The following is a 72,089-nucleotide window of genomic DNA, read 5'->3' on the forward strand; positions in this document are numbered from 1 at the left end:
TGTGTTGATCTGTTAGAGGGACAGAGGGCTTTGCAGAGGGACTTGGAATGGTTGGATGGATGGGCAGAATCTAATGGGATGAAGTTCAATAAGTCCAAGTGGCGAGTCCTGCACTTTGGCCACAATAACCCCCTGCAACGATATAAGCTGGGAACGGCGTGGCTGGACAGTGCTCAGGTGGAAAGGGACCTGGGGGTGCTGGTTGGCAGTCGGCTGAACACGAGCCAGCAGTGTGCCCAGGTGGCCAAGAGGGCCAATGGCATCCTGGCCAGCATCAGGAATGGTGTGGCCAGCAGGAGCAGGGAGGTCATTCTTCCCCTGTACTCGGCACTGGTCAGGCCTCACCTGGAGTATTGCGTCCAGTTCTGGGCCCCTCACTTTAGGAGGGACGTTGAGATGCTTGAGCGTGTCCAAAGGAGAGCAACGAGGCTGGTGAGAGGCTTGGAACACAAGCCATATGAAGAACGACTGAGGTTGTTCAGCCTGGAGAAGAGGAGACTCAGGGGTGACCTTATCACTCTCTACAACTTCCTGAAGGGTGGCTGTGGTGAGCTGGGGGTCGGTCTCTTTCTCCGGGCAACAACAGACAGAACAAGAGGACACAGTCTCAAGCTGCGTCAAGGGAGATACAGGCTAGAATTAAGGAGGAAGTATTTTACAGAAAGAGTGGTCAGATACTGGAATCATCTACCCAGTGAGGTGGTGGAGTCATCATCCCTCGAAGAGTTTAAAAAAAGACTGGATGTGGCACTTGGTGCCATGATCTAGTTGAGGTGTTAGAACACGGGTTGGACTCGATGATCTTCCAGCCTAGAATTTCTGTGATTCTGTGTGATTCTGTGATTCTGTGTTGGAGATTGTTTACCCACAGGTGATTGTTCCATTGGATTCTGCTGTGAGTTGTTTTCACTCTTTGGCCAATTGGGGCCTGGCTGTGTCAGGGCTCTGGAGAGAGTCAGGGGTTTTCACTGTTATCTTTTTAGCACTCTGTCTGTATCCTTTCTCTATTCTTTAGCATAGTTTCGTTTAGTATTCTTTAATATAATATAGAATTATATTATTATTTACAATTTATTATATAAAGTAATAAATTAACCTTCTGAGAACATGGAGTCCGATTCATCATTCCTGCCTTCACTGGGGCATTCCCCACAAGTACAATGTAGGTGCACACAAAGCATGGTTCTGTGGTGCTTGTGGGGCGCCAGGTCTCACAATTTTTGCTGAAACAGCCCTCTGAGCATAGAGAGATCTTTTCTGCAGGGCCTGAGCTGGAAGTGGCTGCACTCAGCAGGAAGGGGCTGCCCCACAGCAGCTGCACTGAGCAATGTCCTGGACATGCCCTGGGTGAAGCTTGACAAGTCCAGATGTGACCCCAAAATCTCAATTGTATTTCTCTTGAAGTCGGACCAGAGTTTGTCTTGAAAGGATCTGTGACGGCGCTCACAGGGGTCCCAGGATGAGGGGAGAGACGAGGATCTGACTCCATGTTTCAGATGGCTGATGTATTATTTTATGATATATATTACATTAAAATTATGCTAAAAGAATAGAAGAAAAGGTTTCATTTCAGAACACTAGTTAAACTAAGAATAGAAAGGAATGATAACAAAGGCTCTGTCCCGGACTCTCTGTCTGAGCCAGCTGACTGTGATTGGCCATTAATTAGAAACAACCACGAGACCAATCACAGATGCACCTGTTGCATTCCACAGCAGCAGATAACCATTATTTACACTTTGTTCCTGAGGCCTCTCAGCTTCTCAGGAGGAAAAAGTCCTAAGGAAAGGATTTTCCATAAAAGATGTCTGTGGCAAGGATCCTTTATCCGGTCCTTTATCCCTGCCATGGCAGGGACACCTTTCACCATCCCAGGGTGTTCCAAGCCCTGTTCCACCAGACCTTGAACACTGCCAGGGATCCAGGGGCAGCCACAGAGCCTTGAATCAACACCTTGGGAAAGTTTTAACTTCTGAAAAAGGGAGAAAACGGCTGAAAATGGGTAAAATTAATCTTCTTGAAACCTTTAAGGAGGATGACTGGCTGTGGTTGAACAGAAGGCTGCTGGTACAATTCCTGAGTGAATGAGAGAATGGCTAAACCCCATGGCAGTGTTCTTGATTTCCTGAGAGTTTGGGTGAAAGTCTTCACATTTCTGGTATTGAGGCAGTTCCATCAAGTCCTGAAGAAGGCATTTTGGGCAATTTTGGGCAACTTTGGGCATTTTGGGCAGGTCCAAAGCCTGGGCAGAGAGCCCTGGCATTACCTGCATGTGCATGCAGGATTGTGTTCAGACACCTCCATCCTCAGACCCTCAACATGGATTGACTGCCCCTGGCTCTTTGCTCCCAATTTCCTTGGGATCTTTAGGAAAAAAGACAGAAAATTATGTTCCCCCTTAGCACCAGATCAGATGATGGAGCTGTGGGCTGGGCTGAGTGCCTTGATGGCTCTTCCTCACACACAAGATTTTTATAATTTAATCTTCAGTAGCCATCAGAGATTGACAAAACTATAAAATGGGGAAATACTTCATCCACACTGCTCATTGCAACTCCTCCTGCTTGAGCTGCATTTTAAGCAAAACCATCCTCTATCTGCGTCCAAAGCTAACAGATATGGTTATATATTTTATATATTTTATCTTTTTTTTGTTGTTACTGCCCCACCTGGGGCAGCAGAAATGCTCTAGCTCCTGTGTGACTCTCCGTGACAAGTTTCTCAGCTCTTAATTTTTTTGATCCCTGATTATGTTTTAAAAGTGAGGACAATCCAAATAAAAATTCATAGTAGTAATTATATCGATCCCCTTGTTGCTGAAATTTCTAAATGAAATATCATGTAGATAAAATGAAAAATCTTCTAGTCTGTGAGAAATAAAAAATTCCCCCTTGAAATGCTACTGAATTCCTTGTACAGTTGACCTTGCTTGAATGATTACTGCATTGCTGCTGCAGTTAGACATACCCAAGAAAAGCCTTTTTAAAGAATATGTCACAGGATTGGCTGAAAATTATCAAATTCATCTCTATTGTGCATCAGTGCTGAAACTTTAGCCTTGAAAAATGCATTGGAAAGATGAACATCTCTATAAAAAATGTTAATTGTGATTAAGAATTATTATAAATAAATTCTAGGAGTGTGCTTATTTTGCAGCGAGTTTTCTTTCTGCTTTGTTTTTTATTGTTTGTTTGGGTTGGGTTTTTTAGTTTTAGTGTTTTGGGGGTTTTTTTTAGTTTTTTTATTTACAATTTATTTCCCTTTTTGCAGAGAAGATTGAGACTTACATGCTATCTTTAGAAATTTCTAAGGGTAGGTATCAACTTTTCTGGAAGTGTTCAGCCTTGAAGGTCATGTTTTAAAATGGGAAAGTCAGTTTTTCCTGGCGCCATCCTTGACACAGCCCTTTTTTGATAACTGCCCCCGTGACAACTTGAGAAGTGTTTGCAGAAGCTGTGAGAATTGAAGACCTTTTTTCTTAGCTCTGTATTTTGGGGATATTCTTGTGCTTTTGGGCTAATAAAGGTGAAGGCAGTCCTGTGGAGTTGAGATGCAGAGAAATGGAAAAAAAACAAAAAAAAAAAGGGTTAAAAATACCCCAAATGTTAGTTTTGTGCTGAGCACTCTATTTTCCAGAACTAAATATCCCAAGAAACTCCCCTGAGACAAGCTGATGCAGTAAAGCTGAGCTACACTTGATTGCAGTCAGTAACAGCATAAAATCTTATTTTAACTGGCTTTGCACAAAAGCAACGCTGGGTGCATGCTAATCACACTGTGCTGCACTGATCTCCAAACAAAGAAACGTTTTGTTGGTTTCCCATAAAGAACGGACAGAAACCAGATTACCTGGATCTTTTGGGGCTGATTAGGGGGTGGAGGCTTGATGAAAGTGGGATGATTGCAGTTTAGTGCTGCCAGCTTGCGACACAGTCAATGAGCTCAAAAGCAGCTCTAAAACTTTGGGGTTTTTGTGTTTTTGTTTTCATTTTCTTCGCGTCACTGTTTTGGTAGGCTGCAAAAGACCCCACAATTTAAAAAAGTAATTTTTTTGGGTGTTTTTAGGTGCCCAACTCAGTGTCCGAGCACTGCCATCAAACCCCAAACCCAGCACCTCTCCATGGGAGGGCTTGGAAAGGAGGGCAGGCTCTTTGGATTGCCCTCCAGCCTGGAGCAACTGCATCTTCAGCACTGGCCACAGGCAGACACATCTGCTCCTGCACAGTGTTGAGTTTTGGGGCTTTTTTTCCATCAGGTTGCATTTCAGTTCAGGCCCTGAAACAAAAATCCATGCTATGGATGAAAATGTCCCAGGGCTCGAGGATTGGATCAGGCTGCTCTGTTCCCCTTGTAGATGGGATGCATTTATGACCCACCTCATCCTGAGCTTCAAATTAAGTTTCCTCCAAAAAAAAAAAAAACCCCTAAATCATAAGCACAAAAACTGTATTAAGCAAGACAAAAGGGCAAAAAGGTGGAGCTCATTGGGAGCTGCACTTCAAAACCACAGAGCTGCCCTCAATTAATTGTACCGATTTTTTTTTTGAAATGCACATATGTAGCTGGCCTTAACCTGTGTGCACAGCATTTAAATTGTCGGCTAACTAGGGAGATCACTGTTATTTTTTGTTATAATCAAACATTTAGAAGCACTTAGCTAGCAGATGTTTTAGTCCAAGAAAGGCCTAAGCAGGGTCAAGTGATCACTTTAAGTACTTCTTCCACTGGAGAACATTAATGACGTAAATGTGAATTTCAACATGACAGAAATGCTGTTGGCTTCCTCCTGTCGTGCTTTCCTCTGCTTTTTGAGGTTCTCCTAGGTGTGGTTTTTCGAGGCATGATTGTCCTGTTCCTGGTGAAAATCAAAGATTCCAAATCAGGGGTGCTAACAAGGAGCTAAAACCTCATGAAAAACATCCTTGGCAGTGAGGGAAGTGCAGCATCACTGATGGCTCAAGTTTGCTAACACAGAATGTGAATTCATTTCATGCTGTAGTTTTTCCCTAATTAATTGTAAGAGGCAGGCCCAGTTCTGCTGCGAAGAAGGTTTCTCAATCTGTCTCTCTTGTGTTTCAGCTGGAACGCCAGAATTTTTAAATGAGATCTTTTTCTGCATAAAAGGAAACAAGGAACTTAAATTTCTTCCGGCTATTAAAGAAATCAGGATGAAATTAAGTGGCAAGCAAAAACAGCATCATGTATAAAAGTACAGTGAATATCTGTGTAGGAAGTAAGGAGCTGAAATGCCTTACAATGTATCTTTTAAGCAAGGAACAAGCCCCAAACTGTCCTTATTCAGTACCAAGAAATACCATTTTGGGTTTGTTTTGCTGGCATTTCAAAAAAATTAATCCACTAAATACCCACTGGGTGCACTGGAAGATACACCAGTGAATAATTCATTAGCTGAGGCCTCTGTTAGGGCTGCTGTCCTTTGTTAAACAAGTGCTTGCCTCTGGCAAAATATTGAAGAAGTGGATGGGCTTTACAGTTTACACTGGTGTAGCTTTATGGATTGAGACATTCTTAGATCCCTCCCCCGAAAAAATTCCTCCAGATCAAGGCTTGTCAAAGAAAAAGAAGAAATCCCTTCCAAACTTTTGATTTACTATTGATCTGGATGGGTTTTCTAAAAAATTATTACATTAAATATGCAACCCGATAATTATTATTAGACAAAATATAACATACCCTGTGTGAAAGATGGGAAACTAAATCATTGCTTTCTGTTGCCTTTCCTTCTTCTTCAGGAGCCTTCCAGAAGCCTGCATGTTTTAAAGGGAACATCACTGTTCATGGCATAGGAAGAAGAGAAATTATTTTTCAGTTGTTATTATTAAATAATTTTAAGCTAGCAGTGGTGGGTGTGGGTTTTTTGTTTTGTTGTTGTTTTGATTTGTTTTGGTTTTTAAAATTCCTTTTGGTTTTAAACAGGTATTTTTTTCTTTTTTTTCTCTTTTTTAATTTGAAGGCCAGAGAAATCTTGTCTCTTTATATAACAAATTCCCTGGCATTGATATTTTTCTGCTCCATGATCTGTTTGTTAATCTGGTGTAACTAATTCTGAAAAAGAGTGAAAATAGCTAAGAAATGTGTTTAAAATTCATCTTCATGAAACCTTCAAGAAGGACGACAGGCTGTTGCTAAACAGAAAGCTGCTGGTATAATTTCTGATTAAATGAGATAAGGGCTAAGCACCATGGCATTCTTCCCCATCATTTCCTGAGAGTTTGGGTGAAAATCTTCACATTTCTGGTTTTGAAGTAGTTCCATCAAGTCTTAGATCCAGCCACTTCCAAGCACAAAGACAGTGACTCTACTTTGAGCAGCAAAATATCATTGCAGGGAGTCTGCTGCTATTAATTGAAATCCTTACTACCGAGTCACTGTTTATTCAAAAGGCAGTTTTAATAATGTTGTGAAGTGGAAGTGTTGCGAGTTTTAAATTTTTTAAAAACTAAATTGTTGGAAAGTAAAGGGCATTAGTCTCAACCGTGTGTAAATGATAATGCAGATTTCCCTTGTTCTGAGTGACAGATTTTCCAAAGCTCTTTTTTCCTGTTTCTAAACATGACCAAAGTACCAAAACTTTATGGAATATTAGTGTTTCCCTGCAAAATGGTGCAGTGCAGGCAAGTTTCAGGATTAACTTTCTGGCACAGATCAATAATAGAATGCAGAAATGGTGTGATTACAGAAGCTGAAAAGCTGGCCGACTGCTTTGAATAATTAATTCTTGCTTGATGCAGGAAATTTTTCTCATTTCACTTTACAAAGAGAGATTTTTGTTGGGTTTTAATTTCTAAGGCTGGAGGATTATATAAATAATTTAATGAATTTTCTCATACACAAAACGCTGTTCTACATCCAATTTCTAGAGATGGATGTGCAGTGTCACATCAACCATAATTAGGAAAATAATTTTAAAAGCACCTTCTTTATTTATGGTTTATTTTATTTTATTTTGGAAGATGGCAGAAAACACAAAGAAGAAATTGGTACTTGCACTTCTACTTTAAAAAATGCTTCAAAGAAGCATAAACCAAAGGATTTGGAATACAGTTCTCTTTATTTTCTTTGTGGATCATATTCACAGAGTAGTCTTTCCCCTCCCACCCTTTAGTTTCATAATCATATTGTTTAATATGGCAAAATAAATGTTTTTGTATTTTGATTTTCCCTATTAGTGTTTTCTGAGACAGAAGGAGAAGAATGGTCTGTCAATAAGGAGAAATCATGATATTGGAAAGAACAATGTGATTTAATTGCTGTTAATTCATGGGCATTAAAATTCTGATACATTGTGAAATAGAAGATAATGACAGAGAACACGACGCTAACAGTATTCTCTCATGAACAGAAAATAGCACAGGCTTTAATCCAGTTATTAAGCTGTTTTTCAAAGTTTTTATTCAAGCACCTAGCTAGCTTAGTTGAAAATAAGAAAACATCCTGACATTTGACATTATAAAAGGAAATGGAGTCATTAGCTGTAAAAATAAATACAATTCGTGTCTTTTTGTCCATTTGTGCCCACTTCTCAGGTAATCATGCACATTTCAGACGATTTTTACACTTGCTTACATTAGAGCTAATTATTTTTTTTTTACACACTTATTCTTTTTTTTCCATACAAACGCATTTTCACCAGACTGTCCAATTAGCTGCTATAATAGCGTTGCGTATCGACACACAGACCTAAATCTGGCCTGATCCCAAATTAGACTACCGAGCTCCTGGTGGGCAGCACGGCGGGTGTGAGCCCACACCCTGTGACTCCACACGCGGAATTCGCCACCCCGAGCACGCGGCGCCTCCCGCGCGAGCTCACGAGTGACAAAAACCCAGCGGTTTTGGTAAAATTTGGCGATGGCGGTCAGCTCGGCGTCCCTCTGGACGCCCTGACCCCTCGTTGCCCTCCTCGCGCTGCCAGGACATGGGGAGCATTATTCGCCCCTGGGTGGGTGGTGCAGAGCCTGCTCAGCCACCCTCCAGGTGCCGTGCGGGGCTTTGGGGGATGCTGGAAGCGGGGCAGGGTCGGGGATGCTACGCCCGGACCGTGGCCAGCCCGGGGAAGGTGTGGACACAGAAGGCAAAAAACAAGAGCAAGCCTGAGATTGCTGTGATTTAGGACCTGACCAGCCATCTCCAGAGCGTTGCAGAGTTGGTGAAAGGCTGAGCTTGGCCTTTCCAGCAGTGCCTTTGGTCTAGCAGTGAGGGCACTTCAGCCAGCCCCACAAGTGGGTTGGATGTGTACATTATTATTTAAATTTTTTTTAATGCAGGCAAAATATAATCCCCATTCCTGCAAAAAAAAAAAAAAAAAAAAAAATTTAAAAAAAAGATGATGTGTCTGGGTGAAACCCTCTTGGGGGTTTCTTTGGAGAGGTACAAAAAAAAAAAAAAAAATTTCATGAGGGTCTCTTCACCTCTGTGCAATAAGAAAACCATGCAGCCTCCTCCAGATGTAGCAGATCTTTGGGGAGGGTAGAGCCAGCTACGTAAGGCTCCCCTCTTTACAGCAACTCTGGATCTAGCTGCAGTAATCACCTGGATATTCTCTACAGCTTTTCCCACCCCACAACCTCCCTGTCCAAACTTCAGAAGAAAAACTGTGGAATAATTTGCATTTTTTCAAATTTTCTGAAGGTTGGATGGAGGAATGACATGTATTCTACTTGATCATGGCCCACTCTTGCATACCCTTTTCCTTGTTGGGTATTTAACATTTATATTTCCATTTCCATTGTTTTTCTCCAAAGGTTTGAGAGAAGGCTCTGAATGGCCAGAGAAAATGTGTGAAATGGGCATGGATTTAAGAAATGGCTGTTCAAGAAAGGTTGCATGATTTTAGGGACTCGACCTGTAGTAAGTCTCTATTTATAGCTAAGGGATAGCGTTTTGAGAAAATCCAATTCCTTGTGGATTAAAAAAAAAGGAGGGGGGTTGGCACTGAGATTGCTCCATCAGTAAAGTATGAACAGATAAACACAGAGGATGCAAATATCCCCAGAAGGATGGAAAATTGCTTCTGAGTTCAGTGGGAATGAACTCCAATAAAATTCACCTTACGCTACAGCCCCTTTCCATACCTTGTCCCTGGCTTGCTCACAGAGTCTTAAAAATGGACCACAACCACTCTGGGAAAGAGATTTATTTACTCACATCCATGGGAAAATAGCTACACCAAACCATGAAAGCATACAGGTTGTGTCCTAGTTGGATAAATACCACTATACCTTGTTTAAATTATGGAAACAGTGGGCAGCTATAAAACTTGGTGTAAATACAAATGTTGGTCCTCTGAGTTCTTCGTAGTCAGCAAGAGTAGAGTAGGAAAAAGAGTTCTCCATTTTTAAGTGGTAGAACCAATACTGGATAGAGAACATCAAAAAATGCTGAAGAGATTACCCGAGACCAAGATATTTTTAATCAGTGGCCTCTCTGCCTTTTTTTTTTTTTTTATTATTATTATCTTTTTGGATATCCAGCTTGAGACACCATGAGTGGAGTAAATTTTCAGAAAGCCTCGAGCACCTGCTCTCTGAAAAACTGGTTGCATTAAGGTAGCTGAAGATGAGCACCAAGAATTGCTGCATCCAAAGTGAGCTTGCATTAGAAATCCCAAATTCCCTCAGACTGGTACTTAGGGAGGACCTAGTGCTTTAGGCAGCTCTGAAAATCCTAGGCACCATGCACAGTGCGTGTTTTTCTCTGACACTGGCAGATTTAGGTAAACATCTTCCACCTAGACCACTGCAGATTTAGTGAAAAGAAGTATTTCAATAGCTTTATTTTCTCTTAACTCTAAGGAGGACTAACTAAATAATTCAGGGCTAGCAATACTATATTATCTCACTGATAGTTTAAAAAACAGATGTATTTTTTAGATACAAATAAGATGTAAGGAAATGAAGTGTTTTTTCCTTTTTCTCTTCTAAAACTTAATGGCTGGTTTCAGATTTTGTCTAATACTCTAAGACTTCACAATTTTAAATATTTTTTTTCTTATTTTTGTTTCTTGTGATGTGTAAGTAGCTAAGAAATATTAAATACTGTAATGTTCTTTAATTAAGACAATAACATTTCAAAGGCTAATGTAAAATCAAGCTGCTAAAGTTTACAATTTCTCTGTCCAGCAGTTCATTTATACAACTGCCCTGAGTAGATGCTATTATGCTGCTTAGCAAATGGCCTTTAAGAGTTTAAAAATAGCTCAGTAAAGCTACTCAAAGGTAATACAACACTTCTCAGGCATCTTTAATTAGAGAGAAGAAGAAAAGAAGAGTTTTCGCATCAGTTAATTATTCACTCAATGATTTATACACAACGAAAACACAATTGAAATGTTCAGGAGAACTAATTGTGCTTCTTCCTATGCATGGGACCATGAGCTTATTTTTCAGAAAGGCAAGGTTTGAAATCGTAAAACTAGTCCTATTTTCGTGGACTGTTTTAGCTGCTTTTGTTAAACTCTCTGTTGCTCCCATGTGAACCAGTGAAAACAGTTATTTGCTAACATATATTGTTGTGAGATTTCTTTCCGAAACCCCACTGATCCCCTTTAACAAAAAGATTGTTTTATTTTAAAATTCCTATCATAATCAATTTGCAGTGTTTCTCAAACTGGTACAAATATGTAAAATCTGTGCTTTTAAAAGCTTCTGCTTTGAGTAGCCTTACACTCCATAATTGTGCCCTAGCAATTGTCAAGCTCTATTGCATGCCCCATTCACGAAAATTATAATCTTTTTGGGATGACATAGCTTAAAGAATTTGAATCTAAAAAATTCCTTACCTAGAGCTCCCATTAAATTATATTAATTTAAAATATCTATGGAATGATATTCTCACAAAAAAAAAAAAAAATCAAGAAAGCAAAACACTAAAACAAAACAAAACCCAAAACCAAACCAACGGGTTTGGGGGAGGGAGTGTCTACGAAAACTCTTTACAGTAAGTAAAAGAGGTTTATCACAGTTTTGGCAGCTTGCATGAGTTCATACCAAAAAAAAACCAACCCAAAAAACCCCAAAAAACCAAAAGAAAACAACAGCAACAAAAAAGACATCTTTCACACTTAAAAAAAAAAAAAAAAACCAAAAAAACTTTCACGCTCTAGGCGTACCCTCTCAGTTGTAGGCCCTGAAGCAGTAGACCCCGTAGAGCTTGTGCTTCTTGTCGGGGAAGCCGACGAAGCGCACGGCGGCCTCGCTGGGGCTGCAGCGCTTGCGCGGCCGTGAGATGGGGTAGCGCACGCTGCCGTCCGCCAGCCAGCCCGCGTCGCAGCGGTCGTAGCCCAGCAGCTTCCAGGCCGCGAAGATCTGCCCCACCTTGGCAATCTGCGAGCCGTCCTTCAGGCAGGCCTGCACGGCCTCGTCGTACGTCAGCTTGGTGGGGTGGATCAGGTAGTAGAAGCGGCCTGGGGAGAAAGGGGGAGAGGCAGAGTTAGCGGTGTGCAGAGTTTGGGTGTTGGCGGTGCTGGAGGGGTTTTGCAGGCTTAAATCTTGGCAGTCTTAAATCAAAGAATCACACAGAATCACAGAATTCCAGGTTGGAAGAGACCTTCAAGCTCATTGAGTCTAACCACGGAATTCCAGATTGGAAGAGACCTTCAAGATCATTGAGTCCAACCAAAGAATGACCAGGTTGGAAGAGACCTTCAAGATCATTGAGTCCAACCACAGAATTCCAAATTGGAAGGGACCTTCAAGATCATTGAATCCAACCAAAGAATGACCAGGTTGGAAGAGACCTTCAGGATCATGGAGTCCAACCACAGAATTCCAAATTGGAAGAGACCTTCAGATCACCGAGTCCAACCACCAGGTTGGAAGAGACCTTCAAGATCACGGAGTCCAACCCAGCCCCAGCACCTCACCTAAACCCTGGCATCAGTGCCACATCCAGGCTTTGTTAAACACATCCAGGGATGGTGACTCCACCACCTCCCTGGGCAGCCATTCCAGAACTTTATCACCCTTTCTGTAAAAATGGTTCCTATTATCCAACCTATATTTCCATTGGAGAACCTTGAGATTGCCTTCTCTGGTTCTGTCAGTGCTGCCTGGAGAAAGAGAGCAACCCCACCTGACTACAACTTCCTTTCAGGTGATTCTGTGACCTCAATGGTGTTGCCTAAAGAGTTTTACTTTTTATGCAATTTCATACACTTTTCATAAATCCACAGCTCTGTATACCAGTTATACAGCTCCTGGTATTTTTCCTACCCTTTCTCTAAGATGTTAGAGTAACAAGTTGACCTTTCAGCACATTCCTGAAATACTTTTTGGTCTTATTGTCAAGCAGAGAACCTATAAGAAGACATAACAGGAATTGGGGCATAGAAACCCTTGCACCAACCCAAGGGGCAACTGAATCTCCTATTGGATATATCTCTTAGATATCCTAATTAATTAACCTTATGAAAACTGTACAAATTGAATACCTTTGTGCCCATAGCCCATGACTATGGATATACCTGGAAGCTTCCAGTAAGGAACTTCTTTTTTTATCTTACCATTTTAATACTGTGGCAAGGCTTTTTTTCTGCTTTGATTTCAGGCAACAATACAATAACACTGACTTTTGAGGAGAAATGGAGATGTTATGTTGAAGGATCATGTGAAACAGTGGTTAATTTGGGTCTGTGCCAGTTGGATGTTGTGTTGTTGAAAATGCTGTGACTATTTTGTATGGTGAATTGATAAGTGTCAGGAGGAAAAAAGAACTTACCCAAGAAACAGCAGAGGTACAGAAAACAGATTATTTGAACAAAAAAACCCCAACCAACCAACAACAACAACAAAAAAATCTAACCCCCAAAAAACCCCTCAAAACTAAAAGCAATGCTATATTTATTTCTTCTAATATCAAAGTATGGCATCTCCACCTGAAGTCACATTCACTGATAGCATTTTAGGGGAGGGCAGCTGCAGGTAACACATGCTCTTTTGCTCTCTGACAAGGTGGTGACCTTGTTTCTGATTAAATACCAGCAAAAATTTTTTTTCTTTTTTTTTGTGAGAAAGCCAAGGTATCCAACAGCTTCTCAGAAGGAGAGTTTTAGCCTGTGGTGGAGCAAAATCATGTCTGTTGTAAGTCTTCACCAGCAGTTCTGCAGCTCTGTTTCTCTTTAGGCATCAAAGTGAATATCCTCACCACAGCACGAGACTGAACTGATAGTTCTGCTGAGAAAAATGTTCCCTGTCTCAAGGAATGAGACATAATGAAAATATATGCCAGAAAATAAAGCCCAAAAAGCCAAGTCTACCCTACTAATCCATACACAGCAATAATATTGGTATTGATTCTATTTATCAAGGCAATAAACATTCATTGTGAGCATTTCATTCATTATGCTTGGGGTTATTTATCATCACTGCTTTGACAGCCAAGTGGACTGCAGAAGAATCGTGTTTCTTTGAAGGCATTCGGTAATTTCCAAATAGATTCACAACTTTTCAATCTGCCTGCTCCTGGAGAGGAGAGTTAGGTGAAAAAAAGGAATTTTTTTGTTATTCTTCTGGGCACCTTCTAATTCCAGAGCACACTCTTTGCTGATTAATTAAGAATGTACTCCAAGACAGTATCCACTTTATGCCTCACAAAACTCAGGTAGATACACAAAACTATGCCTAGTATGAGATTGCTTTCTTGGTAAAGAAAAAGTGGTGAATTAAGAGTTATGTCAGCTTCATATTCCTGCAAAAATCAAGCAGGATTTTTTTTTCTAAATGAAGGAAAGTCAGGTCAGATTGCAATATAAAAGTAGTTGAATTAACCCTGCCTAAAGGTTGGAAATTGGATATCAAGACAAGAACATTTCATAAAAAGGAATCTACATTGCAGCTGCAGTGGAAAAGAGACTTTTTAAAAAAAATTCATTGATGTCAGAGACAATATCTACAGAATTTCCATAACTCCAAAATTCCAAAATTTCCATAATTTCCAAAACTCTTGAGAACAGGTAATCATGCCTCTGTGGAACACTTTTTAAAACTCTGTTTTGGCAAGTTGAGAGCATTCACAACGTGCTGCTAAAGGGAATGTTTACTAAATGGAATCCTGTCGCTGATACGCTCTTAAGATGTTCCCCCAAAGCAAACAGGATTTCTGATTTAGGGGAACAGGGGTTTGGACTGATAGGGTTTAGTAAACTTCACCTAGTTTGTGAGTTCCTGTTCAGGCCATATGTCAATGGAATGTAATTTCCTAGGGGTTTGCAGCAAGGTCAAGCTTTTGACATCAATATTATTGACATCAATAATAAAATACTCCTATACTCTGCTCCTCCCTCAAATAAGAGAAATTTAATAGTAAACTCCACAGAGGTGCTATGTGTATCCAGAATGTCTGATTACATAAAATCCCATTAATAAACTCTGTGCAGATTTGCAGTTTTCCCCCTGATATTAGTTGGGAGGGGTTCCTGACTGTTCAATCTCAGAACTTGTTAATTGATGTGGAAGGATAGGGAAGAATTTTCTGTCTCTCTCTCATTAATGCCTGATTTGACCCCTCACACCAAACCCACGGGGCAAAGGGTTTGTGCAAACCTGCCCAAACCCCATCTATAACAGCTATTTTGAGATTTTTGTGTGTAACAGAACAGCTGTAAGAGGAAAACTCCAGCCACTGGCCTACACACCCCACACCCTTGTGACTGTGGAAGTTTTAGGGATGAATCACACTCGGAGGTTTCCTCAAGCTTAGTGCTCAATTGAGAGGCTTATTAGTAAGTTTCTGTTATTTAAAAATAAAAAAAAAAAAAGGAGAGTGATATTTAAGACCTGGTAAATATTTTGACACCCAGTGATCCCCTCAAATAACTGATTTTGAATTAAATATGTGAGGAAAAAAATTTTTTTAAAACACGCCAATACCAGTAATGACTCCGGTGAGTCAGAAGCAACCACTGCTAATAAAGGGTGTGTGATTTTATTTCGGGTTCAATTTCTCTTTTTGGAACAGTTGCTACATGCTCCCAGTGATAAAATACTCTGACATAGTCAAATGAACAGTCAGCATTATTCAGACAGGACTTTCCACAGCTTTCTCCCATTTAAATGTGACAATTGCTTGTCACATGCACTGCTGTAATAAACAGGTGGCTCACAGCTGTGCTTTTAACATGCTCTCAAAAATGTATTCCTCGTGTTCTTAATTTTGTTGAAACAAGATTTTTACTTGATTCTCTTAGAGCTGATGAAAGATCAATTATGCACTATGGTTCTGTGGAAAAAGTATATAATAAAATGCATGTTATTGAGGGGAAAGTGTGATGCAAGCTGTACTTGTACTTTTTGTTTTATTTTCTTCAAAAAGGTTTAATTATAGAGGATCTGATAAATACATTTACATTTAGCTCTTTCAGCACTTTTCAGTGCAAGAGATTCTCAGGGATTTTCCTTAAAAAAACAAAAAACAAAAAAACAAAAAACAAACAACTGTTGTCCTTCAGAAGACCTTTGAAAATAGATAAGGAATAACCACTCAGCTCTTCCATTATACATTCCTTGGTTATGGCTATTAGGCTCAGTGGGGAAGATTGTGACAAAAGAATTTATTTGCATTTATTTCGTCAAATTGATCATCTGGAGAGGTTGCATGGGGGTGGGGAATATCCTCATTCCTTGGGACAAGGGAAGGAGAGAAATTGGGGTGATCTGCAGCCCTGGAAAAACTTTGGATCCCCTCAGCTCTTCTAAAGATGACATGGACTGAAGTGCAGGACAAGTGAAGGAGAAACTGGCTGTGAGAGAGCAAAGCTGAGCCCTCAGGCACCAGGAAATTCCAATGTGGAATTTTCAAATTTAAGTTAGATCCTCCCCACTCGTGTACATTCATTTCCAATAGTCTTTATCAGCACAAGGAATGTAAAAACTGGTTGGGAAGCATATTGCCATCCAGTGCAGGCAGAAAATGTTTTGTTATTTCAAAATATTTTGATGGATTTCTCAGACAGCATCAGGCTGTGTTGGTCTTTGCTTTGTTTTATGAAACACATCATTATATATATATATATACATATATATATATTTATACATATATGTACACATCACTATATATATACTGGTAGATTGCTGGTACTATTAGATATAAGGGCTATGGAATTATTTCATGTTCTTGGGTGCAAAACATGAACAAATCTTGTAGGAACCAACAGAAACATTTCAGTATAAATCAGCTACATGGGCAGAAAAAAATGTATGTTGTATTTGCCTTATTCTATGAAAAGTCATCATGGAGGGTAATTTCATAAAGTAACAAGATTATTTGATATTGCAGCTTTGCTCAAACTATTTCCTTGTGCAGATAACAGAAAAGCATGTAAATGTTTTTATTAGCGGTACAATGCCTTCATATTTAACCATTATTTTTTGTGTAACCAGGTCATCGCAGTTGGGATCCAATTATTCCACAGGGAAAACTCTGAACCTGGATTTGAATTCACTGCATTGATGATTACATTTTAATTTTTTTACCCAATTGGCTGAGTACCATGGCTTTTAACATCCTTCTTCAGGTAAAAAACAAGCTTTGCATGTATTTCAGACCAAGATTTTTTGCTTTTAGAGCTGAATTACTTGAAATGGATCCTTTTTTTTTTTTTTTAAATAATCTCTGAGATCATAATATATTTGGGGGATTTTTTTCCCTACGGAGAAACCATTTAGAAAGTATCTAAACCTGACTCTTTTTTTATAGAAACTCCCACAACTGTTTTGTTTTTTTTTTTTTTTTAATTGTCTTTATCCTTCCCTGCTTCTGTGGCCCTTGGAATTTTCCCATCTGCATTACATAACGTTGAAGGCCCCTCTGTTTCCTACTATCAGGAGACTCCAGCGGCCACTGGGAATGCACTGTGTCCCAACCACCTCTCATTTTCCTTGCCTGTTCCTGAGCTGAGAGAGTCAATATTGGGTCTTGCAGTAATAGGGGTTCATTGTTTTTGTTGGGTTTTTTCCCCTTTTCGTGTTTTTTTTTTTTTTTTTTTTTCCTTCCAGGTTTTGGTGTTTTCTTTTTGGTGGTTTATTTTTGTTTTGGTTTTTTTCTTTTTTTTTTTTTTAGTTTTTGGTTTTTTCGTTGATCTTTTTTTTTTTCTTTTTTTTCCCTTTTTGTTCGGTTTGGTTTGGTTTTTGTTGTTTGCTTTGGTTTTGCAGTGAGAGAGCCAACATATGCCATTAAACACACTTCATCCAAAATGCTGTGCTGAAAACAGGGAGCTGGCAGAGTGGCTGGGGTTAATTGTGGTTATGGAGGTGAGCCTGGGACAGGGAGCAGTGGAGAACACAGAAGGGACATGTGAGGAAAATGCAATCTGGTGAGTTAAGGGAGTGGAAGCTGAGAGAAGCAGAAATCTGGATTTTCAGCTGATGAGTCACATTTGACATTGAATTGTGGGAATATATATCTATCTATATCTATATCTATATCTATATCTATATCTATATCTATATATCATCTATATCTATATCTATCATCTATATTTATCTATATTTATATCTATAATCTATATCTTATCTATATAATCTGTATCTATATCTATATATCTATCTATATAACTATATATCTATATATCTCTGTATCTATATATCATCTATATATCTATATCTATCTACACTTTCTCTTTCTCTCTCTCTCTTTTTCCAATATCTTAGTCAGTAGTTATTATTCTTTCTTTTCCCCAGAAATTGTGCATTTTGTTCCTTAAGAGGCGCTGCTCAGCACCTGGTGTGTAAAAGGGTGGTGATCACCGAGCAGTAGTCACAAGGTTTTACTCTGCAAGGGTTAGAAAAAAAGTGCAGCTATCACATTTTAGTTATTTTTGTTTGATTATTCAATACCCTGGTGATATTTCTATAGCACAGGCTTAAATCCGCATAGAAGAGATGAGTTCATTCAGGATTTCAGCTGGGATAAATGAAGCAAGAAAAACTGAGCCAGCTTTTAATGGGATGAAGCAGTACGATAAAGAAATCAGCCAAACTTTTGTTTCAGATCACTTTGAACCAAATGTAATACTGTTGGCTTAGAGGAGTTGTTTGGGTTTTTCTGTTGTATTTTTTTTGGGGGGGGGGAGGGGTTAATCTTGTGTGTATCTTTTTTTTCTTTGTAGTGAGTTTTTTAGGCCTTTTCTTTGTTTCGTTTTTATTTTTAATTTTTTTTTTTGGGGAGGGTACTTTTTTGTTTGTTTTGGTTCTTTTTTTTTTTTTGATGGGTCTTTTTCTGTGGAGGGTGGTGCAGACTTAGCACTGGAGCACATCTTCTAAAACCAAGGCTTATGTTTATTTTTTGCTCTGCTGTAGGATAAAGCTGCTTCACTGTGGCTAAGCAATCTGTGCATAAATATAAAAAGGCCACACTCCATGGTCTGAGTGGGCTGCAAGCCAAACCTGTACAGAGTTGTGTAGGAATTATCCACAAGTTGGATGCTGTAGAGGATTGGATGCATTCACAGCAATGCTTTCTACATCTTTTCCTGACATTAGGTAAACCCTGAAATGATAGCAAGCTGAGATTGGGTCCTTTAATTTCATTTCATACCTAAAATATATATCAGCTAATAGCAAAAAAAAAGCTTGCAGTTGCTAAAGTAAGGTTTACAGAAGTCCAGCCTCAGAGCAAAAATGATCAGTGGCTTCGCAGCATACTAAGATTAGAAATCTAAATTATGAATAAATCTAGAAATAGGTCTGCTGATAAGGAACTATTAGTCATATTAGACCTGGTCCATGAGCAGGAGCTGCTGGACACTGCAGAATAGGTGCAGTGATGATCAAAATTTTGTTCTGCTGACAGATTTTAGCAGTAGGAGCAGAATTATTGACTTCAACAGGAAATCTTAATTAATGAACTGCAGGTTTGAAGGCTGAACTGAATTAAACTGATTACACACCAGCATTAAAAGGATGTGTAGAAATTTTAATGGGGTATGTATAAAGGGTATGTATAAATTTTCAAGGAGTGAAGGTGGAGACATTAGAAAGTCCTGCCAGTACAAGTCCTGAGTTGTAAAAACTACCTATATGACCGCGTGGCAAACACGACTTTGCTCTGCGTGCGTACCCTTGAAAACTCAACAATTATTTTATTACCCTTGGTTATTTCATTCCTAGCGTCTTCCAGGTTTAACACAAGCTTTGACAAAGCTTTCTGCCCCTGGAGCACCTCGCCTAAGCACAGCCGTTTACTGGGGGGAGGGCAAAGGAAACGCTCTCACCGTTGAAGTTGGACGTGAAGCAGAAGACGTCGTAGCGGCTCTTGTCCTTGTCCCAGAACCCGTAATTCCTGACGCCGGGCACGGTGTTCCTGCCCCCGCAGGGCTCCCTGGGCTTGGTGATGGGGTACTGCACGGAGCCGTCGCTGAGCCAGCCCGCGTTGCACCAGTCCAGCCCCGACCTCCAGGCGTCGTAGAGCTGGTCAAAGGAGGCCATGACCGCGTCCTGCTCCGTGCACGCCCGCTGTGCCTCGTGGAAGTTCAGGTTGTACCGCCCCAGCCGCGGGGAGTAGGGGAACACCACACCTGGGGCAGGGGCAGAGAGAGAGTTACCAGGCACTGAGACTGAGGCATAAGCTTTAAATAATTTAGGGATTTTGTAGGAGCTGGGGTTTTAGTTAGAGATAAGCTTTATTGTGTGGAAATTCACAAAATCAGAGGGTTTTGGGAAAACCGCAAGATGCAGGCTTCAGATGCAGCAGAACTGCGATTGGAGCTAAGCAACAGCCATGAGATTGGTCAGCAGAAAAATCATTTAAACTGTAGAAAAAGCAAGGACAAATAGAACAATGGTGCACAAGTATTAACACTTGTCTAGAATAACTCCCTAAGCTGCAGAAAAGTTCATCTAGCAAGATATTAGGAAGGTTGAAGCTTAATAACGGAGCTCTGTGCATTGTGTTTGAAGGCTCACAAGCAGGTATTGCATTTGAAATAAGCAAGCATTGTTTAACCAAAGGTACCTGTGCTTATAGTGGTTGGATAGAACTACTGTCAATACAGAATATACACTGTACAGATATAAATACTGTCAGTGTGCTTTTGCTTTGTGTGATTGGTCACAAAGTTCATAAAGTGAGTTGTGACATTGAGTTCTGCATCTGCTGCCTGGGATGTGAGCTGCTGGCATCTTCCCATTGTCATAACCATGTAATGAGGCTGATGCTGAAAAATAAAACAGCTTGAGGCGCATTCTACAGCAGCCCCATCTTGTTTGCGTCTGTAAATAGCCCCCCTTACTGGCGTCATATTGGAGTTAATCAAAATAAATAGGTAGGCCTTAATGAAGTTAAGAGTTAGTAGTTAACTAATAATTGATTGCTTGTCAACACAATGTTTGGTTAGCTGGGTTTATAATGAAGAATATAGAAACTGGTAAAAGCTTTTGGGAACATAAGACAATTGTGGCCTCCTCTGCTCTGAAACCAATTGAAGATGGGGAATGGGAGTTCTACCAAGAGTTCATTTGTCATATTTGCATTGAAAAGGTAGAAAGGTCAGAATGAGGAATACTTCATTTACTTCCTCATTTGGGACCCCTCCCCATGAAAGGGACCACGGACCCATTTCAAAGAACAAACTGCGCGTACTTAATAGCTTTTGAACTAATTACCATACGAAGTGGGGAATGGGATGTACCAAAGTGATGACTATGCATTTGTATTTTGGGTCTTCAATGCTTGTATAGATAAAAGGACGCTGTAATGACCTGTAAATCACAGTGTGTATTTGGGAGCTATCTCACAATAAACACACACTTTCTAACTTTAAACTGTTAGAGAGTCTTTGTCCATCACAGTTGGATATCGGTGCTAGATCAATATCCATATTTTTAATAATTGAGACGGCAGGGAGAAGGGGAACAGCTTTGGCAGCCACCTGGAGGAGGAGTAAATGGGAAGTAAAGGTTGGATCCGTGATGTGTGGCAGTGTCGATTTTTTTTGGGGGGGGGGAAAAACGCCCCATTGGCAGCACAGCAGCTCTGGTTTTGGGAAGAGGTGTCACTGTCATATTTTCTGACAAATCCCTTTGCCCGAGATTCTTCTCCTGGGAAGCTGAGAAGCCTCAGAAAAAAATGAAAACAATAATTATCTGATTCGCTTCTCCTGTGTTTGGCTGCTTTGGAATGTGGTTGGAGATTGTTTATCCAACAGGTGGTTGTTTGATTGGTTTCATGTGAATTGTTTTGACTTAATGACCAATCACCAACAGCTGTGTCAGGACTCTGGAAGCAGTCATGAGTTTTTATGATCATTCTTCGTCACCTTCTTGTAACCTTTCTCTATTCTTTAGTATAGTTTTAGTATAATATATCATATCATATCATATCTATAATATCATATATAGATAATATAGTAATAAATTAGCCTTCTAAGAACATATTCATAATCCCTCCTTTGTCCTGGGGGGGACCCAGCAAATACCACAAAGATGTTAGGAGCTGCTGTCTTATCTCTTCAGCTGTGCCAAGGAAGGTTTGGGTTAGATGTTAGAAAGAAATTCTTCGCTGAAAGAGGGATTGGTCACTGGAATGGGCTGCCCAGGGAGGTGGTGGAGTCACCATCCCTGGACTGAAAAAGATTGGATGGGGCACTGTGTGCCAGGGTTTAGTTGATGAGGAGATATTGGGTCATGGGTTGGACTAGATGGTCTCAAAGGTCTTTTCCAACCTAATTCATCCTGTGAATTCTGTAATTCTGTGGTTGATTCTGTGATTCTGTGCTGCCTTGCCTAACAGGATCTTCTCCCCTCATCCCCTTCCCAATGGGAATCCTGCCAGGTCTGCATGCTGCTCCCACCTGCACCTTGCTGTCACCAAGGTGGTCTCAGTGCCCTCCTCTCACAGTGCTTGTGGAGGAGCAGAGACAGCTGGAATTATGCAACTACACATTTTTCATGGAAAATTTCCATTTATCCATTGTAAGGTCAATTTCTCATTTTAAAAAGAGTCAATTAAACCCTAGCATAGCTTTACTTTTTGAATTTGTTTGGTTTTTTTGGGGGGGTTGTTTTTCTTTGCTTATTTTAATTTTGTTTATTTGGGTGATTATTTCTTTGTTTTGCTTTGTTTTGGGTTTTTTTTTTTTAGTTTTTTGGGTTTTTTGGTTTTGGTTTTTTTGGGGGGGGGGTTGGTTTTTTTTTTTGTGTATGTTTTTGTTTGTTACTTCATTGTTTTGGTGGGTTTTTTTTAGTGTGGAATGGGAGTAGGGGAGTTCCTGGAAGCTATTTAGAAAGAAGAAATTGTTGAATGAATCACTGAATTTCTATGAATTATTTCTTTTGACTCATAGACATTAAGATGAAATGTTTTGATCAACATAAAAGAGCATTGTGTTCTTTGCATGATCCCTTGCCAAGATTTCCTGAGAAGTTCAGGACAGTTGCTCTTTGTGGTTTTTTTTGGGTGGCTTTTTTTTTTTTTTTTCCCATTTTCTATAATTTCACATTATTCCAGGAATAATGTCTGCCTTAACAACAGCGTTTCAAGGCTAATCTGGTAGGAGGCTCAATTTTAGCATCCCAAGGTTTTAAAGCTATGGGGAAATGAAATCAGCGAAGTTGCGTGGGCGACTTCTCTGCTGTTTTTTGGCCATTTGCCGCCTCTCAGGGGACAGGTTTGCCCTGGCACAGATGGTGGCACAGACCATGTGTGACACCCCCTTCCCTGTGTGCCCCTGCAGCAGTGATGGCTCACCCTGAGACGGGGTCACTGTGCAGGGAGCATGGCCCTGCCACATGCTCTGTGTCCCCCAGGGGACAAGGACACAGCCTTGTCCCCAAACCCTGTCTGCTGCTCATCCCTGCCCAGACAGGGTCAGCAGAGAGACCTCACCACAGAGGACAGCCAAAAGGGGCTGGGAAATGTGGGGACACCTCCAGTGTGACCGTGTTCACAGGAGTCTTATGTTGAGGGAAGAGACGAGGATCTGACTCCATGCTTCAGAAGGCTTGATTTATTATTTTATGATATGTATTACATTAAAGCTATACTAAAAGAATAGAAGAAAAGGTTTCATCAGAAGGCTGGCTAAGCTAAGAACAGAAAGGAATGATAACAAAGGCTTGTGGCTCAGACTCTCTGTCCAAGCCAGCTGACTGTGATTGGCCATTAATTACAAACAACCACATGAGACCAATCACAGATGCACCTGTTGCATTCCACAGCAGCAGATAACCATTGTTCACATTTTGTTCCTGAGGCCTCTCAGCTTCTCAGGAGGAAAAATCCTAAGGAAAGGATTTTTCATCAAATATGTCTGCGACACCTGCAGGATGGTTTCAAAAGTGACATCTAATCACAGTCACTGCCCTAACCTGATACTTTTTTTTTTTTTAATTCTAGTTTTATGGAAAATATCAGACTTTAACATTGTTCTTTGGAGCATGAAAGACATCTCAGAAAGCACTGAAGAACCACCTCCCCATGTGGGTTTGATAAAGCAGAAAAGAGAGACCTGAAACAAAAGTTTGGATCAGACTTCCCTAATCTTCAGCAGGGCTTGGAAACTTAACCCAGACCTAAATTTTACAGTTGGCTTTAGCCCAGTCTCATAATAAGCTGAAATAAAGTGGTATTAGAGAAGATCCAGCTCAGAATGTTTATCCTCAGACATCTCTGTTGAGATAAGTGCTGTAGGACTCGGGGGGACTGAAGACAAGATAACACATGAGCCAAAAACTTTGCACTGGTATAAATATCCACCTTCCTTTTTACTTTTTTTCCTGCTGTCGGATCCTCTTGCCTATAACAATTTCTTTGTCCTCAGGGCAGTGCAGAACAGGATGGACAAATTACCCAGTGGTCAAGCAAGGCAGTCACCTTTTGATGAAGCCACTCTTCTTTCAGAACATTCTAACCCATTTCCACCAGTTTCCTAAAGTCCCCTTGCTTCCTCTTCTCTCCCTCACCCTTCTGTCGTCCAAGTGTTATTTTTGTTTTAACAAAATCTTTGCTATTACTAAACCTCAGTGACTTGGTCCAAGAAAATAAAGCATGCAAATGTAAACTTGGCAGGGTAATAATAAACAGCATTTTACTCTGCTTCATCAATTAGCTAGAGAGTCTGCTTCAGTTCTTGCCTTTTGTAAATCCTTTGTTAAAGGGCTTTTCTGTTTTGTGATGTTCTGAGCTGCAGTGTATGAATGTAATGTAATACAATGTGTGTTAAATTCAACTTCATAAACAAGACACTGAAGAGGTTTCCTATTTTTCAGCATCTCTGTTTTTCCTTCATCATATCTTTGTTAAAATAAAAAAAATCCATTCTTTGTCAATGGATAGAAGTATCACTGGGTATAATAAAAATTTAGCAAATTCAATAGGAATCCAAACCTTTTTACTTTAGAAATTAGAAATTAGAAATCTAATACTTATTATTTTTTTCAGAACTACATTTCCCCAGACAACACACTCCTTTTCCAGTACATGTGTTTGATTTGCATATACATTATAAAAACACCCTACAAGTAGGAAAGATCAAGATATAAACTTACATACTTATAAAAACTGAGCGGCAACTAGTTGATAACTATTCAAACAGATTTGATTCCGTAAGGTTTCCAAAATCACTTTTCAAAAGGGGCTAAACTATGTATGTAAATGTGTTACAAATCTGAGTTTGACAGTTTGGGACATAATGTTTTTATAACATAAATATGCACTGTAATATTAGCTTTGGGCTATATTGGAGCAGACTGCATAGAAGCTGATTTTTTGTTGGAGTTCATCTGCAGTACAAGCCTGCAACTGATTAGCATTAATTTCACCCTGCAGCTGGGGGTGGCCAGGGCTGATTTTGCTGAGGAAAATGTACTGGGTTTGTGCTTTGTGCAGCTTTGAATTACCTTGCAATTTTTGTTAAAGTTTTTTTTTTTTTTTTTTTTCCCTTCACTTCCCTATCAAACCTTGCTGAAATTCACAGTGAGAGCTCAGCATTCATCTCCCCTTCCTTTTGCACTTTAGCAGTGCTGATCCTCAGTTGATGGCAGGGCATCTTCCTCAGTCCTGCTGGACCTTACAAACTCACCAAAGTGTAATCCATCCCATCTGTTCCTGAATGGACAAAAAGCTGTCCTGAGGCTCCTTGCCGTTCCCAAGGCACAGCCTGAGCCTCAATTTCTGACTCCAGCCCCTAGACAAAACACCAGCTCCCAAACCTTAACAAATTCAGCTTAAAGAAAGGGAGGGAGGCAAAAACCTTCCAGCCTCAGAAGGTTAAAGTCTGGTTACTTTGTGGGAAGGCAGAGCTGAGCAGCCTTAGCTTGACCTTGGTCGTTCCAACCCCTACCCATGTGGAGGCTGGGTGGGGATATGAATTTCCATTATAAGGAATCATGGTGTGGCTGCTCTCCCAAATCCTCAGTTTCTCTGGAAAAGGTTCTGCCCCCAGGGAAGGACCTCCTTGCTCCCAAAAGAGACAGGGAGAGCCTGAGACACGTCAGCTCAGCAGAGAATGAGTCTGTCGGTGAGAAATGAGGGGATGCATGCACCTGTGACCAAGCAACTGCAGTTGGGAAAATGAATCCTGTAATGGAAATTGGGATTTCCACCAGAAATGGACGTATTATATATCCTCCTCACAGCCACACCAGTATTTCGATGGATTTCTCATTCAAGTGAGCAAATGTACAACTCTTCTCCACTTGCTGTGCTTTTCTGGGAGTGTATTTGTCTTATTTGTATTTCAGAGTCTTATATGTGCCCTTTACATGAACCCCTAAAATTGAGTGCAAGCGAATTCACTTCACACACACTGTCAGTGCAAAGAGCTGGAGCGCTTACCCAGGACAACAAGGTGAGGAAATAACCTCAGAAAGTTCAACCCCTGCAATGATTTGTGTGTATTAATTAAGCCAGCTACACACACAATTAGCAGTTTCAAGAGTATTGACACGTAGAAACAGAATAACACAAATTTCTGTTGATTCATATGGGGAAAAAAACCAGCCAGTAAAGAAATAGGATTTCTTAAGTTTTAGCCCAAAATGAAAACTAATTTTTCTCACAGCCAGTGCAAACATGGGGCAACAGTAGAGTTTGCCATTTACTGTATTGTAAGGCACCGTTTTATACTGGCAGGTTCATACACTCGAGGGCAAAATTTTCCTTGCTGGATTCCTAAAATTCCATAAAAACTAGTGACCCCCTCATTTTCACAATCTCCACCTCCATCTTCCTGCCTGTCAGAACTTTCAGATGTCTGACCATCCGGCCACTGGCTGTCAATCTCAGGCATCAATGTCCCTAAAAATGAAAGTCAACCCTGAAATATTGTCCCTCCAGCATCCCATAACTGTCAGTGGGGTTGCTTGCTTCTAACCAGTAAAAACAAACAAAACACACTGATCTGACCCAGGGCAGATTATTCCCTTGTATTTCTACAGCCTTTTTATAAAATTTGGGGACCGTTGCCTTTCTCTGCTCTTCCTAGCTTAATCACTCCAAATTTTTTGTGACACTTTACTTTTGACACTTTACTTTTGACACTTTACTTATACAATTTCTGCCAATTTTTTTACCTTTTTGTCTCACCTGAATGATTCAAGGACCATTTCTTGGAGCATGTGCAACCACAGCTCCATCTGCAAAGCCCTGTCACAGAAGGAATTGCATTGCTCTGCCATGAGTTACTCTTGACAACCCCTCTCTGGTTTTTGTTCCAGGCACCCACAAAAAGTGTGTCCTATAAAATCAGCTTTTCAGAGAGTAGGACAGATCGTCACACAGAGGATATTAGAAATATGTGGGTTTTTTTGGTGTGTGTATGGATGGAACAGCAACATACAGAGGAAGCAAATATGACATTATTAGGCTAAATCTGATTTCTCCTGCTCTTGAGAGCATGGAGTTGATTTCCTGTTGGTTTCAACTCTGAATTCCCCATTGCTTACATCCAGCTGAAGACCAAATGAACAGATTAAAAAATTATTGTTTTGACAGTTTGAAAAGGTTTGTTTATATGAAGCTTATGGATCTGCTTGAGCCATTTTGAACTAAAGAGTCTGGTTTTGAAAGAGATGCCTGGTTTTTTGTATTTTTTTTCTTTTTGGATCTAAAGGCCAACATACATCAGAGCAATAACATGAATGCTGGTGGGTTTTGGTTCTTGGGGAGCCACATGAAGAGTTAGCTTCTATCTAGAAGCTGCTTTTCTACAGAGGCTTTTAATGACTTTACCCAGATCTTCAAATTCCCAGTAGCGTTGATGTAGAAGTTAATTATTTCATAGCCTGTTTTGCAAACTTACTGTGTTCAACTCTCATCTCCCTTTGAAGAGAGAAACTACTAAAAATAATTTTATTTTTAAAAAATTATTTAATTATTAAAAAAAATATTTAATTATTAAAAAAATAATTTAATTTGGTAAAATCCCGCCTCTGGCTGTTTGGCATTGTCCCACTTTCTCTGGTTCTCCTGCAGGGAGGGCACACAAAACCTGTGCCTGAGCAGCACCTGAGGGTTGGGAGGCCAAACCCACAGACCTGGAGCAGTGAGATTCATCACAGTGTGAGGTATTCATGAGGAAATAAACCAGCAAAGCGCAAACATAAAGAAAATTTAGTGTGAGACCATAAAAAGCTGCCGTAAATAAAATTTAATGTGAGCTGAGAATTCTTTTTTTTTTTTTTTTGCTCATGACTCGGACAACGACATCTGGCTGCTGTCAGAGACCTTTTAATATATCAGGCTTTTGATTTGAGGGCGCTGAACAAAGAGTGTAAAACTCATGATCCATATTTTAAGGCAGGAGGAGAGTAAGGCCATTTCAGAGAGAGATGGCTTTGGTGGTGAGGTTGGTCTCCATAAAGAATATCCTGCTTTTCTCAGTACTTGGCACTTCTGGCTGAGCCCAGACCAACCCTGACCAGTCCTGCCACTTCAGGCTGAAAATCAGGACACGATTTAGGGCATGAACTAAAGATGGTGGTTGTGGAAAACTGCAGTGGGTTCCAGTCCTGAGCTTTAGCTGGTGCTCAGCACAATCTCTCTGGTCAGGGAAAAAAATGCCGTGGCTCCCAATTAATAAAGATGAAGAAAACTTGTCGCAAAAATATAAGGTATGTAACAAATTCAGTCTGACTCTAAGTTCAGAGGTTTTTTTCCAAAGCTGAAAGTGCCCAGTTATTATGAATGTTTTATTTAATAACACCCCCAGGAGGCCTTTAAGGCTGGAAAAAATAAAAGGTTGCATGGTGGGAGAAGGAAAAAGGTCCATGGAGGTCGAGAATTTTGGTATCGATACAGGGCCATGGGTTTTGCACAGGGAGCCATCAGCTGCTTTGCACTGCTCTTGGGCATTCCTGGGTGTAAATGGCTTTTTCCTGCTGCCAATTAACATCCTCGAAGCCACCACCTCAGGATATCAGGCAGCTGATGCAAATCATTCCCACTGTGAGATTAACCTGGTTATTTACACCAGACTGTAGAATTTTGGAATAGGCTGATGTATTTTAATTTTTGTCCAAATATTGTGGGGTTTTTTTCATTCCCAGGTCTCTTCTGCTTTGCTCAAATGCATTAAATGGAAATTAATGCCAGAACTACATAAAGCTGCAAGGGTGTTGCAAAAATAAGCACAGGGCCATGCAAACAGAGGAATATATTCTATCAGTTATATATCTCCAGTGTAATATTATTATATTTTAATACTTATCTTTTTTTAGGAAAGTTCAGTGTGCTATAGACACAGATTTACTGGGTTTAGTCAACACAAGCAGGGCTGACACTGAAACTCTCACCACTCTTACCTTACTTGAAATGTTACATTTTACCATGAGGTTTTGCAAAGAAAATGTTCCTTCCAGTTTAAGAAACACCACTCCACAATGTCAAAAATGAACATTACACCTGCCCCATGCGGGGCAAAAATCACTGAAAAACCGTTGTTCCTTACGTTAGCCAGACACTGGTTAAAATATGTAAACTTTAATTTGAGAGCAGGTTGGAACACACTTGGCTGAAGAAATATGATTCCTCCTCTACTTATGAATTTCCTTATTTTGGAGGAGGGACCCTGACCTTGTATCCAAGGCTGGTGCTGTATTACAAAACAGTAACAGTAAAAAAGCTAGAAAATCTCCTTTTTTAAAAACAGATCTCCCTTGTGTTATTTCACGCAGCAAAGAAATAATTCCTCACTGCTTCCTCACTGCAGCTTTAATCCAATAACGAATTTCAGGTTTGGGTTTCGGCATGTGCGCAAGCATTTGTGCCAAGCTTCAGGCAAACTTGCTCTGCTTCCACGTCCACCAGCATCTCCCCTTCCCAGGCACAGCAGGAAGCAGCCACAGCACGATCCCCTTGCTTTTCACAGCAGAAAAATAATGAACTTTTGCTGCAGAGGAAGCAAGAGCCTGGGCAGGTGGGGAGAGCTGTCTCACTCAGGTAAATCTGAGCCTTCCAAGAGGAATTTTCTCCCTTCAGGGGCTGAGCAGCCCCTGCAGAGCCTGCCCCAGTGGAGAGGAGGCTGAACACATGAGAGCTTTTAGCAGAGAAAAATAAAGATTTTTATCCTCCAGCTGATTTCTGTCTTCACTCATAACTGCTTTAGAGAACTGAAGCTAAACATGTAAGTGTCCAGTTCTTTATCTCATAAGTTTGAAAAGAACAGGGTCCCTTCTTGTTAAAGATGAATTATGTGGGGTGGAACAACCTAAATGCACTACCCCACTGGCATGGAAACTGGGCAGAGTTTTCCTGCAATCCAAAAGGGGAAGTTTCTGTGGCCTCCAGCCAGGAATGGAAGAATAGATGTAAAGAAGTAAAATAAGCCCATTATGTTTATTTGGTTCCAAGAACCACTGAGACATTCTTATTGTGCAGGGCAGCTGTATCCTTTTTTCCTTTCCCCCTTTTCCTTTTCCTTTTATTTTCCCCTTTTCCTTTCCTCCTTCTCCTTCTCCTTCTCCTTCTCCTTCTCCTTCTCCTTCTCCTTCTTTCTCTTCTCCTTTCCCCCTTTCCCCTTTTCCTCTTTTCTCCACTTTCCCTTTTTCCCATTGTCCTCCTTTTTTCCTTTTTCCCCTCTTTCCTCTCTTTCTCTTTTCCTCTTTTTTCCTTTTTAAATTTCTTTTTCTGCTCCCTCTCTCAGGATCCCTCTGGCATACACTTGCTGGTGAATGTATGCGTATGTGATATGTCCTCATGAAACTTTTGATTTACCTCTGTGTTCCGTGCAGTGCTTTGGGGAGAAAAAGAAAGGGTCGAACACTCTTTTACGTGTATTGAAACTCATAAAATGTAGTGGATTGCATCAGAAGTAAGGAAAACTGAAATTTTGTCCTCTTTAAACCTGCTTAATTACTTTTAAACTCTACTGTTTTAAAAAATAATGCTGAAGAAAATGACTAGACACTACATGTAGACGTTGTCCTGGCAGACAATAACAAGATCTGATTTATCTAATTATAAGGCTGGAAAAATGCAAACCCACTGTCTCTGGGTAACTACTAGAACTTTTTTAATCCTTAAAAGAAGATTTGCATTTGCTTGATAATCTGAAATATCCCAAAGTTTCTTAAAATTACCATCGGGGGGGAGAATTTGATATAATTTCACCTAGGTAAAAAGATGCAACTCCTTCTGCAAAATGACAGGAGAAAATCAAAACCACATGGAACTCTCAACACTGTGTTTGCTCATCCTTTCTTGGCTCCTCTCACACCAGGTCTGGCTGGAATTTGGATACACTGTAGGACAGCGTAAGCTATAGTAGCCAGGCCGACGCTCCAATTTATGATTGTTGTCAGGCCAAGGTTCCCCAGAGCACAATGAATCCTGCTTCCTCGGCTTGCTGTTATCACTGATAACACACAAAATCAGTGATGACACACAATCAGTGATAACACAAAATCAGTGATAACACAACATCGCCGATAACGCAGCGTCAGCGATAACACGACGTCAGCCATAATGCAATATCTGATACGGCAACATCACCCAGGAGGGGAAAAAACCCCAGGAATTCCCTAACACCACATCAATCCCACCCAAGGCGTGTCCCAGGGTGTCACCTACCTTCCAAATTGAGGGTCACCACTGCCGTGTCATCCTCCAGCCCCTCGATCACCTCGCACTTGTACCTGCCGTAGTCCTCCAGCCTGATGTTGGTGATGACGAGCGAGGCGTCGTTCTCGCTGCTCTCCCGCAGGGACACCCTGCCCTGGTAGCCCCCGTAGCTCTTCCTGTGGTGCCCCATGGCCACGAACACGTCCACCTCCTTGAGGTAATCGTAGGTGAGTTTGGTCCACTTGACGCGGATTTTGTGTGTTCCTGAGCCGGCGGCGGCGGAGGAGGAGTGCTCGTGGTAGAATTTGCATGGCAGTGTCACGTTGCCGCCACGGTGGGAGAAGATCTTGGCTTGCTCTGCTACCACCAGAAGACGGGGCCCATTTTCTGTGGGATTTAAGGGGGAAAAGGTAAAAAAAAACCGCAAAAACCAACACCAACACATTAATGCATCAAACATCAACCCGCTGTGGTTTGGTTTCGCGGGGTGTCCCGGGATGAAGGAAGAGATGAGAATCTTGACTCTGTGTCTCAGAAGGTTGGTTTATTATTTTATGATATATATTCTATTCTATTCTATTCTAAGAAAATTATATACTAAAACTATACTAAAAGAAAAGAAACATCAGAAGGCTAGGAAAAGAATAGAATGATAATAAAATCAAGGTGTTCGCAGGGGTCCTGGGATGAGGGAAGAGATGAGAATCTTGACTCTGTGTCTCAGAAGGCTGGTTTATTATTTTATGATATATATTATGTTAAAAGAAAATTATATACTAAGACTACACTAAAAGAGACATCAGAAAGCTAGCAAATGAAAATAATAGAATGATAATAAAATCTTGTGACTGCTCACAGCCTCAACAGAGATGGCTGTCATTGGTCATTAAGTAAAAACAATTCACATGCTGGGTAAACAATTCTCCAAATCACATTCCAGAGCAGCAAAACATGGAGAAGGTGAAGCTTCCCAGCTTCTCAGGAGAAAAGATCCCAATGAAAGGATTTTTCATAAAATATGTCTGTGACAACCCGCTCTCCAAGAATTGGCTTGCAGTCTTCCTTTTACACAATGGGTGCGGTCAATGCTGTTGGTGTCTCAAGTTTTAGCTTTTATATTTTTCAGATTCTGTGCTGCTTCAGTGTGTAGCTCTGAGCTTCATGTTTAGTGTTAGCGAGTTCTCCTCCCAGGATAGGTAGGAAAAGGAAAACAATTCCTTGGACTTGTCTTTTCCTTTTCCTCGGAAAAGGAAAACAATTCCTTTTCCAGCTTGACCAAAGACAACAGTTACAAGATCCAGGCCCAAAAATTACAAACAACAGTAAATTGAAGAGAGAAAAACAATGATAGGATTTCATGGGCTAAAGCTGGAATTGGACAATGAACTGCAAGATGCAAATGGAGCAGAACTGATCACAGTGACAGACCCCAGGAGTGTTCGTGCATTTTGGGTTCATTTTGGGACCATTTTGGGTTCATTTTGGGACCATTTTGGTTCACCTTGGGTGCAGCCCTGGCTGGGCTCTTGTGCTGACCAAGGTGGATCCATGGAGGAGATCCTTTGAATAAATCCCTGCTCTATTCTGTAACTCTGTTCACCCTCTGTTCTAGCTCAGCCTTCACCAGCTGCATCTGCAGGATTACCACTCTGCAATCATTTTGGACCTATTTAGTAATAAGGTAGTTATTTAGTATAAGCCTATTTAGTATAAGCCAGTTATAAATAAGTATTTGTCATTATTATTTAATTATGATAATAAAAGATTAAAATTATAATATATATTAAATATTCTAATTTATTATGTAATTATTTGTGCAAAAGCATCTCAGTGCCCCTTACACAGGCAGAGACCGTCCTATACTCATGAAGAGGGAGTTGTGTAAATAGATTTACAGTGTTGTAATGCTGATGAATGAATGCCGTCACCCATAAAAGGCTTCAAAACACTTCTCATATTTCCCTATTTTCACGGGTTGTATATCAATGCTTTATTTTTTATTTTCATAATTCAGTTTTTCTGGAGGGATTCTGCTTATTCAGGCAGCAGCACACAGAGCTCCTCACAGTCTGGGATGCAGAGAATCCCACTCACAGAGCAGAAAAACCATTAATGCATCAAACAGCATTATTTATACTGACATGAAAAGTGTCAGCAAAATTCTAAAGTAGATATTTTAGGCATTTGTATTTCTATTTTATTCTTAATTTTGAGTGTAAGTTCCTCTTCTGACCAGAGTAAGGAAGTCCAGTTGCTTTTCAAACATAAAATCTATTCCTCTGCTGCCCACTCTCTTCATCATCCCAATGTAGTTTTTCCTCCTTAAAACTTGTCACTGCTTTATCTTTTATATTTTGGTCACACTTTTCATGCAAGCCTGTATCTGACTGTCTGTTTCCTCTCCTCCTCACCCCGGGTTTCCCGCTTTCCTTCCCTCTAGCAGCAGATGTTGCCCTGTGAAATAATTTGGCTTAGGACAGTTGGCTGGGGCAGGTGCTCTCTTCCAGCCCTGAGTCTCTGGGGATTTTACAGGCTGTGCTGCCTTGGGAAAACCCTGGAAAATGCAGATTTCATGTGCTAGTCAGCAGACGTACCCAAAAGTGAGAGTTTTGCCTCCTTTCAGTACCTCTTGCCTTGTTCCTCATGCGAAGTTTGCAAAACTGGCTGAGCAAGCTCAGCATTCCTGTTGGGTTTGCTGTCCTTGAACCCTGGGACAGTGACCAAAACCCCCAAAAAACCACCAGCTCTCTGGGAAAGCACCACCAACCTCCCTCTGCACTCACAGGCTGTGAAAAGAGACTTTGCAACCCCCTGTCCGTGTTCAGCAAGTCGATTTGGCTGCCCGAAATGGCGATTCCCCACTCCGAGGCTGGACCTGGCTCTCTCTGAATCCAGCAAAAGCTGCGGGTGAGCTCCCCAAAAAAAACCACAGAGGCTGCTGAGAGGATGGCCCTGTGAAGGCTGGCAGCAATTTTCTGCGCTGGTTCAGACAGAAGTGATGAAAAAATGTCATCAGCCAGGGAGATGTGGGTGGCTGGAGGAGGGAAGGACGGGGATGGATGCGGAGCTCTCCATGGAGTGTCTGTCCCACCTCTCCAGCTGTCTGTCCACAGCACTGCAGGAATCTGTGGTGCGTCCACAGCATAAGGGGCATGCAGGGAGCCTTTTGGAGCCCTCCAGACAGTCCCAGGCTTCTGAGGCCTGATGGCAGCTCTGCGGTTAAACGAAATATCTGCCCAAACTGCAGCCTCAGCTGGGTTTCCCTCTCCGCCCGCTGCTGCACTGAGCTGCACCCCAGGGAATGCGGGATTTTGTGTTTATGCAAACACAAAATGAGGGTGGTAATTGCAAAGACAAGCTTGCTGAGTGCAAATGTGCATCTGCTTCGGGAGAACAGGTATCCCAAAGGCACAGCTCTTCACTGGGAGGTGCTGCGTCCAGAACTTTGCTGCTCTCTGCACTGGTCAGGGCTCAGCTTCCTCAAGAATGAGCAAATCTGAGTGCTGCAAGGTGTTTTGCCAGGGAGAGGGACCTTCCGGCCTGGTGAGAAAACAAAGCTGCAGAGCAGGTTGCCTAGAGCCCCTTTTAAAGCTGTTCTTTTTCACTGCCCTCCTTTCCAGAGGCTCAGGGATGCTCCAGCAATCCATCCATTCCCGAGGAGAGCATCCAAGGAGAGAGGTGATCTGAGGCAAGGCACCATGGAAAGCTTTACCAACAGTTTCCACAGCAGGAGGAGGAGGAGAGTGAAGACAGCCAGCACAGTTTGTCTGCAAATTTTCCCGTTTCCTTTGGGGACAAAGACGTTCCACAGTGCTCTGTCCACCTTGGGAGGAGAAATGTTTTGCTTTGGGGTGGTTATTACCAAGAAATCTGACTCAGAGCTGAGCTATGTTGGGCTTTTAGTACTGAAATAGTCAAGTTAATAAATATTTAGCAGAAAGGGCTGGGAGGCTATGACTCAGGCTGTTAATGCTCACTCTTTCTAACAACTGTGGCTGTGCCAGCAGGGCCTGGAGGCTTGCCCAGAGCAGTGTCACCTCTGACTCCAGCAGCAGCACCCTAATTTGGGGATGTTCCTCCCTGCTGGCTGCCTCCCACCTCCTCTGGCCCTCTGCAGCAGCCACGAGCTGAGTCTGGGTAGGTGTGAAGAGATAGAGGGGATGGTAGCCTGGGAAGGGAAAGGGAAAAGGAAAGGAAAAAAAAGGAAAGGAGAAAGGAAAAAAAAAAAGGAAAGGGAAAAGGAAAGGTAGAAGGAAAGGAAAAAGGAAAGGGAAAAGAAAAGAGGAAAAAAAGGAAAGGAAAGGGAAGAAAAGAGGAAAGGAAAAAATGAGAAAAGGGAAAGGGAAGGGAAAGGGAAGGGAAGGGAAGGGAAGGGAAGGGAAGGGAAGGGAAGGGAAGGGAAGGGAAGGGAAGGGAAAGGGAAAGGGAAGGGGAAAGGGAAAGGGAAAGGGAAAGGAAAAGGAAAAGGAAAAGGAAAAGGAAAAGGAAAAGGAAAAGGAAAAGGAAAAGGAAAAGGAAAAAGGAAAGCATGGCTTTTCTCATCCTGGAATATCTCCCTCATTTGACCCTGGATGTTCCAAGGAAGATGTGACACCTAAATGTGCCTCCACTCACAAGTCATGCAAAAGCCAGCTCTTATTTTACAAAAAATGGGATGGGGTGCCCTTCTCACTGGAAGGACAGTGAGGCAGAAAATGACATTGCTGCTGCTGCTTCTCCCAGGTCTGGGAGAGGAGGAAGGATCCCTGGCTTTTGAGGAAAAGCAGATGTCAGGCTGGGGGATGAGGCACAGCTTAGGCAGCAGGGACCTGGGATAGAAAATGAGATGACAGGGGTTTGGCAAGAGGCCTCGCGGTCCTCATTATCCAGTAGCCAGTGAGAGCCAGGGCCAAATCTACCTAAACTGAACATTTTTGGGAATGTGGCACAATGAATGGTCTTACTCTTCCTGGAGCTCATAAATTAAAAAAAAACCCCAAACCGCCAAGAAACCAAACAGAGAGGAAAGCAGAATTCCTTCATTTAAAATAGGTGGTTGTCTCTGGTTTTACTGTTGTGAAACTCAGCTAAAATGAGGAATGCATTCTTCTTCCTGGGTTACCTCAGTGAAACAAGGATGGATCTCTAGTGATGGGAGATGGAGGGAACACTGGTTTGAAGGGTGGTAGCTCCCTGCCCTGCTCCCCTCATAGGCATTCTGGCAAGGCTAGTCCTTCTAAAGAAAATTATTTCAGTCTCTGAATGGCAGGAATATCTGGAAGGCGCCTGCAAGAAGGAAAAAGGACGTGACACCCAGGTGCGGCTGCTTGAGGAGGATAACACGTTCTCCCCCGAACTGCTTCTTGCAGAAATGCCATCAGAGAACTTGTGAGATTTGCAGCCAAACAGCTGTGAGCTCTGAAACCCATGGATTCGGGAGGGTTTGACCCTCATTGAGGAGTCTGGATCGTGGGTGGGGACAAGGCAGCTCAGGTGTGCTTCTCCTGAGCCTGAGATGGTGCAAGAGCCACCTCTGTCCCCAGCAGCAGGAGCATCTGACAGTGCCCAGACAGAATCCTGTGTTTGAATGGAATTTATGCATCATGGATGAGGTGTATGAATATGCAACAGGTTATTGTTTTTAAGGGTTAACCCTCTGTTAACATGGGCCCTTTTTCCAGGCTTGTGCTGCCTAGGAAAAGGTACCCAGACGTCCATAACTCTTTGTCTCTATTGTCTCATATTGTCCTAATCCAAATTGTACAAATTGTTATCACTCTAATTGTATTACTAATTTTTTAACCATTTTACTACCGTTAAACTTTTAAAATTTTAAGAACAAATGATTGGCGTTTTTCACGGCTCCAAGGGCAGAACTGGGAGGAGAAAGATTTCCCAGGTGGGGCTTTCCAGCCTTCCAGGCGCATTTTGCATGGTCAGGCAGGCAGCAGCCGAGCTGTTAGCACAGAACCAGGCCCCACTGGTGACTAATTAGCTCTAAATTTTACTGCTGGGCATGTTTTAAGGGGTTTTTTTTGACTTTTTAGTTGAGGGCTGATTGTTGGGTTGTGTTGTGATATTTTGGGCTTTTTTTGGGGTTTTTTGTGGTTTTTTTGGTGCTTGTTTTTTGATTGTTTGGAATTTTTTTGGTGTGTTTTGGGTTTTTTTGAGTTTGTTGGTTTTGTTTTCTTTTTTGTTTGTTTGTTTTGGGGTTTTTTTTTTCCAGTTCTTTTGGGGGTATTTTGTTTGTGGAGTTTTTGGTTTGTGGTTTTTTTTAATGGATTTTTTGGTATTTTTTTTGTTTGTGGAGTTTTTTTTTTTTAATATTTTTTTTTGTTTGTTTGTGGAGGTTTTTTTATGGTTTTTTGGTTTTTTTGGGGTTTTTTTTTGTTTTCTTTTAGGTTTTTGGGTTTTTTTTTAATTTTGGTTTGGTTTTTTTGTTTTTGGTTTTTGGGGTTCTTTTTGGGGTTTTTTTTTGCCTCTTTTTTTGGTGTGTTTTAACTGTACTTTTGCTGCAGGGTTTTCTCCTGGCTTCCTTTCCTTATTTTCCTCCCTTACCTGGGTTCTGCACACCCAGAATGATGGCAAGCCAGGCTTGGAGGGGGCCAAGAACAGAGTGTGGGGCAGAGAGGATGAATCACAGCACAACCCTTGGCAAACAGCTTTATCTCCTTTTTCCACCAGGAGTATCCACAGTCTCGTGTGTTGAGCTGGCCACAAAAATCGGTTATTCCAGCATTTTCATGGAGTGCCTCACAAAGTGACAGTGGAGGAAAAGATGTGCATTTTTACAGACAGGAAAAACAAACTCATCAGCCATTTTGATGGCGTTACAGAAGTGTTTTGTCAGATAAATTCATGTATTCCCTAAATGCTCCACACTGTTAGCAAGCCCCTAGCTTAATATTATCCTGTGCCATTATTTTTTAAATAAACAGAGCTGTTTCTGGCTTTCCTGTAGTGTTTCCAGGGATTTTAGCTCATGCTAAAATATTCTCACTCTTCCCACAGCAGTTGTTACCCTCAATTTTTTTTTAATCTAAAATTTTACTTTAAATTAATAAATTATTTTTGTGAAAACAAGGGTTCCTGTTTTCTATAATATGTAGAGAAGTGTATTATTGATGAACTAATATATGTGTGTATCACTCAAAGAATACTGAGGAAAACATGATGGGGAATCACACACATATTTGGCACACAGTGCACATTTTTTCTATTTGTGTTTTAACTAATTACCTTTTTCCTTCTGCTTTTGGGGGAAAAAAATATCTAAAATCTTTTATATATCATCTGCAGGACTGGTAAAATATAGGGGGTTTTTTTGACTCAAGATCTAATGCAGTTTTGCTGTGCCATGAGAAAGAAAAGGCAAGGATCCACCTCCCGTGTTCCTGCCTCTGTACAGACAGGACAGAACACTTCCAACACACTTTTAAGTTTTGATATAAAACTGGGAAGAGAAATGCTAGATAAATCTTATTTAGAAGCTTCAGTTTCCAAATAACAGCATGGCTAAAAAATAGTAAAGGTGGTTTATATATCACAGAGAATAAATCAGTCTTTGTAACAAAGACATTACAAAGCTGGGATAAAACATTTTTCAGCTGATTCCATCTCCTCAGCTTGGGGAGAGAATTGTTAAAGAGAGCACATTAACTCAGGTTTAGGTTTCTAGGAGACCTAAGAGCACATAAAACCATCAGGGAAATAACAAACTTCATCTCCCCTAAATTATTGCCTTAAATAACTTCTAAGTGTGTTTTGCTTGGGTGCAGATAAATTTCATGGAGATCAGGTGTCGCAGAGCAGAAATCAAGGCAAAGTCTCTGCACCCCTTCCTCACAGAAGTAAATCTTCATGGGTGGCATGAGGACTGTTTGACAGAACCAAACTATTACACAGAAACTGCATAAACAGTCCCTTAATCACCCCCAAATGCTACTTATAAATATGGAATTCCACTGACATAACCAGCAAAGGGAAATTAATGACTTCAATTCACGTTCTACGCGAAACCTTGTGTTTCTGTAATTATATATTTTTTTAATAACTCAGATATCCTGGCACCCATCAGTTAAGGTCTGCTCCAGAAGATGCAGTCCAGGGTACCTTCAAGGAGAGCACATTTTTGTTTTCATTTTTGTTTTGATTTTTTTGTATTTTGGGGTTTTTTGGGGGTTTTTTTTTGTGGATTTTTTTTTAGTGGGGAGGATTTTGTTGATTTCTGTGGAATTTCTGCTCTCAGCTGACTTTTCTATCCCCTGCAGTTGCAACAGGCCATGATCTGAGGAGGGAAGCAGGTTGTGTGGAAATCAAAGAAAAATCTTTGATTCTGTGGAAATCAAAGAAAATTGCAACAAGTGGCAGGAAAATGCATCGTGGCATCATCAACATTGTCCTGAATGGCAAAATAAAAGGGCAAGAAAAAAAAAAACAAAACCCAAACAAAACACAAGACATAAAGCAGAAAACACAAAGGCAAGGAAATTGAAAGAAATGTAGAGATGTCAGTGTCACGGAAAAAAAATGGAAAAATGCAGAAAGGTGGAAAGAAGGAAAGAAGTCAAAGGTAAAGTGGAAAAGGAAGAAGTTCAGATTATCTTGAGCCGATAAGAAGGTCAGATGAGCAGTGCATTTAATCTTTTACCAGGTTTTTAGCTGGCCCAGAAACTCTGCTCAGATTCTTACTCTCTTTTGGTGCTGACTTGATTTGAAGGAAAAGAAGTGGACTGTAAATAAAACTCATAATACTGCAGAATGAGTTGGACAAAGATTTCCCCTGCTTTTGTTATTAGTTAATTGATTTAAATCATTTGCGTGTGCTTGGGGTTTTTTTTTTTGTTTGTTTGCTTGTTTGTTTGTTTGTTTGCTCCAATTGGGCAGCATTAAAAAGTTTTCTGTTTGTTCCATGCTGAAATATTTTTTGGGTATGCATAAATAAATCTGTGCAGGGATCTTGATAGGCAAAGGGGTGCATACTTTCACCTCAAACAAAGCAAAATGAATGAATATGAATATGAATATTAATTCTTACACCCCCCAGATTATTTCATTTATGGTTGTGGGTTTTTCTGAAGAGTGAAACTGGTGCCTCCCTGAGCCACACGGGGTTTTTCTGGGGTGTGGGGTTTCTGGGATTTTTTTATTTTTTTATCCCCAAAAGTGAGACTGGAATGACAAACTACGACAGGAAGGGGAGAGGGTCAAGCAGCCTGGATAAAAGGGCAAAACCATGAAATCCACCACAGGCTTCAGCAAAGAAAGTAAAGCCACAGAAGAATAAAATGCAGCTTTTCATATAAATATAAACTTTATAAATTTATCAATTTTGTGCATAGCGGAATAAAACCAAAGGAGAAAAAATTATACAAAAAAGGCAATTGGGACAGAGGAAATAACCTGAAAACACTGTGAAAAGTAGGGAGGTAAAACTGTCTTGCAGTTGTTTAAGTCCAAATTAACTGCATTAACCAACGAGGAGAGAACCAGGAGCTAGAACTGACACCGTCAGCAGAGCTGCTGATGAGACCAGCAAATCATTTCTAGAGAAAAACTGAAATATTTAAAAGAGAACACAGACACAGAACTATGTCTGTTGCAGTGTTAAAGACTGGGGAAGTGTTTAGTAAAAATAATGAAAATTATCTTCTCCAGAGAGTGGACATTTGAAAGGCAGAGCTCTGTGTCCTTGAAAGCAAAGTATAATTGCAGAGAATTAACAATTTATGAAACACTGTTTGTTGTGGTTGACAGATACTGAGTTTGAGGAGGGTGTCAGGAGATTTTACACTGATGGAGGGGCAGAAAATTGGGGTACCCAGACCTACTGGCACTGCTGTGGTCTGACCTGTCACTTCAGGACAGTACCTAAAGTGTTTCTGGACAGCAGCAAAATAACAAATTCATGTAAAGAAAGTAATTAAACCATTAACCAGTTAATTAGCCTGACCTCAGCAGCAAACACGACTTTAGAACAAATTTTGAAGGAAAGTTTTTGAGCAACAGGAATAGAGTCAGTACTAGAAAGTGGGATAAGGTTAAGCAGATATTTGCCAAAGAAAGTCAGAGTAATCTGATATCAGGTATGTAACAAAAACAAATGTATAAGGCTGAGGAATGTGAGGTATCATTTGCTTGGAGCTTAGGGAGTTGAATGATATGGAAAAAAAATATTAAAAAGGCCAGTGTACTGCCTTAAGTACAATTTCTCTAATATTTCCACTAATTTTATCCTATAAAGTATTTGTGGCTTTTGGATAAATAAAATTTTCACATGGCTTATTAAGCAGCACCGAAAGGAGGAGAGCTCCTTGGCATTTAAACATTTGAAGAAAGGAGGGTGGAAAAATTAGGATGACATTTAATGCTGAATGCAAAACTCAGCTTTTTGAGGTCTAGGATGAAAAATTATTGATGTAGAGCTTGTAGTTGTTAATTTCAAGTGGCAGTGAGGTAGACTGACCACAGACTATTGATCAGCACTGCAGCACAGCTGGGAGCAGCAAATTTGATCCAGGGTCTGAAGAACAAAGCCTGGAAACTGGAAAACAGAAACACTGAGGCCAAACGAGGATTTCATCTGGAATAAAATAAATTTTTATCTGGAATAAAGTCCTGGCTGGATGCACTCAGGGAGTAAGAATTCAGAACTAGTGTAAAGATGAATTCCTGATATTAGCAGGTTGCAATATCCAATTAGGACAGTGATACACTTGGAGAAGGATTTGAAGAATCACACTCATATGGTAGCTCTGGGGATTTGGTGTTATTGATGCTTTAAAGTGTACCTCAAAGAAGAAAAAATGTTATTGGAAGCCAAAGAATAGCAGCATTACAAGCATAAGACCATACAATGAATGTGGAAGATTAGGAGGGTGTTTTCCACGTCAGAAAAGTAGGGTGCAGAACCCTTTTGCAGTAAGAAGACATGAAACCCAGCTTTTCAGCAAAAAAAACTCAGCCTACAGGAGATTACATAATGTAAAGAATGGGGAATATGACACAGTTTCCTTCTCTGCCTCAGGAAATCCCTTTCACACCTGCAGTAATTCCAAGGCATTCCCAGGCAGAGTTTAGCCACACATCTCCTGGATTTAAGCTGTGGAGAGGGATGCTGGGTTTTGTTAATGTGATTAAAAACACCTGAACCTCTTCTACAGTGTTCCCTGATCTCCATCCCATCTCCAGGTGTAGATTTTTTATAATTTTTTAATTTTTTTTTTTTTTTTTTTTTTTTTTGCAGCACTGGGCAGAGAGGGATCCCAGCCCTGGTGGGGTTCTACAATGCAGAGTGGAATGGCAAAGATCAGAAGCAGAAATGCCACATCCTCAGCAGTTTCAGTCCCTTTGATTTGTGGCTCTGTGCATTTCAGAGCCTGAACCAGCTTGAGAGGAGAGGGCTTGGGATACAACTCGAATTTAAATATTTATCCATCTCTCCTTCAAGGAATAAGGTACAGGTGAGTTTTCCCAGGGAAGGAAAAGGGCTCACCTGGAAACTTCTGTCAGCTTTGAACTGCTTGGGTTAGTGACAATTGACATGCACGACTCCCAAATTGCACTAAAGTGCTGGATATCACAATTTCATTTTCCAAAAAAGCCAAGCTCAGAGACAAAAATCTGCATTATACAAGGGAAGGCAAAATGTGTGTTTATCAGGCATCGATGTATGATTTGAAATTTGCCCTGGGAAACAAGTAACATGAGGATCTATCACTCAGGGCAGTGATAGATCCTCATTTCACGTTTGAGAACACATTCCTTTGACCTTCATCCTCAGAGGGAGAGCAGCTGTTTGCTGCTCCCTGCCTGACCTTGACAATCCCTGCTTTAATAGGTACAGGGTGCCTTTAACTTCTCTGCCTCTCCTGTGAACTCCTGAACGTTCAGCCCTTCCTGGCACCCTGCTCTCTGGCTTGGTAATTCATATTTACCCAAACAGCACGATTTTCTGGCTGTTGGGAGAAATAAATCAAACTTTTAAAAGAGAGAGGGGGAGTGAGAGAGAGAGAGACAGGGAGAGAGGAGGGGCAGTGATTCTGCGTTCCTTAATTTTGCAAAATTAATTTTAGCCAGGCTCAGGGAAGGCAGGGGTGCAAGCAGGAGAAACCCTGTTCATTCTGCCTGTCCTTACTGCATAAACCCCCTGAATTTTCTTGTGCAGGATAACCCTCAAGGACTGAAGCTGGGACTGGAAAAAACAGCTGCATTGTGCTGCAGGCTCAAATCCTGTCACAGCTATAATCTCTGGGACTCAAACAGGATTCTGCAGAAGGCCAGGATAATATTTAGTGTGAATTAAAGGCACATTTCTTTCCGGGTAAGTTTTTTATTTTTATTTTTTTTTACCAGTTTACGTTGCCCAGTTATGATCTCTGATGTGCTGAGCCTTTTTAAACGAACCACAGCAATAAAAATCTGTGCTGTGGAGAGCTGTGTATGGCAGACCTCTTAAAATCAAATCTATTCTACAATAAACTGAAGTATTTCAACCCACTCCAGTTGTTTATTACTTTAGGATGCATGCTTTTTCTCTTTGTCTTAAATCATGCTGTATTTTACTCACTAACCTTTGCAAGGTTGTGACTAAGTGCTATTAAACAGTACAACTTTCTTTTTTTTGACTTTTCTTAGGAGAAATAACAATGCAACAGAACCAGAAAAGAAAACATTTGGGCACCAGCCCAAATACAAGTATTTAAATATAAGTATTTAAAAAGTAGTGTGACAGAATAAAAATAATTTTAAAAATAAATTAAGGATCATTAAGCACATTATTCTTTTTCCCTCAGCAATATGAAGATATTGGTATTTTCTCACTTATTTCCTTACCTTGAATGTGAACAATTCTTTCATGCTCCAGACTTGAGTTGCCAGGATGAGGTTCAGCCCCACAGGCAGAGATCAGCACCAGAAAAAGTAGAGTCTTCATCTTTACGGCCAAAAGGATCTTCCTCACTGTAAGGGCATCACACACGAGGAGGATTGTGAATTTTGGGAGACCTTTTACAGTGTTGCACTGCTCACCTTGTTAGAGCAGTGATTTTATCAGCGTTTTTTAAATTTTTTTTTTAATGTATTGAACCCACTCAGCTGGCAGAAGTTACAACAGCTGCTAATTTTTTTGGCATGAATATTGGACCACTTTATTGTGGACTTTAACTTAGTGAAACTACAAATCCATATTTAACTCTGCCTATGCAAGAATGCAACAAGAAAAAAAATAATAAAAAGAAAGTGCACAGACCAATATTCCTAAGCCAAACTCCTTGCAAGACCACACATAAGCAGTACCTGTGCTTCAAAAGAGGTTCTGGTGTACTTTTGATTTTCCAGACCTACCCTATTTCTGGTCTGCAAATACAATTAAAACAATCAAAGCTCTATCACTCTATCTATATCCAGTGCATGATGCAATCTGCTGGTGACAGGTTCTCAAGATTAAAACGATCTTCTTGTAGGTTTTGGCATTTCAATCAAGTCTGCAGCTTCACTTAGCAGTCAGGGTGGCAAATCTGCTCGAGCTAAGCAGCAAAGATGACAAAACATTTATTAGGCTGACTAAGGAAGATCAATTTCACTTCAGATCCACTTATCACTCAAAAAGAAACAAAAACCAAACTGCCTGAACACACAATGAGATGTTTGAAACCATGCACAAAGTAGGTTAGAGTTGAAAATGCTACCACTGCAGCTGCCCTGATTGATTTTTCATTCATTTCCACCCAGAATGCTGACGCACTGGCTGAGTGTGCCAGGTAGGGTCTCTGCAGTCAGCAGAGCCCAGCGCTGCAGGGAAAATCTCTGCCAGCCTCTGAGAACTAATTAGGCAAATGAGGACCTGAAATAGAAAAGGAGGCATAAAACACAAGAGGTTTTTGTGTGGTTTCTTTGGGCTGCTGTTGTGTTTTATGGCTGTAGTTCCTGTGAATCTGACTCCTTGAAATAAAAGGTAGCTGTTTCCCAACTTTGCATTTAAAGAGAGTAGGATTCCCCCCTCCCATATCAAATATATGATTGTTTTCTCAAATGCACAGAGATAATTCTTTCCTCCTTCTCTTTCTCCATCAGAGCTAGAAACACATAAAATTTGCAGAATACTCAGTCAAAACCAGGGTCTAGGTGTGAGTCCTGAGAGCAGTCCCCTACCCCCAGACAGACACAAACCCTGAAGTGCTTCAAGTCCAGATCTAAACGCTGTAACCTGAACCAACCCCTGCTGCAGACTGAAAAAAAAAGAAAAAATGCCATTTTCCCCTATCAGAACATGCACGTTTACTTGCCTGCCCTTCCATTTCTTCACAGCCAGCTTGGGGTGGGGAGCTCAAAACCAGCTCAGCATCCCTGAATCCTTCCTGTGGAGTGCCTAGACGTGGAGGACAAGTGCTGGCTGCTCTCTCTTTCCCAGGTGGTCCAGGCTCAGTAACTCCAGCCTCGGCCACTCCCTCTTTCCTGGAAAGCCTGGATGGAGCACCGTGACCTCCATCTGGGACAGCAAGGACAGATGTGGCTCCCTCTAGAGCACATCAGCCCCAGCCTGGCCTCAGGGAGGGTCACCCCAGGGCACTTGGGTGCTCGTTCTGAGTGCCTTAAGATTTAAGCACTCATATTTTTACAAATTTTGTACTGAATTAGTGCATAACTCTAAACTCCATATATGGTGTTAGTTGCTGTCTTCAAATTTTGGTCAGGCAAAAAATCCCTCCAGGCCTGAAATTCAAGGACAGCTGTCCAAAAGTACAAACAAAAGTGAATTGAGGGGGAGCAAACTGGGGGTAAATGACTTCATTACCTGAAGCTGGAATTGGAGGATTAACCCCTGATATGCAAATGGACCAAACTTATAATTGTGTGAAAAACTCGTGTCCATTGTCCATCTTGGGTGTAGCCTCTGGGAAGCCTCTGACTGACCAAGCTGTACCTGTTGAAGGCCTTTAATAAATACCCACTTTATTTTCTTAATTTTGTCCAGCCTCTGTTCCAGGCAGCCACTCCAAGGCCTCACTCCTGCCGGGTGTGACACCAGCCTGCCCCATTCCTCACAAGCCCCACACTGTGTGTTCCTTCTCAGACTCCAAAATCCTGTAAGTTTGGGGTCTAGGGTTGGTTTTTTTTTAAATTTTCTTTTTGGCTGTTGGCTAACATCTGACAATTCTTTTTTATTAATGATTTTTATTGATTTAGATGCGGCCTGTTTAACAAAAATGCTTTGGTTGGGAAGGCAAGGCCTGTGGGAGTATTCCAGCTTGGAGGCAAAACCTCTGGGCTCTGTGAGTGAGGAGAAGCCAACAGGGGCTCTGCAGATCAGCTCTTTTTGACTTCTAGCCACAAATCTGCCCTTTTCTGTGACAAAAAGGCAATCACAGGGATTTTTTTGTGCACAGCAACCCCATCTATCCCAAGCACTGTGTGCACAGGCCCTGCTGAGGAGTGTGGAATATTTCTCCTTCTGGTAACATGGATGAAGAGCTCCACGTGTGCCTCTCTTTCCTTCCCTGCTGATGGGAGAAACTCTTCCATGCAGCACCATCTGGGGATTATTTCCAGAGTAAATCATTTCAGGATGAAGGGTCCACCTTTTGGGGATATTGGTACCTCCAGGCAGGTATGATCTGATTTTGGAGGGTTTATGTGGCAGCATCACACAGGCAGGGTGACAGGCCACTGCTGACCTGGAATTGTGTTTTTCCTTTTCCTCAGTGTCCAGCTGACCAATCCCACATGTCACAGACATGGCTGGAGATCACCACACAGTTTTTTGGGGGGGGGATTTACCCAATTTGGTGGCATTTTTAGACTTGTTAAAAGGCAGAGATTGTGAGGAATGGCCTGGTACCTCTCTCCTCCTGGGATTCCCCATGATGGGAGTGGGGGCACAGAGCCAAGGCAACATTACCAGGCCAAGAATCTGACCCCTCGTGCTTTGTAGGTTATCCAAAAAGGCAATTAGCCAGAGGAATTCACATCCTCAGCCTCCAGCCAAAGCAATAGAAGTTAGACTCCATTTCTGCAGCAGCCTGGGAGGACCTCAGGGGAGACATGATAGGTGTGGATGTTTTCATATTAAAATTAATAAAGTCTTGGCTGGGACTGGGTGATTTTTTTTTTTTTTTTTTTTTTTTTTTTTTTTTTTTTTTTTTTTTTGGTAAGGAATGGTAAAGATTAGTCATACTCAAGAAATTCACACTGGTTTCAATTACTGCAGGTTATGAATCTGCTATCTCCCTGGACAGGCACAGAAAGGATCTGGGAAGGAGTTTTCAAGGGAGAACTTCAAGGCTCAGGGAAGTGCTCAAGGTCACTCAGCGTTTAAATTTTCCAGAACTGCTCATTCTCAGATACATTTTTCAGTTCTGACATTAAATCACCATTTTTCAGTACTTACATAGCCTTAATTCATCTACTACTGGCATATCTAAAAGGCTGTAAAGCACCAATTTTTGTATTTTAACACCATAGTCTGAGAGTTTACAGAATGCTTTCAAGCAGTTTGGCTGTTTTAGTGACAAGCATCTCTCTGAAGGGCAGAGCACTGAAAAGCAGCATTACCCACCAATGTCTGTTTTGAATAGAATAACATATTTCTTATTTCCTTTTGCAACTGCTGCCTAGCTGCAGAACATGCAAACATCCACTGTGCGAGGACAGGGGCCACCTACCTCAATATTCCCTCTCTGGCAGTAGTTAAAAGCCTTTAAAGTGGAAAGATTTTTCGTTCACAGGAGTTAATTTTTGTCTTATGTGAAGAGGTGATGATGTCTTACATCAAATGTTTGTTTCTCTGAGTTGCAAGACCTGTGGAAGCCTGAGCTGAAAATGGCACAGGAGAAACCCAGACTCCTTGGGCAGAAACAGGAGGCTTCCTAATAAAACTTTCTGCTTTTCTGTGGAGTATTCTAAATTTAGTACAATGAGGCTCAGAAATGAAAGGAATCAGTGGCACCTAAACCAGGGAACAGAAAACATAAATAAAATCTTGATAATTTGGGGTTGAAATAACTCCCAAATCTGTTATTATTCACACAAACCTACTGTATAATATATGCCTTTACAGGCTCCTCTCTGTGGAGCTCAGATCCATCTGGGAGCTGGTGTTAAACAGAGAGAAATATCAATTTAGCAGAACAAAAGATGTGTATTTACAGGGAGATGGTGACAGCAGCAGTGATGAAGTGTGTCTCATCTTTAGGCACTTCTGGTGGGTAATAGAATAAGAAGAGGACCAGTCCAGGCAGCACTCACACAGCTCCTTCAGCAGCTTTTCTTAAAACTGGTGACTTGGAGCAGAACACTTCAATCCAGCTGATTAAACAGATTTTCTGCTCGGTCCCAAGGCTGCTAAAGATCAAATCTTATCTGTGTGCATAAGCCCCTGGGCTTTGGCAGCTGAGCCAAACCACGAAAATGGAATTTAGCTCCAGATTGTGGGCACCTGGGCTATTTTGTCTGGGCACAAAATGTCTACACCCCTCTCAGACCATTGTCACAGTCAGTTTGTACCTGGTCAGTGGGAGGGAGCTGTGTGTCTGACTGGCCTAGGATGCCTTTTGTCCATTCTTTTTTTTTTTTTTTTTTTTTTTAAATAACCTCCATCTCCTCCAGAAACCTTCCATTCTCCAAAGACAAAAGTAAAGCATTAATTCCCAGCTACAGACTTGAGACCTCAGTCCCCCAAATCTGATGAAAATCCTCTTCTTGCCATGGCTACCCTTACAATTCCTGCTCTGGATTCTGCTTCTCACTCATTTTGCTAAAATAATTTTTCTCCTTGTAAAAGTCCCCCAGAGTGAAGGAATCAAGGCAGGACTGACTCAGCGGAACAATCCCCAAATTGTTAAAATTTTTCTCGCAAAATAAAATTTCCTGGTGCCATGGTGAAACAGAAAGAGCAATTTGGTGGCGTAGGAATGACAATATTTACATCCTCTATTAGGATGACTTACAGGTCACATTCCAAGGCCTCCCTCTTCCTTGTTACTTGAGTTTTTAAGGCAATTTGTGAGGGATCTGGGGCCATCTGAGGTGGCAGACAGTGGCTGTCTGGAGAACAGGTTGTGCTCGTGGCTCTCCAGCCCTGGGCAGAGCAGCTCAGTGCAAAAAAGCAGCAGGACACCCCAAGCACGTCTGGAATCCCCTGCAGCCCAGCAATTTCCCAGTGGGAATGCTGATAAATGGCTTGCAGGGAGAAAGAAAATGGCCTTTACGTGCCTTTGAAGTGCCTGCCTTGCACTAGATATGGAATTTATTCCAGAATTTATTCCAGAAACACAGGGTAAAAACAATTCTGTCATTATTGGTAGGGTAGAGTCAAGGTCATGTGGTGTAGAAAATTTGGTACTCTAGGTTTTAAATACTATCAGGGATAAAGCAAATGTGCTTTAGGATCCACCCTGGAAGGAATGCTGTTCACTCAGTGACTGCATTAGTTTTATTTCTCGAGTTTTCTTGGAGTTTTCCTTTTTTTTTTTTTCCTTTTCTTTTTTTTTTTTTTTTTTTTTTGTTTGTTTGTTTGATTTGGGGTTTTCTTTTTGCTTTTGTTTTGGTTTTAGTTTTTTAAATTTTATTTTAATAATGCTCTGAATAAACATTTTTAGTTCAGGAATGTGGATTTTTTTTTGCTTTCAGTATTGCAGCAGGATGTTCTTTGATAACACAGAAAGGCAAATTTGCTTTTTTTGTTATAAACTGGACTTTTTTTTTTGCAGTCCCTTCCTTTACAGAAAGCTCTTGCTTCAATCTCCACTTATCAGTGGCCTTCAAAAAAATTGAGAGCTGTGTTTCCAGACAGATTGTGTTTGTATTCTGACACCTTCTTCAAGCAAAAAGCTCTTCTTGAGCACACAGGCATAGAGGTCAGTGAGAGTCGGTAGAAAACCTGTTCTCTCCTCCTCAATTTCTTTGCCTTTTGGTCATATTTACAAAACTGGCTTTTCCTCAGGGCTCTTCTGCTCCCCAGGTCCTGTACAATTACCCACACTTTTTCCTCAGGGTGGTTTCTTGGTGGCAGGAATATTTTCCCACTGCAAAACTTGTGCAAGGCCTTGGGAATTTCTGCCAGGGGGTTTTGGGTGTTTCTGGTTCCGCCTGTTTTTTCCTGCATGCTTGGGTTTCTACAGAGTCATAAATTTTTTAATTTTCTAGTGCTCTATCCCCCTGCCAAAGGTGAACATAAGCTGGGTGCCTGCCTTCTTTAGACAATTAAAAAACCCCTAATCTATCAAATAACATTAGGCAGTTTCTCACAAACTGTTCTTTTAACTTTACAATATGACTATATTATTAACAATAATGTTATTCTTATGTTATCATTATAATTGCTGTCTTTAGGAGCTTGAACTGCCTTTCTGTACCTAAACCAGTTGTGCCAGATTTCAGCCCTTAAATTGAATAATTAGTCCAGTCCACCCACCTTTTCTAATTGGTCAGACAGAATTTTTGAGGCATTTGTGTGCAGTGAAAAGGGAAATAATTCACTCAAAGCCCATCCAGGCTGATGGACATTTGGAAATTTAATTAATTAGGATGAGACTGGGATATCTGAGTAGGGAGACTCTAGGGTAAGTTCCCACTATCAATTTTCAGGTAACTGGGCACCACAGTACCGCCACTCTCTAGATTCTGCCAGGCACAGCACCCCGGATTACAAGAAATTGATTTTTTTCCTAAATTGTAGTCCCATTTAATAGTGCTTTTGTGATGGGTGGTTGCTCATCCCTCCCATAACTCATGCCATGTCTCCCCTCAGGGTCTCCCCATGCCCTCCCAGCCACTGAAATTATGAAATTATGGGGCTTTGAGCCAGACCTAAAAGATGAATCTGCACAATCTAAATCTTCTCCAGTTTCCACCAAAAATATGTAAATCCTTGGTGGAAAAACTGTTATTGCACGTGGAAAAGACAATGAGCCTCAAACACCAACGAGCCCCACTCCCCCTAAAAGGGCAGAGAAAAGTTTATTTTCTGGAAAGATGGCACAAATTAATTAATTCAAAAGCAGAGAGGTAAACCACCAAGTGATGCTGTTTGTATAAATTCTGAATATATTTATTCTGTTGCATAAATAAATTGTCACTGCAGGCAGCTGGTTTCCAAACCCATCTCAAACCAAGTGATCTGATAATCACTTCAAATTTACTCCTAGACTTTTTGCTTAGGAAATATTGTAAAAATCATGGGAACATTAAGGAATTGTCCATGTGATGATATTAATCTGAGATCTGGAAATGGGTCAGGTACTCTCTGCTCCCTCCAGCAGCATCTCCTTTCTGACCCAAATTTAATGTGGTGGAGGTCCCCATTCCTTTTCCCCCAGCCAAGCTGGCTGTACCAGAAACATAAAAATTGAAATTTAAAGCATCATCAGTGCCTTTACACCCTTCAAGGATGCCACTCTGTGAGAGAACAGATGCACTGCCAGACTTCCTGAGCAGGGGCTGGTGCCAGCCTGCTGCAAGGAATTACAGGCAGTAAAATATTTTTGTCATGGGTCCTGGTGCAGAGCATAAAACAGGACTCCTTGTCCAGCCAGCCATGAGAACTCACTCCTGTCCTCCCTCTTTATATTTTATTTTTTGCCTTGTGGCCTGAGAACTGCACTGTCTGCACTCTCAATGTCATTGAGAATGACTTTAAGAAGCCACTCACTCACTCTCATGAAGAAATAATACCAGTGGTCCGATCACTGACCTGCATATTTTCACATTGAAAATTTGAAAATATTTCCAAGTTGCCAATGCAAGCCCCAGCTGAATTGTTGCTTCTGAGAAGGAAAACACTTTAGCTTCACAACAGAACTGTTTCCATCAAACATCTGCCCCTCACTGCAAATGTACTCGGGTTTTCTTCGGGCATTTGGTGGTGGGGAATTGGCTGGGGGTGCAGCCAGATCAAAGCCATGTGGGGATCACTTGTGAAAGCACAGCTCTTCCAGCGATTTCCATAATTGAATTAATCTGCAATTGATGGCAAAACATACTTTCTACTGAGATCAGTGGCTTTGCAGACGGGGGAGGTCTTGGGGTCAGGCCATGGGTTCAGGTTTTGGGGGGACTTGAGTTCAACCCTTCACGGGGGGAAGGTGGAAGGAGGATTAATTTTCTTTCCTGAACTCCCTTTTGGTGGCACCATGATGATCTTTTTTTGCTGCTTAAAAATCATGGAAATTATTTTTTGAAATTTTTTTTTAGTATTTTTAGGGTTAGAAGGAGCTGCAACATGGCTGCAATGAGACTTTATCAGCACCTAGAACAGATTTGGAGTTTTTCATGAGCCCACCCCTGAAAAAACCCAAATATTTCCATATGCTGAGGCCCTGTGTGATAGCTGACCATGTGTTTACACACAGAAGAGCATTCAGATGTTCACTTGTGCCATTTCCCCCCTTCCCTGCTTTTCTTAAGTATCTTTTCATTGCAATGTATTAGGCCTGAGAACACTGGAAAAACACATGAGTCATATGATTGTTTAGTTAAAGTCTTGTTAGCTAAATTCAGTTGAAAACAAATAATAAACAACTCTAAGACTGTGGATGTCTGTAAGAAAATATTTCCAGATAAACACAAGCCTTTCAAACTTTTAAAGTAAACAGTGTCACCTCAGTATTATGCATACACCTTTTTTTTTTTTTTTGGCTTGATTTACAAAAGAATCAACAATAGCAAGAAAACACTAAATTCAAACTATGGTCTGAATACCACTTTTTGTTTTGGATCCAGAAATGCATGCATGACTCATTTATTTAAAAGGAAAAAAAAAAAAAAAAGTTCTTTACTGGTTTACAGCAATGATAACCATGATTTACACAGCCATCCTTGGTCAGTCAGATGTGAGAAAGATGACAGAAATTAGTATTTTTTCAAAGGTCCAGACTCTCTGTATCTGCAGTTGCAGATGCTGACAAGAAAGACTGCAGTTCTGCACTTTGAACTAAATAAGTCAACAGCAACACTAGGAAGAAATAGGAAAAGGATTTACTGGGCTCCAGAGGAAAGGACAATAATTTGAAAACTGATGCTGCAAACTGACAGTGCTGCAGAAATACCTCTGTGAGGGAATTCAATAAGAAATAAACAGATATATTGCTCACAACACGTGAACAGTCAATGTGCCAGCAGCGGAGAAAAGCTTCACCAGAGGCAGATGGCACCAGAAAAGTTCTGATGAGGTGAAAAAGGTGTCTAGATAAGGACTTGAAAAGGAAAGCATCAGAACATTGGTGGTGACTCAGCATCAGGAATTATCACTTGGGATGGAGGAGGAAGGGACTGGGTTTAAGGAGGCAAAGAATTTTAAAAATAATGGGCGATTTAGCTGTGCTGAAGCTCAGAACTTTTCCACAGAGGAGTCCAGGGGAGGGAATCAGCCATGTGGCACCAGGATTAGTGGGTGGGTGGCTGGCTGCTTGGCTTCCAGAGGTGCTGAAAAAGAGGATTTTTGGCAACAGGGAGGAGCATCAAAGAGCTGGAGTGGCCACAGGGTTTCACCACCACCTTGGCAACCTCTCCTCCCTCTCCCAGCCACTGGCAGCTCCCTCAGGCAGAATTCCCAAGCTCCTGATCCCTAGGATGGGGATGGAATGCCCTGAAACAGGACAAGGCAAAGGGTTTATGGCTGCAACAAAAGGAAAGGAAAACCTGTTTATAAAAAGAGGCCAAAAGAGCTCGACTGGTTTGCTCCAGCAAAACACACCTCAGCAAGGTTATAATTGCTCTCTATAAATATATCACAGAGCAAATGCTTGAGAAGCTACAGGACATTTCAGCTAAGCCTTGGGAACAGAACTGGTGGGGCCATAAATAAGGTTAAGTTGGAAGTGATATAATTTTAAGCTGTAGGAAAACTTCACAGCCTCCACAAAGACATTTTAGGGTGGAGGAAAGACACACAGCTAGTTTTAAATCACATTTTGCCAGCTCTATGAGAAACTGTCTTGGATGAGGGGAATGTGTATAGGAGAGGAGTAGGTTATGACATAGAGGATCCCTCTTTTTTTGTTCCTGTATGCCTGATTTTTGGCAAAAAACCTCAATATAAGCAGGACAACCGATTCCTAATTCAGGCAGAATTTTTTTCCTTCCCCCTCATGGCATGTCCAAGCTCTCCTGGCCGATGCTCCTAATGACAGAATCCAACCCATTCAGATGGAATGGCTTCCTATTGATCCCACAAACCTGCTCCCAGTAACTCTCAGCACTGCCAGCAAAGCACCTTTCTCATCTCTGGGCCTCTCTCACGGTGCCTGACTCCAAAAATTTCCTAAGTGGACTCTCTGCCTTAAGCAGCAACTCTGTTCCCCCCTGATAAGGATCATTAAATATCTGCAAATGAAATGGAGGCACTTGTGGCTGGCTTGAATGGCTTGGCTGCTGAAATGCTTGGTCATGCAGGAGGTTTCTGCCTGCCTGCCTGCCTGCCTGCTGCAGTGGTTATGTGCAAAATGTGAATTTTTCACCCTTGCATCCCAGAAAGAATGGAAAAATGGCAGCTCTGTTTCCACTCCGGATGTCTAAGAGTGGTTCAAGGTATTAAGTTGTGAAAATAAAGATAATTTCAGCACTTGCTTGTAAATCAAAGGTGTAACATGAAAAAAAAAATAAAAATGCAGGAACTCCCCTGAACAAACCACCCTGATGAGAATGGAATATTGGAAATAATGGAAAACCACAATGGTCTGAGCAAATATGAGAAAATGCAAGGCAGAGGATTAACTGAGCAATTTGCAACTGCTTGATGAAATCATGATGCAGAACACGCCATGGCAAATAAAAACCTCTGAAGCTGTGTAAGCATCAAGGCTTGCAGAGCAGGCAGTTCAGTGCACCTTGTACAATTACAAAAGTGCATCATATTTTAGGTTCACTCAGATGTAGGAAGGCATGACTGAAGAGTCTGTGCCTTGGTGACCCGTTCTGAAGAGAAAAGTGACTTATATTTGGAGAAATAATGCATGGAAATCCAGAAACAGGAGAGAATTTTGTTTAGCTTACACAAAGTTTGAGAGAACCGAAGTCCAAGGACGGGGTTTAATTTGTGGAGCTGTGACACGAAACAGAAGACATTTTAAAAAAACATTGATGTAATTGGTAAATGGACTGGCTTGAGACTTATCTTTGTCTGCCAGCAATATCTGCTGGCTTGTGGTCAGTCCTGAAGATAAAGTAAATCTGTGCAGATTTCAGGAAAAAAAACCCCAAAGCAAGCCAAACCAAAACATTAACCCAACAGCAGGTTCTCTTGACAATCTCTGAACCGGGAGACTCAATTAACAAGGAAATTGTACTGATTTTGTTTAAGCCAGATGAGGTTATATGCTTGCTCAGTCAACACGAATACCCACGTTAGCAGGCTGAAAATGAGTTGTGTTTCAGAGATTAAATTAATGGCAAATGGATAGGATTCACTTTTTTTTTTTTTTTTTTTTTTAACTTAGTGAATTACAGGAATCAGCAGTTCTACAATAATCCAGAATAAACCCCAGGCTTTTCATGTCCTCAGGACTACGCAGGCTGTTTTTCGGCCTCACAGAGATTATTCTAGGTTCTCCAAAAGCACCTGCCAGGGCTTTTGAACACCTCAAATCCACATCCTCACCCTCCTGAGGCAGGATTGCAGAATTGTCACACTCTTGAGGGTGACATCCCTACAACAGACAGGGATCTCTCACAGAGATACACAGGACAGAAGGTCTGCACTCATCCTAGCTATATTTTTTTAAAAATTTTATCCTTAAACAATTACAGGGGATCACAGGTCACAGGGCAAGGATTACTTTTGCCTTGATGTGCTATAGACATTCTCTATTTTTATTTATTTATTTTTTTCAGTTACCAAAGCTTCACTGAACTCTTACACCTGCACCAGACACAAGGAGAAAATTTCCATTTTAAGCTCCACTGACTGCAAGCAGGGCTGTTAAAAACTGTGGCCTGGGGTGAAGAACCCAAAACCAGTAGAAACAGTGCATCTCCAAAACTGCCTGACAGGAGAATCCCTGCCCCAAAATGCTGCTTTTGGGAAAAGGATTGGTTTATTTTTGTTTTGTTTTTTTTTTTTTTTTTTTTGTGTGCTAATGGGGGGTTTGTAGCCCCAAAGGAAAGAGACCAGGAGGATCTGCTGAGGATTTCACTGAAAAGCTGATGTTTCTGCTCATTTCTTCCCAGATGCTCCACAGTCATGGGAAAATTGTCATTTTTCTCCACACCCTATGCAGCATCCCCTGCCTCAGGTATTTGTCAGACCATGAGGGATCCGTGCACCATCAAAGCTTAAAACTCCCTTACTGCTTTTAGAAGTGAGGGCTGTGATTTTCTACCAGGACCATAAATTACCAAATAAATCACCATGAGGCACTGGCTCCTGCTTAGGCCAGCTTTCATCTCAGTGACACACATAAATTCCCCAAGCCACAAAAAGTGCACGTGGGGCATGGGACCCCTGTTCCAGGATCTCTCACTTACCAGGACCTTCAGTCTTGTGGGGTCAGCTCAGCTTCATTGCAGGGCAAAGGCACAGATTCCCTGGCATCCAAAAGTCAGGTTTTGTGCTCTAAATGCTGACTCTCCAGGGTTTTTAAAGAGTCAAATAGCAGGGTTAAAAAAAAAAAAAAACAACCAAAAAGAAATGCCCAAACCTATCCTGAGCAGGCCTAAATAAACCAAGCCCAGCACAGCTCCACCTCCCAGCCTGAGGGCTGCCTGACAGAACTGAGAGCTGTGCTAATTCCTAATTAAATTTAATCTACACTAGAGAGGGTTTGTTGATTTAGCTAGATGGGTAAGGAGAGGCTGACAGGTTAGGCCTGGTGGAGAGGGGGGATAAGCCCTCCCAGAGCGTAATTGGAAGCAGTTGAATTAGTAGTAATTCTTTCTTCAGAGGAGATAATAACATAAATGGATGGTTCAGGAGGGAAAAAGAGAGGGAAATTATTTTATTACTATATTTATTTACATATTTATATTTACTGTATTATATTATTATATAGATAAATATACTATAATATACTATAATATAATATATTATAATATACTATACTATACTATAATATAATAAATTATAATATACTATAATATAATATGCTATACTATACTATATTATACTATACAGTACTATAATATAATATAATTCATTATATAGCATAATTCATTGTATAATATGACTCATTATATACTATATTACATATATCTAAAATATATAATAACATATATTATATATAATATATAATAATGTATTAATATATTCTAATAAAATAATATATTAATGTACTATTATATTTAAATATAATAAAATATATTTATATTTATTATAGTATAGTATTATATTTATTATTACTTGTTATTATTAATATAGTATAAATATTAATATATTCATATGCTATAATACATTTTATTAAAATGTATGTAGAATATATAATAATATATTAATATATTATTATATAATTATATACAAGAATGTATTATTATATTTAAATATAATTATGATGATTGATGATGATGATAATGATGATGATGATGATAATAATAATGATGATGATTATGATGATAATGATGATGATAATAATAATAATACCTGTCAACTGTAGACTACTAATTAGCAAAATGAATGCTTATTGTAGAAAATGTGTTTATCTGTATATTACACACTTGTGGATGGCCATCCCAGCTTTGGCTGTTGATAACACCCTGATAAAGCAAGATATATTTTTGATTGACATGACTGCACTGGTGAAAGCTGGTTAGAATAAGCAGTGCTCAGGAATTGGTTCTTCCTCTCTCTAGAGGGAAATTACCCAACATGAAAACTGCAATAAAATAAATTTCCCTCTGTTTTTCACTCTTGAGGCATCAATATATGTTATTATCTGCTCTGGTGGAAGAATGCCTGCTCATGCAGCTACTGTGGGACCCAGGCAGAAAGTGAACACTACTTTATAAACTTATTTATAAAGGTTATATCTATTAACCTCCTGTTCTCTGGGACTGGACCCTGGGCTTGAGCAGAGCAGTGCCACAACCTGGCTGATGGTTAATCTGCTCCTAAAGTGGGTTACTCATGTGGAACAGCCACTTCCACATTCCCACAGGAGCTACATATCCAAGGGGAGAATATCTGCTCGTTTCAGGGGCCACAGCTGTTAATACAGCAAAAAGTAGTAAAGAAAATGTCACTGACAACAGAAAATTAGAAAATAGGATTCCGTTAGCTGGTACATCTAGGGGATAGTGGAAAGCATTCCTGACTTTTGGTAATTTTGAGGAAACGGATACTCTTTAAAAAGCAGTCTCCTAGCATCAAAATGAACTAATCTGAGAGGCATAAATATAGTTGATGAGCTTTTTAATGGTCTAGTCTCACTGGAAGGGCTGTAGACAGTAGAAACCTCTTCCCCCCAAAAAAATCCGCTGTTGCTCTAATTAGATCTGGCACAGACACGAGAACATGCATACAAACCCTGCATTCAGTGAAGATAAATGTCTCACCTCCAACGTGCCTCTAAAAGATTACACCAGACAGAATTAATGCCTTTGAGCCCCGCTGTTTTAATCTCAGATTTACACAACACATCTTTTGAGATGCAGCCAGGGGAGTGTTTTGTTGCAAACCCAGGGTAAGGGACCATTTCCCTGGTGCTCCCAGGCTGACTTGAGTGAGGCGTTTGGCTTTGATCTTTGCTGGTGCCAGGCTGGGACAATCCCTGCCTTCAGGTACCAGAGGCATTCCAGGGAGTCACAGCATCCCAGATGTGCTGCAGGGAAAACCAATTAAGGAAACGCGATGACGCCTTCCCTGCCGTGGCAAGGGGACAGCAATTGTGGCAACCAAAAAAGGTTTTAGGTTTTATTTTTTTATTTTTTTATTTTTTTTTTACTACAGGAATGTGGGTGTGGAGCTGGGGGGGAGAGGAAAAGAACAAATTTTGGGCATCTGATTGTGACCTCAGTTTTCACTGTGGAGTGAGAGCAAAAGGGGGAAGCCCAAACCAGAGGAGCTGGGGATGTGCTCTGGCTCCTTCCGCCACAGATTTTGTCTGAGGTACTGGGTGACCTTCATTTCAAAGGCTCTAAAATCAGATATTATTTAAAATCCCAGAGATTCCCCTCATTATTACTATAAAAGGACTGGCACACATATTTTGTGAAGGATTTCGCGTTGGTCATCAGAAAAGAAAAAAAAAAAAGCTTTTGATGCTAGTTTTCCACTCCAAGCACCTCTGTTTAAATGTCTCAAATTAGATTTTGTTGGAAAAAAAAGGCGCTGGCACACTCATAACCTGACATACTTTCCATTATAAACTCATTTCTACTATAAACTCTGAACATAAAAGGTATAAATAGCACCTCCACTACAACTCAGATTTTCCCTATGCGCTCTGAATTCAGAAACAATATTTGGACTTCAGCTGATTTCTTTCTTTATAATTCTATATAAATAAATCCTAGCACTTATTTATTATTTATTTAGTTTTTTAAAAACAAAATTTTGTAAGAAACTATTTTCTGTCTTGTCCTTCTGGGGGTAAGAGATTTGTTTTCAGCTCAGGGAAGGACACAGAGCAGTTCCTTGCTGTCCCATGGCAGAGCAAACAGCAAATCCCAGGGGAAAAAAAAGTAAAAATCCAGGACCATGGCCCAGGATGCAACCTCTTTGCACTCACTTCAAACATCTGCAGCTTTGAAGCACCTATAATTTCTTAATTATTTTTAATTTCAGCCAAAATGATTTTTTTTTTTTTTACCTCTCCCCAAGTTTCCTTCCCTTCATGAGAAGTTGTAAATATTTTGCACTGTCCTCCCACCTGTGTGCTCCCCTCCTTTCAAGAGGACATTCAGCTGGAAAAGATTCTCAAAACTGTCATTTCTTGTGCTTGGATGTTAAGGATACAAGAGAATAAGTTCTAAGAACCTGGCATCCAGCAGGACATCTAGAAATGGTTCCTCTAGATGTCCTAAAACATCTGAGATAATGCTGAAACCTGAAAGAAACCATGAAAACCTGAAAAAATACTCCAACAAATCTTTGTGAAAAACAAATCTGCCAAAAAAACCCACAAACAAAAAAAAAAAACCCAACAAAAAACACCCAAACTAATGAAAATATTTCTGAAGTATGCAAAGTTATTTGAGACTTCTGGGTTTTAATATTGTAAATATTATAATATTTTAAGGATATATCTGTGAAGGCCCAATTTTCCTTTTGCTGTCCACCAGAAATGAAAGGAAAAGTGACTTAATTTTGTAGCACTGGCAAAACAGTGCAGTGGATGCTGCCAAAGATAAATATTGTTTGGTTTTCAGCAGGCAAAATGAGAGGTTAAGCAACACTGTCTATGGTTCCTGGTCACTGGAGCAAAGATATTAATTTCACAAGAGACATCCACAGCTGCAAATTCAAGAAACCCTTTCAGTTGCAAGGTAGATGGGGGGAATGTCCTCACCTGGAAATTTTTCTGGCCCAAGTGTTCCCTGCTACGCTGTTCCTGGAGTCTATAAATGTGTATTTAGGATTCCCTGCATTGTGGGTATGTACAGGAAAAAAAAACAACAAAATTTCTTTTTGGTTTGGAAATGCTGAGTTCCAAATCGAAGGGAAATCTTGTGATTTATATATAATAAATCTTGCGATTTACATATAATAATATATTATTATATCATATAATATATTATCATCATTATAATATAATAATATATTATTATATCATATAATATATTATCATATAACAATATATTATTATTATTATATAATAATGATAAGGTGTTCCAGAACATCAGTTTTAATTTAAAATAAATAAATTTATATTAATATTTAATCTATATTTATATGTATGTTTATATTTATGTTTATAGACATATTTATACTTACATACATATTTATATACATATTTATTTATCTATGTAAATAAATCTAAATATATATAAATATAAAAATATATATAAATATAAACATAGAATAAAAATATATAAAATTTTAACTTTGAGTCCACTTAGATTATTTGATGCTGGCTGCCATCTCTCTCTTTTGGCATTTAAGATGCAGGGATAAAAAACAATTTGCAAGAGCCACACATTATGTTCATGGTTCTGAAGGAATCCTCCTGAGGATAAGCTATGGCAAGGTTGCTGGAGGAGACTGCAGTACTCTGCCATTTCTCAGAGAGTCCCACAGCTCCTATTTTTTAAAAAAACTGAAAATGTAATGTCAGAAGTGTAGCAACTTGCTGTTAAAATGCAACATAGTTAATGCCTTCATGGGGAATATCTTTTCCAAGGTGTATTTCAAAGTTCATGTTGGCTTTCCTGAATCCCCAAGGTCAGAAATGTGCCTAAATCCCACGTGCCAAAATCTGGAAAACCCCAAATTATCTAAAATCTGTGGCATCTCCTCATGCAATAAATAAAAGTGATTTTTACTTTGTGACATCTTTTATCGAGCACATACCCACAGACCAAGGGGTCAGCACATGAAATAATTTTACCTGCTTCAAATAAAAAGTGCCTAAAATCCTTCAGATGACGCCTGAGGATTTATAAATCAGTAATTTCAGAGGCTATCCACACTTTAACAGGAAAATGAAGTCAGAAAATCAAATGAAATATTATTGGCCTCTGAGTCAATGAGTCAGAAGACATTAGCACACACAGCCCTCGCTGTAATTACTCCAGATTTTTCAGGCTGCTGTATTAACCTTTAGAAAAGTAAATAGTGGAAAGCTGCACGACTGTCTTCAACAAAGCTGGAGCCAGAACTGCCTTTTTTGTCTTCTGCAGAAAAGGACAATAACCTCATTGCTCAAGGCGTTTTGACCAGATTTTTATTTTCCTTTGACTCATGTAGACATTTATTTGTCTTGGTAAAGTAAGTGCACAGCATTCACATGCAATATATCTTCAGCAAAGTGAATAAGGGGGGGGTCTTCTTGCATTCAAAAGGTTGCACTGATTTCCATATATAAGTTATATTATTACGTGTGCTTTTTTAGTTTTCATTTTTCTCACTAAAATGTGTCATTTATAAGTGACAATCTGTATGAATTTTAGGTAGGCTTTCTTTCTGTTTCCACACCTTGCCTGTATAATTTGTATTTTTTCCTGGAAGCAAGTTGGAAAGTTGAAGTAGTTGATTTTTTTTTTTCCCTAGATGATTCCCAGTACTCTCAGGCAGTCTAGATCCTTTTGTTTCGCTCCCATCCACTTTCACTGCAGTCTGCAACACTCAAACACCTCTCCTGAATTTGGAATAATGCCTGTTTGAAGATGGCAGCACAAAACTCCATTTTCCAAAGGAATTGCTGCTGTGGGCTCAGTGGCTCAACATCTCGCCAAAGCTCATAAACCATGAGTTTGAAATAAAAAAAAAAAAGTGAGTTTGTATAGAAAAAAAGAGTGATGTGGTATCAGCTGAGCAGAGATTGATGGCAGAGAGGCTCTTCCCATGCAGCTCCTCTGGATTCCTCCCTGACAATCCCTCCCAAAGCCACTGGACATGGCCAGGAACAGGAGCCGTGGCTTGCACGAGGAGGATGGGACAGGGGACATTCCTGGGGACGATGCCACGAGGAGAAATGAACATTTCCCCGAGATGAAAGGCACAGCTGGCCTTGCTCGGCCCAGCTGGCTGCACAGACACATTGCACAGGTGCCGGGTGAGCTGCTGAGGCTGCCTGCAGCAATGTCTGTGTCCCCACGCCATCCCCTGCGAGCAGGGGAAGTTTCATCATCTCATTTTGGCAGGTGGAGGGATGGAGGACCGAGAGCCTCCAACTTATTCCAAGTCACGGCAGGATTTAGGTCTGAGCAGGGGGCCGGAGCAAGGCTCCACCAGCAGCAGTAAAATATCCTTACAGGAAAGTGTCCTAACTACTCAGCAATCCTCTCTCTCTTATTAAAAGCAACACATAATTAAAAGGCAACGGCTAATATTGGTTTTTCAGGTGCCTGGATCTCAAAATGATGCTGCGCCACGTTCTCTGCTGGCACAGCAAGTTCTCTCCTTGGAACAGGGAGGAGTTAGGATGGCAGTAATGATCCCTGGAATTCCTGCGTGGGCTCTCCATTGTGCATTGAGATGTTGTTCCGAGTGGCAGTGAGATAATATTATTATTATTATTATTATTATTATTATTATTGCTGTTTTTAATGAAGGGATGGGACTACAGTTGGGTTAAAAATGCTAATTGCTCAGATAAATATCAGTTTTAAAGTCTGTGAGATTTAAGAAGCTACAACTACAGCCTAAAGTGGTCATAAGTTCTTTGTTACAAGACAATATATGACTTTTTAATCTAATGGACAGTTGCTACAAAGTTTATTTTGCTTTTCTAACCTATCACTTTTACTTAATTCTACTGCAATGTGTATATACTTTTGTCCAGTGGGCTACTATGTATTATTACATGTACACAGTAATGCTTCTATTATAACATCTAAATTCTTAGCTTACTCTGTATAATTACATTACTACACTACAAAACCCTTCACTATCTTACCTAATACAGTTTCTTACTTACTTAAGGCATTATAGAAGCATAAGTTTATGATTTTTCTGCTTAATTTCTGTGCCCTTTTATTCTTACATCAACCCAAGCCTCTCCCAAGGCTGCAGATCAAATTCTCCTATGTCTCTGGAAGTTTCCATCTCTCCATTTCCCACAAGATTCAAGCAGCAAAGCGCTGGCATTCAGCTTCTTAATGAAGCTGCCTGTATAATTACATTACTACATTATAAAACCCTTCACCATCTTACCCAATACACTTTTTTACTGAAGGCACATTCTTACTTACAACTACAGAAATATAAGTTTATAGTTTTTCTGCTTAATTCTGTTCTTGTTGGAGGAAAAAGCAATACCACAATTTTGATATATTTTGTTTTCGCCCCGCTACTTTTACCTTCCTTTTTCCTTGAAAGGCTCTAGAAAACGCAGCTTTTTGTAATATCTTCTCCTTTTTTAAATTTTCATTCTCTCCAGTTTACTCCTGCAGTTCATATATTTGAGCTTTCCATTGTAAGCACAAAGGCCAAAAGACTTTTCCTACTGGGAGTCAAGGCTCTTATCTGATATCATGGCTTCAAAACTGGTGACTTAATAAAACAAACACACCAAATGTTATGAGAATCTTTTTTTAAATTTTTTAAAATGTTTTCTAGGCCACCTGCCATATTTAAGCTTCCACGGCAGAGGAACATGAACCAAATTTTCCTTGAGGTAAACCCACTTGCATTCCCTGTGTGTTCTGCTGTCCTAACTAAAGTCTGGGAAGGGCTTATATATGTGCAGGGAATCAGAATTGCCTTTTTCATGGCAATATTTATGAGAATAAAAAGAGAATAAAAAGCTATGGCTGTTGACCAGAAGAGTGTTTAATTTGTCCTTTTGCTCCTTTTTATTAGTAGCATGTTTTAACTGAAATTGCAAACATTTAGTTGCAAAAGAAGAGGAGTATCCTTCTTCTTGATTTCGTCCAGATAACAAATTTCCATCTATAAATTTCCCTGATAATGGGGTTGTGAGTCCACGGGCAAAAGAGCCATTCCTCACAGGTGGGACAAAAAGAAAGCCAAAACAGATAAAACTTCAGGGAATATTCAAGCCAGATTAAAAAAAAAAGAAAGAAAAAACAAAGAAAAAAAAATGACAAAAAAGAAAAAAAAAAGAGAAAAAAAAGAAAAAAAAGAAAAAAATACAAAAAAGAAAAAAAGAAAGAAAAAAAGAAAAAAAGAAAAAGAAAAAAAAGAAAAAAAGAAAAGTGAAATTGACTGTTTGGTGTCAATGAAACTCAGAGATGGTGTGGTTCCACATTAGGGACCTCCACCTCCCTCTCTGCCTATTTTTCAGGGTGAGCTCAGGCCCTCCACCATGTGGTCACCATTTTTATACTTAGAATCATAAGATTTTGTTTTACTTTATGTGGTAAACTCTATGTAAACGGAAAGTTACTACATATGTATATATATACACACATATATATATGCACACATATATATATATATACACATATACACGTGTATATATATATATACACACATATATATATGCACACAGATATAATATATATATTTATAGAAATAATTACATATTTTTATATATATATATATGTATATATAAAAAAGCATAAAACTTGTCAGTCATCTTTCCCTTCCATAACTCTGCAGTTATAATAATGAAGAGTGGATGAATATCATTGTGTGTGTAAGGAGGGTTGTTGTCTGACATGATTATTTTGCACACTGTAAAGTCGCAGGAATAAATACAGATTTACAGGAAGCTGTAACCAGCTGGAATTAAAGCCACATTTCCCCAGCACAATGTCAGGGAGAGGCTGAAGTCCAAAAAAAAAAAAAAAATTGCAATAATTCAGTAATGATCAACCAACGTTCCTCAGATAAAATAAAAGAATCTTTATCAATCACCAGATGCAGCAAAAATAAGTCACTTTTGAAATATGGCTTGACAGAATCTGTCTCCTGGTCTGGAAATAAATGTCTGTGCTTTCTCTTGACACTTGCAGAGTTTCCCCTAAGTGTGACAGTTTAACTTTTTATAGGCAACCATTATTCCTTGGAAAAGTCCTATTTATGGGACATTATATCATAATTCTCTGCATAATTTGCTGCCTGATAGGTCTTGAAAAAGAGTAAATCTGAAACTTCTGTCAACTTGGTGCGAAAAATGGATCACTCAGCGCAGTAACATTCACAAGTGAGGATGCCTCTTCTGTCTCAGACTTGCAGAATGTGACTGAAAAGAAATAATTTTTAAGTTTTGAGTGCCCAAATGAGTTTTGAAGTCAGATTGGGGTGAACTGCTCCTGTATTTGAATTACTTTGTTCAGGAACAGAGTTATGATTTGGGCTGCAAAGTGTGAATTGTCATTTGCCTCTTTAGATTTTGTTAAATATTTTCCTGCTTTTTTAGGTGCCAAAGTGTCTTTGTAGGTTGTTCTATTGGTACCTCAGTTTACCTCTTTCTTTTTTGAGAAAACATTATATTCCTTTTTTTATTATTATTATTTATTTTATTTCTCCAGTCAGGCAAAACCATTTAAAGGAAAAAAAAAAAAAACTTCAAAAGAAAAATAATTCAGTCTCTTCCTACTTTGCAATTTCTAAAAAAACCTTTGCATATTTTCTATTCCCTTTTCCAAGGAATATAAAATGAAAAACCTTGAAGGGCACCAATGCTGACTAGCCCTGGCAAAACCCCATTTGAAACGTGCCTCCATTGTCACAGTGAGCCATTTATTTCCTAACCACTTTTGAAAACATGTCACGCTGGTTTTGCCAAGAAAACATCTCCCCAGCTCCCTTATGAAGATGTTAAACTTGCCACTGCTGTTCCTCCATCCTGCTGGGGAAATGCCCTGCTGGGCTGCAAAGTTTTTCTTTTTGCCTGGTTTGATCAGAGCAGAGCTCGCATTAAAATGCAGATGGAGTCAGCTATGGGGAAAAAAAAAATAAAATATAAAAGCAATATCTGCCTCTTTCTCTTAGCCTGCTCGTGGGGAGAAAACAGACGAAGTGCCTGGAAATTGGGAGCAACAACCCAAGAATTGTCTGCATTTTCTGCATCAGCAACAAGAGCTGAATTAGTGGTTTCCCTATCTGCTTTTTCAGCTGGGCAAAATCTAGAAAATGCTTGGGAGATCAACATCTTTGCTGTTTTTCCCTGGATCTTGGCTCACAGAGATGGCCACCATGTCCCCACAGCACAACAAGGATGATAAATGTGACCAGGCACGACAGCACCAGGCACAGTCACTGCATCTACACAGATCTCAGAGTGGTTTAGTTTGGAGAAGAACTTCAGGACCATCAATTTTATTTACTTGCGAATGGGTTCTAATGAAACTAAACAAGGAATAAATACAGCAACAGCTGGAAAAACCCAACCCAACCCAAAAGATCTCTCTGCCTGACGTGCTGACAAAAGCTGAGTCATGTTTTGTGCACATATTTTAGACCTATAAAATCAAAGCAGTCGGGAAAACAAGTCACAAAGGCTCAGCAAAACCCGACATTTTGCCGCAGATATTCGAAAATCCAGAAACGCGGCTTTCCCGAAAATAACGGTGCATGCATAAATCCTCCAGGTTAGGCGTGAAATGAAAATCCCAGGCCTTTCCTGCCGTGTGTGCAGCACCTTCGGGGTTAAAAAAGCTGAGCAAATCACCTCAGGCCGTGAGCAGCATGGTCAGGGAGTGGTGGCACCACCATGCTCTGCTGCAGCTGCACCTCGCGTGCATCACTGACATTTCAGTGGGAAAACCACCACGCGTCCTGCAACGTTATTTTTCTCTGATATGGCTCTTATAAATCTTTTGGCAGGGCCCAACAAGCCAGTGCTTTCACGTTTTTCACCGTGCCTTTCCTATTTCTAGGCAGTGTTAGTTTTATGTGGCTCAGGGGTGGTTTTCTTTTTTGCCTGAAAATAAATTTATGGAAAAAAAAAACCCAACCCAACCAGCAATCACATAAATATATTGGAGTGTAGCATGTTAATGAATAGGTGGGTAGTTCATTTTTGATTGGAGAATTTGGGAAGTCATTTTGGCAATGAAAGTTCTTTGTTCCTACATTAATCATGTCCTTCTTCCATAGGGTGCAGGCCTTGGTTCCTCTGCTCTTTGCAAATGAGCAGAGTTTTGCTGAATGCTTTATTGACATCACCTTGTAGGTACTCACATCTATAAAATCTGAGCAGATTTGGGGCTTTATGAGCTGCTTCCTGATCAGCCATGTGCGTATGCAAATAGATGAAAAGTTTTATTCACTGAGGGCTGTTTGAGTTTCCATTGATTCCACCCCGTCACTGACGTGAGCAACGTTGATTATTTCTGTTTTTTCTGGATCTCCCAGAGCAGAGGATGCACACAGGCTGCCACTTCTCCCTGTGTGCAGGCAGCACTGCAGGGAGGGGATTCTGAGCATTAAAAAGTGTTAATCACAGCAAATTTAGGGATTCCTCATGGCAGGGTTCCCTTGTTGACACAATTTAGGTGCCGGCTGAATTATCGGGCAGTGCAAATTAACAGAAGGCATGCAAAAACCCCTTAATACACCCTAGCAAAACTGATCAAACCCAAATTTGAGCTATCTCCGAGTAAACCCATGGCAGAGGAGCTGAAACTAGATCACCTTTAAGCTCCCCTTCCAACCCAAATAACTCCATGTTCCCAACTTTTCCCTCTTTTTGCGCCGGAGCAGTTTGAAACTTTTTTGCTTCTTACCACCTTACATTTCTGTCAAGCCCGTCTCCATTTTAATCTGCCTCCAATAGCCCACATTTTCCTTGCATTGGATATATTTCCTTGCTTAAGGTAATTAGAAGCTGTTATTCATGGAAAGATGTCTCCAGATAATGGTCTCCTGCAGTGAGGCAAATGCCAAGATGACATTTTTTGGAGCACGACACATTTATCCAGGGACATTCTTCTGTCTCACGTCTTATTTATTTATTTATTTATTTATTTATTTATTTATTTATTTTTCTGCTATGCCAAGCCATTAATGACGCAGATCTTGCCCTGATGCGCCCTGCAGCGGCAGTGACTCTGTGTGCCAGTGGAAAACTTGGTCCCAGGGGCCTTGCAGAGCCCCTCGCTAATGAAGTTTGTGTTTCTTTCCCCTGTGATTCTCAGCACCAGGCTGGGCAGAGCTGAAGGGAAAGGTAAAGCCACCTATGAAGCACAGCACTGAGCCAATTAGCACACTTGCTGCTGTGATATTTTGCCTTCCTAGTCTGTAATTCATAAACTTTTCCTGATTAATGGGAAAGCAGGCTTTAGCCGTTAACTCACCGTTTTGGTAACAACCTCCTGTGGCAATATTTCACGTGAGCCTTGGGAAAAGGTTTAAATGTTTGGGGTTTTTTTAAATTTTAATTTTTTTTTTTTTTTTTTAGCTATTGATCATGTTTGAGACACCCAGCCTGTTGTCCTAATTTAAATAAAACAAAAAATAAAAAGTGTTTTTAAAGCTGACAGAAGGAGAAGGGCGCAGGAATTGTCTGTTCTGCTGAGTGTGACGTTGCCATTTGATTTCCTGCTCAGTGATGAAAGCCAGGAGAAAGTTAAGCACAGGGAGCTTGAATTTGCCACCTATTTTAATCACTATTTACTTATTTACCTATTTTAATAACTCTTTTGCCCCAATAGCCACTGTGGCACTTATTTTAAATTTGTAGGATCAGAACCATGTATTCACCTCATTTGGGTGATGTGCAGTGTTGATGGAGGCATTTTAAAAAGAAAGTTGAGGAAGTAGAAGCCTGTGAGATTCCATAAATCCCATCACAAAGTATATCCAGATGCATGTTTGCCTGCCTAAAACTTTGTCATTGGATTGGATCATTTTAAGAGCTCTGAGAACAGACAGCACCTGAATTCCTACCACTGAATAAACAATCTTTACAATGGTTAAATAAACAATTTTTCCTTTCCCCAGTAAAAAAGGCAATTTTAGCTGTGAGTGTGTCTGACATCTGAGGAAGGTGGGGATAAACAGCAGGCGAAAAGAAGAAAAAAAAAAAGGTTTATGATATTTTATCAGACATTAGACATGCATTTTCTTCGTCTGTGCCTATCATTGATACAATATTCAGAAAAAAACAAAGGGAATTAAGAACAGCACATCCTATGTGATCAAGGACTTTTGGAAGGAGCTTTGAAATCCTTGCTGCTGGACGCAGCTTCTCCTGACACAATATTTGGGCAGAAATTTCCTCACTTGCACACTAACAGCCAAACTGGTTGTTAAGTTGTGCCTTTTTTTTGACTGAGTGGTTTAAAAAGCCTCTGCAAATAGATGTCAGTGTCAAATTATAAATAGAAGCCAAATGATTTAAATAGAATTATGATGATTTAAATAGATTACAAATTATTTAAATAGATTATAAATAGAAGCCATATGATTTTTGTCGTATCTAATGGACATTCAAAACACAGAGACAACCTCCCTAAAAACATAATTTAAAATAACCCCAATAAAACAACTGATTTTGGTTTCTAATGGTAAACGTGAATAAAACGGACTACTTACAGTCAAACTGCACCTGAATTAGTTACAGATGCTGAGAATTTAGGAGAATTCTGCCAAAAGACTCGGCAATTTCCACTAGGTGGCATCCAGCGACCGCGTTTGGGCCGCCTTATCTCCACAAAACCTCCCATTCATAGGGCAGATAAAGAGCTGCATTATTAATTTATACCACTGCATCCACTCTACACCTAATATTTGTTTAGCCAGCTGCTTCCTCTAATCCTCCTTAAACACCGTTGATTGAAATCCTAAGCATATTCAGAGTTTTTAATTTTTTTTTTATTTTGCTTTTTTTTTTAATTATTTTTTTTTCCCCTACCCCAAAGAACATTTTGTTACCTACAAGTTACAAGCTGCCTTTTCAGGCTCTGCACTGTGTGCTACAGTTCCTACCAGAGGAGACAGAATGTCTAATACTTCCTCACCACCAACAGAAGCAGCTTGTCATGTGAAAATAACTTTATATTTTTTTTTTCCCCCCACAAAATTTTTTCATTTCCATAGAGTTCGAGCAACGAAATACACCGTCAGGTTTACAACGAAACAGAAATGCTGGATATTTCAACTTCCAGGAATGGTTTTAAGCGCCGCTTTAGTGAGAAAAAAGCAAATGAAAGGCAGAAAACATTAATTCCAGTTTTCGCACCTTCATCCTTGCAGCGAATTGGAAAACTTTAAATATATTTAAATGCAAGCGATTGCAAGGTCTCCCTTCCACTTGAGGATCTCAGAGCACCTTTTAAGGGGTGGTCCACACTGGTTGCAGATTTTTTACTGAGGGGCAAAAGGATGTTAAGTGACTTCATTAAATATTGATAACAGCCCTTTTGGCTCCAGGCTGTGACAAAAATATTCCTTTTAGCCATGTATCAGCATAAAAATACCAACTTTTGGGGGCCTACAGTAGAAAACACTTTTCTTGCCAGTTTTACAAACTGTAATGCAGCAGAACCGCTCCATCCTTTCCTGAAACCTTTTCTCCCTCTGCCCCAAGCTCTTGAAGTCCTTTAGGGTTTTGTTTGGTTGGCTTTTTAGGGTGTTTTTTGTTTAGTATTTGGGTTGTTCTAACCAGGCTCAGTGGCATGGGAAGGAGCTGAGCCCCCTGGGTTTGGATGGGAGGATGCTCTGCTGTGAAGCCTCTGGCCGGGACAACACTTTTCTTCCTGATGGGCTTTTTTCCTCTTTCCTATTGGAATCTGCTGGTACATCCAGGAATCTAATTTAGGAAAACCAGCCTTTTGGCAAAATTTCAGTGAGGACTGGCAGTGTCTTCATTGTCACCTTTATTTTTAGGGGTGTTTAACTTGTAAAAGCTGCTCTCCATCCACAATCTTTCCCACCCTACTTCCGTTCAGAGTGCTGAAAATCATCACAAACTGGTCTTTTTTTGTTTGTTTTTTTTTGTTCCCTCCTGTATTCCTCCTCCTTCCCTTTCCCCTTGGCAGGTGTGTAAGGGTCGGGGTCTCAGGTGATGCGCTCAGAACGGCTTTGCTGAGCTGTTCTTTACAAGACTGAGCTTTGGTGGCTTCAGCAGACCCCAAACCTTGAGAAAACCAGAAAAACTCTTGCCTGTGTGCGTGGCAGGAGGGCTTTGCCACACCTTGGCACTGCAGATCCCTTCCACTGATGAGCTTTGCTGATTGTGATCTGCATTTCCCCACCTGTCTCTAGAATCTATTTAGATTTATTTAGAGGGGCCTGCGCCCACGTCCACACCACCTAAATTCATCTGTGCTGTCAAACACCACATCACACACACTCCTGACATCGGCAGGGCTCTTTCCAGAGCTCCTTCTTCCCACATTTAGGCATTGGGACAGACATAAATACAAATTTATTGCTGCTCATCACCTACACGACACCGAGCACCAACATATATGGCTGCACTTTGCGCCCTGAGAGACCCCAGCAGCAATCAAACCCTCACTAATTATACACAAACAGCAATAAACCTCCTTAATTCAAACACACCAAAAGCTCTCCAGCCCTTGCTATCTCAACCCACCACACAGGGAGTTTTGCCATGAAAAACACGTTCTGAATGGCAATTTCTCTATGGGTTTGACCC

The 72,089-nt window shown here is 40.4% G+C and overlaps 1 protein-coding gene across 3 annotated transcripts; it reads right to left on the reverse strand.

Annotated features, from left to right (window-relative positions):
- Positions 1-11,135: 11,135 nt before the first annotated feature.
- HAPLN1 (hyaluronan and proteoglycan link protein 1) lies at positions 11,136-43,924 on the reverse strand. 3 transcript variants are annotated; one of them, XM_054288278.1, is made up of 5 exons: positions 43,825-43,924; positions 36,644-36,646; positions 31,021-31,398; positions 19,229-19,531; positions 11,136-11,425 (listed from the first exon to the last, which is right to left on the reverse strand). In XM_054288278.1, the coding sequence occupies exons 1-5, from the start codon at positions 43,922-43,924 to the stop codon at positions 11,136-11,138; spliced, it is 1,074 nt and encodes a 357-aa protein (XP_054144253.1). The 3 variants fall into 3 exon arrangements, with proteins under 3 accessions (XP_054144253.1, XP_054144246.1, XP_054144262.1); XM_054288271.1 differs by lacking the exon at positions 36,644-36,646 and adding an exon at positions 42,375-42,377; XM_054288287.1 differs by lacking the exon at positions 36,644-36,646.
- Positions 43,925-72,089: the final 28,165 nt, after the last annotated feature.

The sequence above is a fragment of the Melozone crissalis genome, unplaced genomic scaffold (assembly GCF_028551555.1).
Source record: "Melozone crissalis strain CALT ecotype California unplaced genomic scaffold, PUWL_Pcris_2 ptg000005l_1, whole genome shotgun sequence".
In the NCBI taxonomy this organism is placed as follows: domain Eukaryota; kingdom Metazoa; phylum Chordata; class Aves; order Passeriformes; family Passerellidae; genus Melozone; species Melozone crissalis.

Coding starts and splice junctions, on each gene's coding strand:
- HAPLN1 (XM_054288278.1), bottom strand. CDS start 43,924: ATGAAGACTCTACTTTTTCTGGTGCTGATCTCTGCCTGTGGGGCTGAA. Junction 19,532..31,020: donor GGTGACCCTCAATTTGGAAG/GTAGGTGACACC, acceptor CCCCTGCCCCAG/GTGTGGTGTTCCCCTACTCC. Junction 11,426..19,228: donor CTTCACGTCCAACTTCAACG/GTGAGAGCGTTT, acceptor CTTTCTCCCCAG/GCCGCTTCTACTACCTGATC.